Source organism: Zonotrichia leucophrys, chromosome 1 (assembly GCF_028769735.1).
Source record: "Zonotrichia leucophrys gambelii isolate GWCS_2022_RI chromosome 1, RI_Zleu_2.0, whole genome shotgun sequence".
Lineage (NCBI taxonomy): Eukaryota > Metazoa > Chordata > Aves > Passeriformes > Passerellidae > Zonotrichia > Zonotrichia leucophrys.
In genome coordinates this window covers 97,555,884-97,627,972 of record NC_088169.1, presented here as the reverse complement: position 1 = coordinate 97,627,972, position 72,089 = coordinate 97,555,884, and the positions used below count along the sequence as shown (strand labels likewise).

Genomic DNA, 72,089 nt, shown 5'->3' with positions numbered 1-72,089 from the left:
TTTCCTTTGGGAATCAGTGCAGGAGAGACACTCCAGCTCTGCTCTACAGCTAGGGAAGCGTCATGTCAGGAAAGACAGTGCTCAAAATGTGCCCTTCCCATAGCAAACTGCCAGCTGTTCAGCCCAGGGGGAGTCTCTCACCCACCACAGGACCAGGATGCTCAAAGCAGCAGGTGTCCCAGCAGAAAAGCAGAGACATAAAAGAATAATACTCTAAGTACTGTCAGCCACACATTAGTGAGATGCCTGATAGTGCTCTGCTCCCTGCTTTGCCTCTCCAAAGCTGAAATTTAACCATTTAAATCATCTATATGACGTCTTCAAAAACACTAGTATCAAAGTGAGAAGTACAGGTAGTATTTCATAATTACTTTGTCAGGCTGTCTACAGCCACAGGGAAACATTGCTGAGTTGATACAATAAGTCATGGTATAAAACACAAGTCTGTTAGGAAGCCTAGGAACTGCCTCACTCCAGGAATTTAGAAATACTAGCACAATGCCCTTCCTGAAAACCTGCCCACATTTATCTATAAATGCATTAAATCTTCAGATTTCTCTAGTGCTAAATTAGACATGAATTAATGCTCTCAGCAAATCATTGGAGACCTGAACTTGCAAATACAATGATGCTCAAAGGAAATGCAGAGCCAAGACTCTGCATATATACCATAGATCAGGTTGCAAAGAGAAAAAAATTACTCCAGTGTGTGAAGGAAACTGTAATTACCTGCACTCAGCAGAAGCCAATCTGCATTCCTCACTGGGTATTACCCTTCCATCATGGCTGTGAACAACCTCACAGAGCTGCTGCTGGGTGAGGTGTGCATTCTAATTCAAGGTTGGGTGAATGATCATGCTCTGTATGGTGCACAGTATTTATTGGTTTCACTTTATGAAGAGTTTTGATACGTTTCAAAGACAGACAGTCCTGTAATAATACCAGGTTTTTAAAAGCACCTCAGTGCAGATTCTTTTTGGTATGGCTTGTCTCTGTATTTCATTGCCGAAAATAAGCAGGCACATTAAAATACAGAACTCCATTATATAATAGCAGGGAAGATAATTAGCTTCAAGTCACAGCATTAGCCTAAGAATCATGCACCCAATTATACATTTAACCAGTGACAGAGAAAACTTAGTGAAGTCTCAGAGCTTTTTCCTCCCAGTTGAAAAAAAGAGAAGCTACCAACAGTTTCTTTAAAAGAATCTCCTTAGCCTCCAATTAGGGAGAAAGAAACTCTGGGTTTTGATGCTAAAATTCCATGTTTGTTCAGCAGTTTTATCAGTGCAAACTTTTGATGTATACTGGAAGTTTACAATGGTTAAAAGAAAACCAGTCATGTACATATGGAGAAGAATCCAGCTTTTCTTTTCGTGCCGCAGTTTTGCTATTGATACTGAGCTGAGCACAACTCCAGCACATTAGAACCTGACATCTCTGTGTGATCCAGTGACCCTCTGTGGACTGTCTGTCCCATGATGTGAAGTCATGATGTGCATGGTTTCAAACACAGAATAAAAGCATTCAGTAGGAGAAAGCTACAAACCAGAATAGTCAGCCTTTACCACTTTATTTTCTCCCCAAGTAGCTGAAAAACCCAGCCTATGACTGTTCATCTAAAATGGATGACTGTTTTCAAAACTGACAGAAAATGATTTACACTCCTCTCAATTTTAGTATGGTGCTCTAACTCCTAAAATTTTTTTACTTGAAGTAAAGGGCAGAGCAATGTTTGAAAACGATGCTTTATCCAGGATGCTTGAGTCACAGCAAAGATGAAGAGTTTTAAGCATGCATTTATTTATGTACTGAGAAGAAAATAAAGCTCAGTGCACAAAGATCAAATACTAACACCATTCTCTTGCTTGTTTCCCTTTGCTTTCAAGCTTCAGGCATGCTGGTACTTTTCTTGTTCCCTCACTGAGGTGTGGGTACAGCATTTTATCCAACTCTTTTTTCCTCTCTGTCCCCCTACAGTACACTTAAAACCATGCTACCTCTTTATTAGGGAGGTGTAGGAAAGGTTGGAAAACGGCTTGATCTACCTGTCTCCTCTGCTTGAAGGGATTGCCATCAAGTTCCTGAGCTCTACAGAGAAGAACCTTCCTTTCCAGCAGCTGCAGAGCATGGCCTAAGGAGTATTTTATGAACTACATAGCTAGGGCACACGTTCTGATAAATGGCAGCCTGTTTTCAAGATGGAAATGCCATCTATTTCTGTAGTGCTAACACAGAGGGACAGCACTGCTGGCTGCTTTGAAGTCATTTAACTCCCATCTCAGCCACAATGTCTTTGCTCCCCCTGGCCATACCTGACATGAACGACTGAACCTACACAAGTACATCAGTGGTGATGTAGAAAGATGAACATCATATTTTATGCATCAGTTACCTCAGTATCTGAACAGAAATCTCTAAATAGCAACCAAATCACACAATTGGCTAGCACCTTTAAATATTAAGTAATTTTGTTCTTTAGATTATAAAAAGAGAAAATTCACTCATGCAAATATTTCATCACCCTGGATAGTGCTACAGATTCAACACAGACTAAGCAATCCAGCAAGAATTTGTTGGTGCCAACAACAGCACACAGAGCAACTCTTTCCTAGTCATGAACTATGGAAGGTGGGAGCTGCACACACACAATAAAGAAGACAGAAAATACTCCTGAGGAGTACATTGGATAAAAGAGAAAAACACTTTTCTTAACCAAACTCAAAATAAGAGTTATGAAGTGTAGGAGTGATGCAGGTCACGCATGGTTGGGACGGACGGAGACAAGATCTCTTTGAAGCCAAGTCGTATAACATGCAGTTTATTGCAAAGGGCGTGGGTGAAGGGCCCTGCTGCGAGCTGCCAGCCGCAGCTCAGAGCAGGCCCGAGAGAAGAGAGGGGTAGACAGGATGGGAAGTAAGAACGTAAAAGCATAAGAGGGTAAATGGAAAGTAAGTAGGTAAGTGAGTGAGAAAGTAAGAAGAAGAAGAAGAAGTGCAGAAGAGAGTGCGAAAAGAGAGCGAAGTTCCCGTTACAATACAATAAATCATCTTCAGTGTTGAATATTTGGATTCTCATCAACCAACTACAGCATGCATATCCTATAAGATTTCCATACAATCTATAAGAATCACTACATTACCATACTGTGTTACATTTTAAATCCTGATTCTTACTCTTTGGGCCCTATCTGCCAAGCTGCAGGGTCTGCTCTGGCCCTTGGACCTGCCTGCTTGCAGAGCGAATTGTTTCATCAAGAGGGCATTACCTTCAGCTGGCCACACCATTGTTTTCCCGTTGTTCAGTAACTAAGGGATCTCAAAACTTGCTTTCATTTCAATCTGGCTTATAGTTTCTATATTCTCAAAATCTTTTGCCAGGCAATCATATTTATAAGGCTTTCCTGTTCCATCCTCCCCAACAATGAAGGACAGAACATGAATAAAAAGAACATTAGTAGCCTAGATTATAAACAAAACAAAAATTGAAGTCACGTGATTATTTTGCTAGTTCAACGTAGCCACAACAGAGCTTGCTTAGAGCCTATTAGTGTTTTGGCAATGCCAGACTTTTGAAAGAGTCAAACCCAAAAGCTTACTAACCCAGAAGCTTGTGAAATGAACCATGACATTTCTCTTGGGAAAATTCTCTTGAAAAATTTTGTCATAGAATCATGGAATGGTATGGTTTGGTTTGGAAGGAACATTAAAGATCATCTAGTTCCAAACCGAAGTCCTCCCTTTGCAGCTGTAGCGTTTGTGCATGACAGAGTAAGATCACTCACAATACCTAGAGGGGTTCATGACTGCATTTTTCATCTCTCACACAGAGACAGAAGTTCTGCCTATGCCCTGCCTCCTGCACACAGACACTTTAGTCCAAGACTCTCATGCTCAAAGAAAATTCCTGGAACAGTACCTGCTCTGGCTTTTGAGAAACGCCAAAATGTACATGCCAATGTAGGACAGTCACTTCCTAGACTTTCAACATTTTGTGGGACAAGACAACCATTTTCCGTGCACCTGCGTTCTTATTTTCTATAAATGCTAACAAGTGTCTGACAGTTTAAACTACAAGAGAAGCAGCACACGCTTTGCTGTGCCCAAATGTGCTGCTCAACAGGAAGTAGTAAGAGAACAATGTTTTAACAGCCGTGAATGTGGCAAGATGAGCACTTTGATCTGCTTACCAGAAACTTCTTTAAATAGAGATGCAACTACAACACTGTTAAGCTGAAAGGTTGAGTAGTTAGGTAATTCACTTCAAATTCATTACTCAAATGCCTCACTGACCACTTTTTAAGGCTTAGCCTAGCTTCACTGTTTTTATTTCAAATCTTTCTCTTAACCTGCACACACATTCATTAGATCTAAGCAGTCATTAAGCTGCACTGCAGAGATACCTTGGCTTACTGGTAAATATCTGCGATCCCAGATTAAGTTGAGGCAGGTTCATACATTTTTATTTTTTCATTTCCTTGTCACTGTTTCTAACTTGTCAGACATGTGCATGATCTGCACTTCCACTTCAGTGGTTCTCCTAGTGCCCCTGTGTCATGAGGGAAATAGTGTCCCTCTGGATAAAATTCAGGAAGTATTTCAGAGGAGATTTCAGAGAAATGTAGTTCAAGTGCTTTCACCTGCAATACCATGGTAAAGTGAGGTGGGAGCCTTCACATATACACCAGAGTCTGACTTCTAACAAGAGCCCTCAACAAAACAGCCTACACTAGGTCTCCATCAGATTTTAAAGAGCTCAGGGTTTTTCTTGTGCTCAGAAGAACAGGCCAACATGAACCATGCTGTGATACAGGCTCCAAAAAGTGGTTGAAGAGACAGTATTCAAATGCAGAGACGGCATCCTGAGTTACAGGAACCCATTACCTGCAATACCAGTCACTCAGTGGAGCACAGGACTTGTTTTGCCCAAAGTAAGGGCTATTTTCATTCAGAATTGTGGCTGGGAACACTTCACTCAAGGTAGAACAAGTTTAACCCATTGGAAACAGAGGACAAGCTTCTGACATTCTCTTAGCCATGATGAGAAAGTCCATTCTGAAGGCTAAGCTGATTAAGGACACACTGCAGAGCAGGAGTCAGCTTAATCACTTCAGCAATGAGGACACATGAGGAGCCAGTTTCTCAGCTCAGGCCATAGCGAGGGATCCAGACTGTTCAGGGTGATTCTCCACGAGGCTTCAGGCCGCATCTACAGTCTGAGTTTTCTACACTGGGTCCAGCAGAGCCACATGGACATGCCTGTGGTAGTCACAAGGAACTTTTAGAAGAACAAGTTCAGTATGATAGAGTTGCTATCTTGCTCACAAATACTTCTTGCACTTTGGTCAAAGTTTATACAGTTGCAAGCTTGCTGCCAAGCACAGAGTGGAGCCTGCTGGCTTCACAACGATGAGAAATAGATGCAAGGCCAGGCCTTTAGCTACCCGGGGGAAAGTATTTGCCCATAGTCTTGTGTAAGTGTGTCAAGAGGGAACCAAAAAAACCCCCTAAAACCAGGTGAATGGATGATAGCACTTTAATAGGAAATTCATTCTTCTTGTGGCTATTGAAAGAAAAATCACTAGCGATTACAGCTCTCTCAGGATATAGTGTCTATCTGAACAGAGAACAAAATCTAGTGAAGTCAAGGGAAAAGCCACACTTTATCTCTGCCGGCTTTGAATGAAGTGGCATCTGTTCTATTTTCTCTCTGCTTTCTCACAGGGATTGCTCTGCTATCTCAAAACATGCAGCACAGAAAACCCCACCCAAAGCTGCACAAGTATGTAGTGTTAGATTTAAATGGAAATTTTTCAGTGCAGAGTTATCAAGATAAGAAATTTTCTCTTTATAGTCCTTGATAATAAGGTTTTGTAGCATTCAGAAAAAAACCACCCAGTGGTTTCCACACAGGAAACCCATGATACTGCTTTTAATAAGAGCCACAATTTCAGGGGCAGTTAATGAGTTAGCATTCTGCTTAACACTGGTTTTAAGTAAAGCGGTGATTAAAGACAGGCTTGTCTACAATGCACAAAGGACCGTGATTAGTTTTTTTTAATTTTATCATTAAGTACAAAATTCACTGTGAGGGATAGAAGAGCTCTCTGCAGCATTTGAAGCGCACTTGTAAGGCCTGATCTTTCTGGCAGCTATTTTAAACCAACCTCTTTCCTGTAGCACAGTTGCTCATTTGTGCTCACATTTGTGCTCATTGAGCACCAGGTCTGCACCCGACATTGAAGCAGAATCACATGCTCAGCTTAAAAGAACAGTTCTATTTCTCCAATATGTTCATGAGACTAGAACCAGAGCAGACTGCACTTCAGCATAAACCAAATTTAAAACATTTGTGCTGTAGCTACTTTGCCCAGAAAATTCTGAAATTTTATTATTAAAAATAGATTTCCATTTCAAACAGAAATATAACTTACATCTTGGAGGAATACCTATTCTTTTCAAGACTGCTACTACAAAGAGTGTCTCTTACATTCTTTGCAAGGGGATTTCCACTACAACATTTAGTATAGAAAATGGCATGATTTTTGAAAGAAAGGTTATGCAATTTGAATAGTAACAGATAAAGTAGACATTTGAGGCCTGATGATGTTGTCAGTTGTGCAACTTATTTCACCTTCAGGAAGCCAGAATAAACATGCATTCTGCAGTTTTAGGAAAGCACAACTTACTGGCAACTTGCAAACATTACAAAATGTACTTTTGTACTGTTTGTTTGACTCCATTTCAGCACAGGCTCACTCCTTCATGTACATCTGTGCACATCAATACTTAATCGTGCTCCGTTTACCTTCTCCAAGAACTTCAGCAGCAATAGCTATTCCCAGCCAAGGCAGATGTCCACTTGAGACAGACTCTTTTGTTGAGATACCATCATCACATGTTTAACAAAGATCACATAAGTAATTAAGCAGGCAGAGACACTTTCTCAGAATATGCACCCAGGAATTTAAGTCCCCAGCTTGGGGACTTAAAACAGAGGAGGAAATGCCTTTGTATGCAATAGATGGGGATGAAGTAGCATTGCCTTATGTCCTCTCTTTCTAAATATAGTTATGATTTGTCCTTGTCTCTATTGTCCTGAATAACAGCGCTTTAAGCAGACTACTGGCTCTTTAAAGTTTTTTAACATAGCACTCATACAAAGGAAAGGGAAAAAAAACCCCTCATGTTCCCGCTGGATTTTACTGCCTGAAGCGAATATTTTCTTGCTGTCTAACAGAGCCTTCTGTCTCTTGTAGGTTGCCCAAAATAGCATACCAAGTTCACATTTATTCCAAAAGACTTTTCTTTTGCAGCCATTCGAAGCTGATACAGTGAAGCAACGATTTGCTCTTGGAGAGCAGATTTATTAACACGCCAGCAGGACTACAGACTCAGAAATCCCCTGCTGCATTCTCAGTGTTCACCTTTCCATTATGCTCCTAATTATCTCCAAAGGAGTTTATTTCTTGTAAGCTTCTTGTTCAGGCTGATAAGCATTTTATTTGGAAGCCTCTGCAGATCTCAGATTTACTCCACGTGCTCCTAGCTGAGAAATGAAGCAACTGCCTTTGTTTTCACAATGTACATCTTCCACCCTCTCCAGTTCCTCTCTCAGTTCAGTATTCTTTGATAAGAATTGCCACCATTTTGAGTATTTTCAGATTAATTCCTCCTGCTCTATTCACTTCATTATGATAAAGCTCTGAGTAGTTAAGAGTCACCCTTAGACTTGAATGGGATATATTATATTAATCAAGACTAATCTGTTCCTTCACGTTCAAATAAGATGTTAATCCAGTAAATTATTTCTTCAGCATTGATCCAAGGCAGTTAATACAAAAATCATAATCCAAAGTAATAGCATCCCAAGTAAACACAGATTGTAGAGGACATTTTCTCACATTAGAGAAAGAACAGAGCTTTACATTGCTCCTTAGACTACACTGAGAGCTATTTCAGTTTATGTAGTCCAAAAAGACAAATACAGTCATGTGATTCACATTCTTTTCATAAGAACCCCCTCCTACTTCTACATCATACTTTGTAGGAAATAAAACTGTTTGCTCTGAAAAAAAACCCCAAAACCCAAACTACACCTAAAACATCAGAAGCTACCAAAAGGCTTCTAGGACAGTGCTCAGCATGCAAGTCTCCTCTGGAAGAAGCTACTCTGACTCTGAGAAGAAAATGGCTTCTCTGCCTAAACACAGACATATTTCATTGAATTCTAAAGACAAATACACACAGTAAGCCACATATTGGTTTATTCTTTCTTTTTACAACTGTACCGGACTGTGGTCTCAGATTCAAAAACTCTACAGAATGGAGGAATGACATTATGTTATTCCAACCTGACTTTCAAGAGCTGGCAGTGTTATAATTCCTTCATCATGCCTGTAAATCCTATTGTTGCTAAACTGTAAGCTCTCATCAATTATTTTCTGCCTTGGTTTAGAAACTTCAAGAGAGAAAGAGCCACTAGGTAAACTCCTAGGTAAAATAGTTCTGTAATTTACTTTAAGAAGTATCTAAATACTTTTGTCGAATTCAATATAACATTAAACCCAAGAAGACTTAGAATATGAATATGAATATTACAATAGTAGGTTTGTATCATATAAATGAAACTTATAGTCCTGTACATGTTCTTCTGAGGCAAGACAGGTGGACAATAAATACAAGGGTACACATAAATAATTTAATTCTCTCTTGGAGGCAAACACTGAAGGAGAATGTGTGTTGCTTGTAAAAGCTGAACCACATTTCCTGTTTGTAAGAAAGAAGGTGAAAAAAAAAGACTGGAGGGATTTGAGATTAACAGCAACTCTAAAGACAGGTTCATGCTGCCAGGCTCGAAACAAGAGTATCCAACTTCTGCCAACATAACTTGATTTCCTGTTGGATAAAGGAGAGGGGAATATTCCTAGAAGCAACAGGATCAGGTAATCCTTATCTTTTAAACTTGTAAGCATTGGAGCAGAGGAGCCGTGCTATGTAGATTCGCAGTCTTCTACAAGGTGGCTCAGGGTGCTAAACCTTCATTAATTAAGGCATTGATTTTATTCTGAAAATTCTGTGCTGTGGGCCTTCTTATTTTACCGTGTGCTGTTTCCGTTCTGAAGTATGAAGCTGATATCTTACAAAGCAATTAGTTGTGCGCTAATTAATTGCAGTTTAAGGAATCTTTTTCAGAGAATTAATCCTGTATTAAATGCTCACACAGGTGGAAGCATTTTTAATGCTAATTTAACATTCATCAGTCTCTTAATGAGTTTCTTTTTCTAAGGGCCATTAGGACAAAATATTACTTATATCGATGTTTAATTGGAAGGGGGGAGGAAAGACAGTTTTATGTAATCGTTAACAAAATTGTAGACAAAAACGAGAGGAAAGAAAGGAAAGAAACCATTCCGTTCTCCAGATTGTCACCATAAATCTGGTAGCAATTAATCTGCCTCTGTGGATAACACATTGATACCACAGATGGCATGTCCAGCTAGATGGTTTCTATGTTCCTCACCTCACGTTCTTTTCAGTACAAACACCTGGTAGAAGTAGCCTATCTCCCTGTTATCCCTTGTGATGGATTCTCTAAACAAAATATTTAAGAGCAAGGAGGAACAAAACATAGCATTTATGCTACCTAATCTTATGTTGTTAATAGGACAAATATGCAACACAAATTGCTAAATCTGACTCCACTTCCTACAGGTAAGTGAGTACAGGATTATATCCATTTCTTTGAGTTGCAATAAAAGGAAGAGCAGAAATTCACCCAGGAAAGATTAGAATGTTTTGGAGGCTTTTGTTTTTTTGGTTGGGTTTTATTTTTCTTCTTTTCCCTCACAGTGACAATAATAATATAATGAAGCCTGTAAAGAGAAAATCTAAGAACAAATTACCAAAACTATTTATTCCCATGTTTCTGTTGGTGGAGAAAGTCGTCAATAGTCTTTTAAAGAGAAAAAGCTCAATTAACTATGTATTTAGAAGGTCTTTTGTTTGTCTATATTTTGTGGTGTGAATTCAGTACATTCAGTTTAAAACACTGGAAAATATATTAAGAGGTGGTGAGTAACCCATCCCTGAAGTCATAAAAGTAAAAACATTATCCAAATGAAGTAACTTACCTAAGACACAGACGTTCTACTTGGATGCTACTCCAAGTTTAACCTGGTTTTCAAAGATAAGCGGAAGAACAGCGGCATAAGAATGTGTCATTAATACTAGAGAGAGTCTGATATTAGTTAATCAAAATACTGTCATCTTTATAATTATTAAATATAATATTTCTCCACTCACACATCCCAAAGTCTACTAACAATATTACAAATATTGTCCCCTCTCATGAAACCTTGGGTATGTAATGAACATCTTCCTTTCACAGAGGAGCACATTACTTTAAAAGACTTCAATATTATTTCTGTTACAGATAGACTGTCACAGAAAACCCTGATGGAATTTGAGCGTATAGTTTTAGAATCATAGTGTCCTATTCTCAAGCAGCCTAATTATTCCATATGACATTTTTCAAAAGATACAAAACATTCTTTTTTTTAAAAATATTCAATTTGATGGCTTGAATAAGATGGCCCCTGAATACAGTGTCACAGGTTCTTTGGACTAATTATATGTTACATAAAAAAAGATTATTATAGTTTTGCTCCATTTGAGAATAGATGACTTGCATGAGAATTAAAATTAGAGAATAGAATAAAAGACAACATTTCAAAATGGAATATAATTAGTCTAATAGACTTGATGTTTATTTCTCAGTCACCATCTACAGTCTCCTTTTCTTATTTTTGTCTTTAGCACAACCTGTTAACCCTGAGAAGCTGCATCTGCTATTGTACATTTAGGGAGTGCAGTTATCTGTGGAGACAAATTGTTCTTCACACAGTTGGTCAGCTTTCCTTCTAATGCTGCTGTTGTCAAAGTAGTTAATATTGAAATCATGCAGTTACAAATGTAAGCAGCGTATCAGAAAGACCTATAAGAAAAAGAAGACATAGGAAAGATCTGGGAGTTGCATATCTGTAAAGCTAGGATATAAAACTGGATTTTCTCATATTTCAAATCTGGGTATATGATTAGCTTGAAACTAATGTTAGAATGGAGTGGAGCTCTCAGAAGAGCGCCAGTACATCTCCGATCAAGGCGTTTACTATGATTTTGCGGGCTAGGTAAAAACTGCTGTTGTTTCTCCCAATAAGTAGTGTTGTCTGACAAACAAATAGCTAGTATTGCAAAAACAAACAAACAAAAATATACTGAAGTCACACATATGTTTGTATACATTCTGCTGAAACACAAGCAGATGTTTAAGTTAGTATTATGGAAAATAAATTTTAAAATAAACTAAGTAGTGTTCATCCAGGAAGAAATTTAAATGTTCTTTTCTTAATCTACCCACACCCAAGAAATTTCCTAAATCATGCTTAAGAACTATAGATTGTGAGATTTAAAACATTGTTACATTTTATGAGAAATCCAAGTTTCATATCTTTTTTTTTCCTAAAATGTTTTTTAAATTCTTGAGAAGTAGGATGGCTCAAATACTATAGAATTTAAACTTGAAAACTAAAAAGAAAAGAATTTTATCCATCCTTTACTATTTTCCAGATAATGATTTCAATTTAAATCAAAAGCTGAAACATGAAAATAATACTTGTCAACAAAAAGTGGGCCAGTTAAGGACTGGAAATAGTCAAATTGAAACTAAGAGTTTTCCTTCTACTCTGGAAACACCAGGCAAAAACTGGATTCCTGAATCAGAGAGAAAAATGACAACATTCTACAAGAAGAAAAAGGAACAATGTTAGATCATGACTGTACTTTCGGTACCTGCTCACTCTTTTTGTTCTGATGAACCTCAGTGTTGTGGCTTGTGGAATGGGCTGCCCAGGGAGCTGGTGGAGTCCCTGTCCCTGAGGTGCTTCAGGAAAGAATGACCATGGCACTGAGTGCCATGGTGCAGGTGGCAAGGTGTGGTTTAGTCACAGGCTGGACTCGATCATCTCAGAGGACTTTTCCAATATGGTTGATTCTGTGATACTATCACATTTACATGTGCTTCCCTTCTCATAGGCCACAATACTGCTTCTGCTCCCTGGGAAAAGTGTTTGTAGGAAAAGAAATATGAAATGAACACGAGAAGAATGGAAACCAATCACACCAAAAAAGAAAAAAAGACAGGAGAAGAATGAGAGGATTCTCATTATTTAGGTACAACAGTGAAACTTGAAATTTCTTGTCCTGGACAGACTTCTTGTTTTGGACAGGTTGCATGGGATGCAATATTAAGTGACTAATTGCACAGTAACCAGGTTCCAAAGACTGATGATTCTTGATGCATCCTGATAATATCTTCTCAGTGTATGATCTCTCATTCTTTTAATTCCTTCCCTGAAAAAGTGGAATGATGTATAGCTGCTCCATGGGGATGTTTTCTCTCCTCATAAATGTCTGTATCTCATTGCATAAAAGTGCCTTTCAACATAAAAAGGAGTATTGCAGTGCAAAAGTACTCTCAAACACCTTTGGGAGAACTCAAGTAGTAGAAAGGGAGGGAAAGAGAACGTTTAGTTTAAAAAGAAGAATAAATGGTCACTGAAAGTACCATGTGCAAAAAAAGATAAAAGTCTGTCAGAAAACTACAGCTTATTTGCTTTGTGTTGTTCCTTTTAAAAGAGCATTCTGATCAGGAAGGAAACCTGCATCCCAGAAGCCCAGGTAATTTGTGATTTTTTACTATCAGGGCTTATCTCCTCTTGTTTTGTCGTTATAAGAACACCTGGGGGTTGGAGTACAACAAAACAAAAAGAGCTTTGGCAACCCCAGTGCAATGAGGGGGCAAAACCTGTAAGAAGGTTTTGAGCCAGAGCCCAGTCAGGCAAGGAACAAAGCTCTGCTTTCTCAGCAAATGCATTGCCACCCTCCCCTGGCCAGCAACATGGAAAAGTGCATTCCTGTACTCCTGTAACTCGCTTTACTTAGGAAACAAACAAAGTGTGGCCTTCCAGGGAATCCAGGTATGTCAAAAAACAACAAAGTGCTCTAAGGATCAGTATTGTCCAACCCAGCCCCTTAACTGCTCTGCTCCAGCCACGCGTTTCTTTTTATGCACTATTAGAGGCCATTAGTTTTGGGCACCAGACTTTATTTCAAACACTCTAAATCTCAGAGAACATGAAATAAGCCTCTGGGGAAAGTTAAGAATAAAGCTGCAAGCTCCTTTCACTCATTTATTTGGCTCAGTGATTCCTCTGTCACAGAAGGCTTTCGCAGGCCATTCACAGCAACCCTGATAATTTTGGCCAGTAGACAGCCACAAATAGGCTGGTTTGTGATGGAAAATTTGTATAAGCTAGGTTAATCAAATAATTAATTAAATGAAAAAACAGATTTTGGGCAGGGGGGTTCTTTCCTGTCTTTCTTATTGCAAGGAGTGGCAGGTTTACAGCAAAAGAGGATTTTGTTCAGATAAGTAGACCCACCTTTCACCAAGTGATTTTCTAGGAGCTGTTTGAACTCTTCCTTGGGGCTTCAATGGTTCCCAGCTGATGCTTATCCTTTACCATCACTTTCCCTGGTTTCTCAGGAAAGAAAATAAGAACAAGTAAAACAAGTAAGTGGTTTTAATAGCTGGAAAACAATGCAAGAAAACATAACCAAATTTTCACTTTTTTTCAGGGATTGTTAAAATGCTACAGTCTTAGCTATTATTCTGAGACACATCCAGCAAATTTGTTTTGGCTAAATTCAGAACTACTTTCATGAACTCTAGAATTTAGCTAAGAATGTACTTAATTTACTACAAACACTAACTTAAAGACAACTGCAAGAATAATTTCAAAGCTGTCCAGTAAAATTACATTCTTCTTTATTAATTTAGGATTTTTACTGCATCTTACAGGCAAACCAATAGCTTAATCTTTGGCTGAATTCCTGTGAAACAGTATTTCTGCTAACAGTTTATTAAAGTTGCTTTCTTAATATTTAGCATCTGATTTTGATATTAATTATTTAGCTTGTATAGCAATACCTGTCACAGAGTAAACAACAAAACAGCAGCTTTGATTACAGAAACCAAAAACTAGCCAAGTACAAAGAGAATACAGAAATATTGTTAGACAACACATATAGTAAATTTTCTTTCAGTTACAGGAATGGACTGCCATTTTTCTGTCTGGGGAGTTTTGGCCTTCCTGAGTTTGTCTCTGCTTGTTTCAGTGACACTCAATATTGTACACTGTATGAAAAAGAAGCAATGTAAGTAATGTCTCTTTGTAAGAAATCGAATTTCAATGTTTAAAGCCATCCCTGCTCAGAGCTATCAAGTTGACAAATTGATTCTTCTGAATCTTAAAGTTAAATTTTGGCAAGAATGATTTTACTAGAGAAGATTTATCTTTTGAAAATTTTTAAGAGTCAGGTATGATTACAGAACAATTGCTAACTGCCCAATCCACAGCTAAAAACAAGTACCCAAATCCATTCTCTGAAGGTAAATCAGCAAAACAGGAAGAATTTAATTCTGACTAAATTTTTATTTTTAAAATCTATTTTTAATACCTGCAGTTTCCTTTCCTAGGAAGTATACTTTTCTTATAACTGATTATTATGTATATTTCCATTTAAAAATTATTTTAAGTAGATGCATCGATAGAAAATACATTTGAGAAAATTTTCTCCTCCCCAAATTCCTGAATGCTCATTTGAATTTCAGATGTCATACAGATTTTATGCCTTATCAGTGTGTTTTGGAAAAACATTCTAATTGCTTTTCATAATAGGATTCTAATGTGTTTCTTAAACCAGTGTGTCTCTCATATGGCTGCAGTCATACTCTGGTTTTGCTTGAAATTAACTTTTACTTTTTGACAGATTGTGCCAGTTCAGCCTGCCTTATGCATGTGATTCTATGTTTAGGAAGTTATACAGTTCTCACCATTCCCTTTACACAGGGAAAACTGCCCCTGTGCTGTACATGTAGGGGTGGGCAGGCAAACACTGGTGACTTCAACAAGGCTAAATACACCTGTGTATATAATCCACATAAACAGAGAGCCTGTGCCTATAAACTGAGCTCACCAAGTATTAGAGAGTCAGATATTAATTCACAGGATATTAAGAGAGTTGCTGGAGTCTTTTGGGATGGGTATGAGTTGAGCTTTTTGTTTGTGTTTTAGGGCTACTAGGCAGATGTCTCTATGAAGAAGAATCACACTCATTTACAAAACTAACCTGACCAAGGCTGAGGTCAGAGTGGCTGATGCTGCATTAGTCATTGAGTTGGAGCTTACTGTGGTAAATTCTGGAGTCCTGGAGCAGAGTTTAGAAAGTCAGGCATTCCTGAATTATTCATCAGGCTCTAGCATGAAATCTCTTTGTAGCCATTGCCTCTCTGCTTCAGTTTCTTCATCTGTGTGGATCACAGGATCTCTTTTTCAGCCATACCAGAACCAGTGAAATAAATAAACGATCATTTTGTAACATTAACACGATTCACCTCCCCAGAGAAAATCTGTGAGAAAAAAATGAGGGCAAAGGAGAATTTGGAGGAAATAAAGAATTAATCACATGTGTTACAATATGTTTTTTGGGTACTGTAAACTAATGTAGACTTTGTAGACACAGCACAGGGCCATAACACAAGCATTTTTTGTATTTGACAAAATATTTGAGAAAAGTAGAGGGACAAATGAAGATCCTGAGAGACAAAGCTTTCAACTCTATTCTCTAAAACAAAACCAAAACCATGCCTGTGAGACTGAAGTGTTCTAAAATTATGTTTCATTTTCTCTTTTCTTTTTCAAAAAAAAAATCCAGCTAAAATGTATAAAGACTATGAAGAGAATGATCCAAGGTAAGTTGTATTAAAAAGTTTTTTTTCTGGCAAGGGTAAAATATGCAATAAATAATGACAGATGGCTTTGGAGGGATGGCATAGAGGAAAATTCACTATCTCATGCAGTCTGCCTGGAAATGTTGGTAGTGGAAAAAAAATTTCAAAAAACCTAGGGAAAAAATATTCACATCTGAGATACATACTCCAGTCATTTTATCAACAATGAAATAATTGCATGCTAATACTATTTTATCTGAAAGTGCAAGGTATTGAGATAAACCACCTTTATCTATCACTTATAGTCAATAATTCCATAATAATTTAAAAGAACTCTCAGCTCTTACAAAGCAGTTACAAAATATAGTCTGATAGTTAATACTTGTGGAGTGATAATTTACATGTATTTACATTTCGTAACCATATTTTACACATAGCATCCAAAAGCAATAAAAAGGGCTGTTTACAGCTGTAGGATATCTCATGATCTGTTGCACAAATCTGTTTCAAGTCTCTCTCTCTTACGCCACACAGAAGAAAACGCCAAACCAAGACCAACTTTAGAAAACAGAGATGCATAGAGTCTCATCGCAACCCAAATATAAAAGGCCCTTGAAATAAAAATACAAAAGCCTGCACCTGTTACCCAAATCCAATTCTCAGTTACAAATTTTCTTGAAATTAGAAAATCTCTATTTGTCTTTTACTGCCTGTTCAGATGAAAAATACCACTGAATGTGGTGTTAGAGGACAACTTCACCCGCTTGATGAGATGCAATATAGGGGTGCAGTAGGAAGGTTACAAAGTGCTTCCCACTAACAATTCCCATTTAACAAATCCACTTAAAAACATTTTCAAGTAACACCAGGTAATGAAACACAATATGCAATTAAAAATGCAAAGCTGATGGTCTTCTCTGCTTGTGTTGACCGAAGTATTTTAATTCAATCAAGAGGGGACCTTTTAAGAACATCGTCCCAAAAGACAGATATGGTGCTTTAGTTTGTATTGCAGAGTGGTCTCAGAGGACATGAACTGCATTCCTTTCAGTGATCATCAATATTTCTTACCCTACCTCAAAGTGTAGCTTAATAGTCTTGAGATTAGCTTTGTGCTTGATGAAGTGACAGGGAAGGAGAGTTCAGTTCTGGGCTAGGTAACAAACCTCTCCTGAGAACACCCATACTGCCATTTCTGCCCCCTCTGATATTTCTGATCTTGTTTATAAGATACCAAACAATCTGCTACATATGGATATACACACACAATCTGCATATGTGCATAAAACATTTACTAAAATATAGTATTGGGGTGCTAAATAAAGCATATTCTGTGAATTAAAAGTATTTTTTCATTCCCCTTGTAGCTATGATGGCTATCACACAGAAGATTATCCAGTTTATGGCAATCTCAATCAAGATATTTTAGGTAAGATTCATTTTAGGAACACGTGTCTATTCAGTGGCTATAAAAATGTATGATTAAAAATGACTGACATATTTTGCATTTCTCAAACGGCAAACGTATGAATCTACATATTTTCAACTATTGATATAATTGAAATTATTAAAAGATACTTGGGACAGAAATGCAAACCTTCATACTGCACTACTATTTATAAGAACAGATCTCATGCTGAATTTGATTTTTAACAGTCCATATGTTCCTATTCAGCCAAGTATCTCAAAATAAAGAGCTTGTCTAAATGTAAAGCTACACTAACAGAAACAGCAGCTTGATCCATGCCTATTAAAGCAATCTAAATCACATATTACCTCACGGCCCAAGGTCAGTGCTCCCACAGAAGGAGGCAGAAACAAACACATCCCAGCTCTCGGCTGTGGCTATCCACAAATCACCAGCGACACTGACAAATGTGCTGAAGGCCAGCAGCTGAATGGTGGGCAGACAGCTTGGCTCTGCTCTACCGTGCTCAAGTTAACAATCCTTGGCAGAGACACATTAAAGGCTGTAACATCATGTAGCTGCAGTGACAGCTGGATGTGCAGAGGGTTTCAAAGCCCTTATAGAGTTAAAGCAATATTTAAGTAACGAGAATAACTTTTTCTGCAAGCCTTAATTTGAGCTAAGTAAAACTAAAGCACTTCAACTGCAGGGGGAAAAAAAGCCCAAACAAACCCAACTTTTTCATACACAGTTTGCATAAATTGAACCAAGTCAATGCTCAAATGCAGTGACATTGTAAAAGTCTGCAAACTGTAAGGAAGTAATCTGTTTTACTGGTGGCTAAAATGAGATATAACATGAGAAAATAACTAGAACTGAATTTACAGAAAACTGAAGTAGACTCAGGAACAAAATTTAATCACCAGCTGCTGCAACTCACAACCTCTTCCTCAGTCAAAGAAAAGGCTGCCTGTGCTGAAAAATTAATCAGTACGTGGCTACCTCTTAATTGCAAGAAGTCCTCCTACCACTCTAAAATGACACTCATATAAGTAAATAATGAGAAACCTCTCCTTCATATGAACACAATTATTTCCATTTTCACAGTATGTGTCTGAATTTCTTAGCTATTTACCTCTCTATAATTAGAGGGAGAGAACTGTGTGTGATTTCAAAACAAACACCCTACCAAAGCAAACTGGGGGGAGTTTAGAGCATTAATTTAATTTAATGTTAGAGCACACTAATTTAATTTAATTTTAGAGCATTCTCTAACAGATAAAATCTGTTGGTCTGATCATTTAAGACTCAGTAGCATGTCTTAATAAAAAGATTTTTCTATTTTGATAAATTACAGAAGAATGTTGTTACGAGCAGATGAAGTCCCAGCCTCAAAGACCAGTTAACCAGCTACAGGTATCTTTAATTTTAGTTACAGATTTCTGAATTAGAGTAATATGGTATGTCTCAGAGTTCCTTTATTTATTCTATAAGAGTATATAACAAAAATCTTCACAATCTCACAAAAATTACCATGTATTAGTATCTCAGTTCATCAAAGTATTTCAGTACAAACTCGACCCTCCATTCAATCTGAGTCATTAATAAGGAAGCATTATTATAGATGGTTCAGATCCATGCAATACAGCATAATAAAGCTCAGCCATAGGCATGAAGATCATGTAGAATTAAATTTGCATCCATGGCTAATATAAAGAATTAATTTTATTTGGTTTAGTTATCAACCAAGAGAAAACACAAACTGCATCACATGATGCTCATGAGTTTGACTGGGTGTCTCCTGTCCAGTGCAAAATCTATATGCTTTAACCAGGGAAAGATTATTTTCTATTGATTTGTACTTTGTTGAGATGCATGAAAGCTTCAAATGAAATTTGCCTGTGATTGAAGCATTCCTGGCATCAATTTCCTGAGTTGACTGCCACATATTTCATAGGGACGGATTTTCAAACTCTCTCACAGGGTATTTCCAGGTAAAGAACAACTTTTTAAATCTAGACATTTCAATGTCAACAGTCATTGATGGTCTGGCTTGAAAAAGCACAAAAATCAGGGGAAAGACACAAAAAGCACACATTTTGCACTGGAAATGAGATCATATATATAGACAAGAATCATCCATCTTTGAATTTCTGCACAAAGCCTAATAACAGGATTCCAACTAAAAAATAAAAAAGTGAGAAGAAAATCAGATCAAATAATGTCTTGCATCCCAAAGAATCTGGATTTATTACATGAGCTTCCCTCTTTTCCACAGAGACTCTTTCTAGTGATACCTTGATGAATTTTTCCATATTGCTACTATCAGTCATTTACCATTAGCTTATATTGATCTGTTTTCCATTCTCCCACAGTTTAATAATTTGTACTTTTAATGAGCTGTTTTACAGCTAGTTTAGGCAAATTACAAGCAGGATTATGATTAGAGCATAGACATATTGGAAGACTTAGACTTTAAAGCAAGGATAACTACTGAACGTAAAGTGAATTTTCTTTCAGGTGGAGTCAGCCAGTCAGATGTGTTATGCCTCACTTGATCACAGTGTCAAGGGAAAATGCAGAAAACCAAGGAGAAAGAAAGATCCTTCATTAGAGGAAGATGAAGGAGAAAGATCATCTAACCCCATGGTGGCTTCCAAAGTTAGCATTTACCTCAACAGTGAGCAGCTGGCTGCCGAAAACACGGCGAAAGAAGAAGCCATTCACGATGATCCCGTCAGATTAATGGGCTTGATTCATAATACAAAAGGGGAGAACTGAATATGTAATGAACCAAATATGTAACCATAAAGTGAGATTTGCTTTTTCATTCTGGAGGACCAGAAAAATATTCCGGAAAGCCGACATACTAAACAGTGGTATGAAATGGACAAGTTAAGTGTTCCAAACTGTCTGCCAAACATATTTATAGACTAAGCAAGACATAGGTCCAGACTGCCACTCAGATGAATCTGCCCTTCTGAAGACAGTTTGAAAGAGTTGCAGAAGCTGGTAGCTCAGCCTTCACATGGTAGTGATTCCAGTAAGAATTGATCCTGTTTTAAATATCATCAGCTTTCAAGCAGTCCTAAAAGACCCCCTTGTTGTCTATACAGCTCTAGCAGAGTACATCTATTCCATATTAACTTCAATACTTTTGAAATGAGATTGTGTTTCGTACTTGCACACTTGGTGATTAGTTGTTTCACCAAATAAGAACTAATCTGCTGTTCCACGGTGTGAACTTGCTGACTGTGACTAGTCTATGGCAATGACTGGAGAATAATTTAACAGCTGATTTAAAGTAGTAATTGTACATTTCATGAGACTTAGCAGTATCTTTGTGTATCTTTAGTTTTCTCTAACAATCCTAGAATACATCTCAAATCTCAACTCCTCTACTAGTGTAATATTGTATACAGCTGTATTCAAGGGTTCACAAAGATTATCACACCATCTGTAACAATAAAAATAGGAAGGATTTCTTCCAATACCCATGTTATGTTTGCATTCCTATTAGGTTTTCCATTGCCATCCTTAACTATTTTACAAAAACAACAAGAGCTTTTTATTTCCCCAAACCCTTCACTTACTGTATGCACATTTATTTGAAGACTAAACTCTTTAAATGGTACGTTTTATAGAGTGGGTATCTGTTTTATATATTTTATATTCTGGGAGTCATTAAGTAGTTGCAACAGGAAACAATAAAGCAAGTTGATGCAATGTGTCTGCCTCTAGGTGTCAGACACTTCTGCCTTCTCAAAAAAACAGGACATTTGAGCCTTTAAAATCCACAGATCAGTGCCAAGGAGCTTAAAACTCAGTAGAGCAGAGAGCCCTAAAACTGCATCAGGTCCTGAGAGGTAAACCTGGAAACGAAAGGCCCATAGTACAGAGAGCCAACACCTTCTAACAGTAGAAATGGATAGACACATCAAGGGATGAGATAAATTTATGAAAAAAACCAACAAAACCAAAAAACCAACAAACAAATAAACAAAGCCCAACAAAAAGAAAAAATGGTTAAATTCAATCTGTCATTTCAATCTGGTAACTAATTTAATGGAAATGAGGTACCCATTTCTCTCATTGAGTGTACATGTAACATAGGGTTACATGTTACATGTTAAAATCACTTCACGCGATTTAACTACATTTAGTTTCCTTTCTATTCTCGGTCTTCATCGTTTAGCCCAGCTATGTGTTTACACTAAATTTCATCAGCTGCTTTCCCTTGCAAGAGAGCTTGGTCAAAGAGCATTTTTGTAAATATTCTCCATATATATCTATACACACTTCCTTTCCACATTTAATCACTGCCACCAATAAATTATTGATTGTGGCTCTCAGGATGATCTTTAACAGCCTATCAACTATTTCCAAGGCATTTGTAATGCTGCCACATTCAAATTTAGCTTTATTCTTTTGGCTCTTTACCCTCCATCTGCTTAAATAAGAAATCAAACAATCTCATTTTTTTTTAAACAAGTTTAGGGGTAGTTTTCAAATGACTACTGAATCCTTACATAAAAAAGCATGTTCAATATTGTTCCATCTTCAAGACATTAGAGAAAGACCTACATAAACTATCATATTGTCCTAGGTTGACTATATGATGCATTTATCCCAAATTGCCTAGTTCTGTTTATGCTGAATAATAAGTTTTGCACCTTTAAGACTTGTTGCAGAGAGTGAAGGGGGCAGAGAAGGAGTGCACAGTTTGTTTTCAGACACTGCACTCACTCCTCCACATTCCTGCTCCTGACTGTGTTGTCTGCGGATGGACAGACAGTGGGACAGAGCTCTCCTTTGCTTTTAGTTAGTTTAGCTAGCTGAGGTAAAGTTCCCTGGACTGTGGGCTTTTCCTGTATCCCTTTTCTTTGGAGCTGTTCAAACCTGCTCTGGACTGAACACCCAGGGGAGCACCGGCAGCTCACACCTGGGGCCCACCGGGCCGGGCCTGGCCTGCGACATTTCCAGCACTGAGGGACTGATCAGAGACTGAGTGAGCTGAGCTGCAACTCGGGGAGGGACTTTCTGAGTTTGTCATCTCTTTTGGAGCAGCAAGGGGTTTTATTAATATTGTTTAGGTTTTATTGTGTAATAAAGTTTTTTCCACTTTTCTCGAAGGAGGTATTTTCTCCTGGACCGGTTGGTGGGAGGGGCCGATTGAATCTGCTTTCCTAGAGGAGCCCCTTTGGGGTTCTCTCCCAAATTTGCCATGAACCAGGTAAACTCTTTACATATAGAGAATGTAATTAGTTACAACTAATTATAACATAAGAAGAGGGGCTAGGTTCTAGGTTTACACTGTCTCAGTAACCTTATCTGTTTTTCCACTGTTCCTTTAAAAAAAATTTATAGCAAAGAGAAGCAATGTAAAGCTTTTTTTTATTAACAGTAAGCTTAGCATTCAAGTACCAGTTCAATGGAACAGTGAAGAATGAGTAAACAAGAGGAAATATGGTGGAAAAAGCAATACTGTTTGGAGGGTTAGAAGAATGGAACTCAAAACACAAGAGATCACGTAGCACCACTGACATCTTTATAAGTTGAGGCAGATGTATTCCAGCAGTAATTACAGGATTTGATAAATCACTGCAGATGTACCTGGCTAAACATACCTGGTCCAGCAGTTAGCATCGTTAGGAGAAAGAACAGACTTTTGCTTGTATCATACTTCTAAGAGTCTGCTGGCTAACATGGTTTAGGAGGATCAACTATAAAACTAGCACCCAAAACCATACCATTGGTATGATCTTATCTTCCAACACTTAAAAGGTTTTCCAAGAATGACCTCTTTAAATTATTTCAAAGTAATCTTCACAAAGACAATTTTGCTATGTTGAATCAACCAACTTACCTTCCCTTACCTGTCTGAGCTGCACTGAAGTTGCTGTTTAGAATTCATACCTAGATTCAGAACCAGTCCAAACCACAATTCCAGTTGACTTCTAAATTACTTTAGAAAACAATAAATTAATTATGCAATCTCTCAATACTAGTGTATCAAGAAATACTGGGAAATAATTACCTCAACAAATCCAAGAGGAAGATAGCTCATAAAACATATTCCCTACAGTGCATCCGTGTCTGGAAAATGAAGAAAAAAGAACCCCAAGAGCATTTCTAGAAGATAGTATTTTGCTACTGTCATGGAAAGACATGCAATATTCAAATTATGAAGGGTGGAATGTGTGTGCAGAAGTTCACATTGCAGAGAAAACTTCACTAGAGCTGGCTTCTTGTCCTAAGAACAGTACTTAAGATAACAAAATTCTGGTTCTAAGAGCTAAAATAAAACCCTCCTGTGTGTCTGGAAATAAAGTAAAGCCAAAGAAAACCAATTTCTTCCTTTTCTGAAGCCCAGAAAGGTAGGGGCAGTGCTGATAAAACAGCAAGTACCTGATCTGACACCACTAACACAATCCCCTTGCCAAGAAATGACACAGCAGTGAAAGCCTGTGGGACCCTCATACCTCATTCTCATGGATTTCCTCATGCAGATATACAAACTCCTCCTGAGAATTCACATATGTGAAATAAAATGTTGAAGGCAGGTATTTGTTCAGAACAGTTTTTTATTTAGAACATATACTGTGTCATGTACAATTTTGTCAAAACACAGAATGCAATTATCAAACCTATTAAACAGGTTTATTGAACAAAAAATTTTATTGAACAATGAACTCTGGAAAATTTTAACATTAACATTGCATAGCAGACTCAAGTCATAGTATATAGCAATGATTTTTGGGTCTGTACTGATGCATTCAAAAAGAATGAATAGGCAGCCATTTAGGTTATTCCTCATTATTAATACAGTAAGAATCAAAGCTTATCAGCAAATAAAAAGAATACAGATCACACTGTTATTACAAATACCATCAAATATAAAAATCCAACTTAGCCATAAATTGAGTACTAAGTGCCCTGTTAAAAGGGACAAACCTTTTCCCAAAGATTTGAACTGCAATGAAGTATAAATCAGAACTATTTGTGTATTGCTTACATATAATTATACATCCTTGATTCTTGGAAGAAGAAACAACACTGAATAAAACTCAACCTATATAAAACTTTTTAAACTGTAACAGTGCGTTAATGCTTCTTGGTGAGCTTTAACCAGAGAGTCATCCAAGGCATTCCTACAACTGGTCTTTCCCATCAGTGAAGCTTAGTTTTCTGTATACTCTAAGGAAAAAAAACCCAAAACCTTTGTTTAGATGACGGAGTAAATTACATAAAAATACTGTATATTTGCTGAAACTCCAGTGAACAGGATGAAATTGAAACAAATTGTCAAAGCAAGGTATCTGAACATCTTGACTGTCAAGAGCAGCAGGGTTCCTTGTCTGCTTTCCTATGTGCTTTCACATGGAGAGAAAGCTTTTCCTGGTATGTAATTTTAATCCCTCAGTAGTGCTACTAGATCAATCTAAGTTATGTATATCTATTAAACTTTGAGATGTAATATGGGAATGTATTCAGAACTAGATAAAAGGTAAAAATATAAGTGAGAACACCTTGAATATTACTTAAGAAATTGCATAGATTTTCTCTCCTATTTTGAACTAATTTTGTTTACATCTGACAATTAAGTACAGCGGTAAAGCTGAACGACAGCGTTCACACAGAGCTGTTATGAACATTAGTTATGAACATTAATGTTATGTTATTAGTTATGAACATTTCCTTTTCAGAAATCTCTTTCATAATCATCTTCTAGATAAAGGCAATCTGGGTCCAGATAGAAAAACATTATTCTTTTTCTTTTCACAACCATTCATTAGAAAATAGAGCATTTTTCCACATGGCTTAGGCATTGAATGTCTGAGGGATCTGAAGCCATTAAAAAGCTTCACTGCTGGGAACCATAGAAAGCTAAAAATATCACACCACAGGCCTCAGGAAGCTTTCCAGCTGACAGTCTGTTTTGGCTACAAATCAGCAAACATGTCTTTGTGTAATTAAAGAAGAAAGAAATAGATTTTATTCCAGATGACTTGGAAAAAAACTCTGAAATCTTGATTTCTCTACTTATAGGCATTAAATAAAGAAAACCCATTTCCTTTAAAACACTAACTAATCTAACAGGAATGGCTGTTTTGTATGGGGAGACAGGATAATGTAGTGAGGAAAAACAAAAGGGAATCAAAGAACTGAGAAGATCTTTGCTCAGTTATGTGGGCATACTTAACATCACAGAAACATCCTTGCATACTCATCAGCTTGTCTCCAATCTTTCATTATATACTAAATAATCAAAATATAATCTTTATCAATATTGTATGTATTTGTAAGCCTCTAAATTTCAATTCCATCTTTGCTTAAACTGAAACTTGATTTCTTTACATCATTAAACTCCTTTTCTGGGTAAATTCCCCATACAAGTAGTTTAAAAAATGCTTTGAGTCTTCCTTTGACCTTCCAATTCAAACATGGTCAGTTAATGCTGATACCAGCCATATGATGATCTCAAGCATAGTGAAAATATTTCTTGACTGAGCTTGGGAAGCCAGCATAATGTCTGGTGAAAAATTACACTTATGGCAAAAAAGTATGTAAAAAATGTTTTGGTAAATAAAATCAGGAATTTTTTAGAGAGCTTGTAATGATTTAAAAGTTTTTGGAATATTAAATGTTTGTAATTAAAAATTGAAGATATCTGAAGCTTGATACTCCTTTAAAAGTTACTTATTTTCTATGAAAACCAGACATTTTAGGCCAGTATTCAGGGAACTGGAAAGAGTGTCCTGCTTCCAGAGATCTAAGTACACTGCCAGTAGCGATAATAGCAGGAGGAGAGGATCTCTGATATGTTCCAAACAGAGCCACCGCTTGTTCACACAGAGCCAAAATGCAGCTAATGATGCCCATCTGCACAGAGGCCAGCTTTTGCAAGTTCTTTTAAATAATAATATGCTGCACTCCTCTCTGAGAGGACTTGTCAGCTTAAACACAGAGCCACAATCAAAACAATTCCGCAGCATATCTAAAACAATAAATGCCTCTATAATGAACACCACATAGGAATTACAGTAGGTATTCAGTCAGGTCATCTTACTGTCTTGTGCTCAGCAGCTCTCCTTGCTGGAGTCTGGCTAGTTTTGACCACAGACACTTGCCTCTCAGCGTTCAAGAGTGCAGCTGTGATTAGCTTGGGCTCTCCCACACTCATTTTCATTCTACAAAATTATGCATGTCACCTCCATATCTTTAATGCAGGCGTAGAGGAGTACGAATTAATTTTGAAATCTCCTTTAAAAAGAGGCTATTATTACCTTGGGTGATGCTTGCTCACACTTCTGAGAGAGCTGCAATTCTCCATTGTCCCAGGCCAATCAGAGTGTGCACCTGCAGTCCCAGATTCTGGTATGAAAAGGGCAGGAACAATGCTGAGTAGCATGAACATTACAGAATGTTGTTTAAGTATTAGCCTATTTAAACGTTGAAAGTACTTCAATGGGCAAATTTCCTTAAGAAAATACTCCTGCATGAATTAATAAAGGGTCTGAAACTAACCTTGCAGGGAAGTGCCAGAGATACCAAGAAAACTTTGTTGTGAAGAACCATGAGATCCAGAGCCCTGAAAATAAAGCAGCAACATATAACATTCATTAAAACATATACTGTTTCACAGCTTGCCTCAGAAGAAATTACTGTGAATTGAAAAGAAGTGTCTGATTTAAATCAAAAAGTTTAATGATTCCTGTGAAACCCTATAAAGATTGTTTTCCCTTGTCCATCTATAAAATTAATGTCATTATTTCAAAAGGATAACTCCATAACTAAGTCAATATTTGAGATCATTTTCTCCAGTGACATTGTCTATTAAAATGGAGTAAAAACTTTCATTTATACCATTTCAAATGTATTAAATATGAAGAGCTTCATCACATGGATCCAGAAGATCTGACATCCCCAAGCCCCCAGAGCTGTAAACCATCCCTACTGACCAAAAAGCAGCGCAAGTATGCTATCCTTAGTTAAAACAGCTTGCAGCTCTAATCCATTCTTAAGCCCTTCTCCAAGTATCTAAAGGTGCACAGTTTTTTTTCCCCCAAGCTCCTTAAATACCTGACAATGAAAGTTGCGATCAGCAAAAAAGCTGGGCTTGCTACAGTTGTATGTGCTCAAAAAATCCATGCCACCTGTCTGAAGATTACCCTCTTTACTGTGGGAAGTCTCCTGACATTTGCTTGAAGAAAAACAATATTCCGGTATAAATTTCAGTCGCTTTACTGGTGAACAAAGAGGATGGTTTTGAAAATTTCCTGCTCTTTTAGCACTGGAAATTGCAGAGTAAGTTCTAACAGGAGAATTAACAAGAGCATTTACAGTTTCAGGCATCTGTATTTCTTCATATTTCCTGAAATTTGAAGCTCTCTGAAGCCCAGGAAATTTTGGAACAGACTTCCCACACAGTTTCTCGAATTCTGTATCACGCTGTTTAAGGGACCTCTCAGAATCACTTAGATTACTCTTCACTACTGTTCCTTTCTCTTCATGGCTCTGTGAGTTTAAAAGAGGTCTTGTCAATGTCAAAGGTTTAAAGTATTCCCCAGAAATCACTCTGTAGTAGAGTTCGTCAAATGCAGCATCTATTTCTTCGTCCCTCTTTGAAGAATTCTGCTTCCAGGAGGAAAATGACTCTTTGTGCTGGAAAGAAGTTATTTTTTGAGGATATATGAACATAGTATTTGTTGATCTTGCAGGAGAAAAATTTATGGTAGACATAGAATTGTTTCTATTGCCATGGGAACTGCAAGCAGATGAACACAACTCCGAGGTACCAACACAAAAGTCCGCTTTCTGAGTCTTACTCTCTTTTACAAGATGAAACGCTCTTGAATCTGAACTGGCAGTAGACGTTATAAAACTGGGTTCTGAGGAAAGTTTGTAAGTAAATTTTTCACCTTCTATGTATTCTGAATTCTTTGGTGAGGCAATAGTCTGTAATTTATCTTCAACTAGAAATGTCCCTCCCATTCTATCCATAACATCAGGAAAAGCAGTATGTTTGCAGACTTCTTGACTTTTTCCAGATGCCAAATGTTGTTCTAAACTTGAGTCAGAGTAGTGCATTTTGGTTTCATTTGTATCAGCACAAGCATAAGGCACCAGAGCAGATGAATTACTAACGGGACAACTGTCAGAACAGAATTCTCTGCTCTCATTTCCAAAAGTTGGATTTTGGTTGTCTTCACTTCTACGGCTACACATGCTGTGGAATGCCTTCTTTGGTTTCCATTTACAAGATCCGGACTCTCTCATTTTGTCTACAGTAACATTGAGCTTTGGTCTTCTAGAATGCCGTCTCTTGGACCTTAAGTGTCCAAACATGTACTTCAACACTTTTCTCTGAGAATGCCTTGTCATAAGCTCTGTAAGTATCGCTAACATTGCCGGATATAAGCCTGAAAGAGTTGTACGGCTCAAGAAGCCTTCCTCATCTGCAGACTGGAATCCTCCAAGAATACTATCACATGAAGTCATGCTCAGTTCTGGACAAGGCTGCTGCCTGGGTGAGGCTACTGTATTTGATGGAAGGGAAACAGCAGAATGTTGTAACTGTGGATATTTGGATGAAGAACATTCATTTGAAAACTCTAGCTTCTTTTTGCAAACACCAGCTTGATTGCCTATTCAAAAAAAAACCAAAAACCAAACAAAAAAACTACAGTCAGTCAAAAAAAAAACCAAAACCAAAGAAAAAATCCAAACATATTAAGGCACTTACAATAATATATTGTATAACTTCAAATAAACTGCATATGATTCAGATAAAGTTACTGATTATTAAAAAGAACAACCTAATACACTTCTAATCATATGGACTTCACATAATAAAGAGGAAAGAAGTTAAATGTTGGAACACTGCATTATTCAAAAAGCATAATATGCAGATATTCACTGCAGAAGAAGACTTGTTTGCACTTTTGTGAAACCTGGTCAGAAGTAACAGCCTTATCCAAAAGGTTTTGTTACTTATTTGCTGTGCCCCTTGAAAGCTTTGTACTTGGCTGGTAAAAGTGCAGCTTTTGTTTTTTTAAATCATGATGAAAATATTGCTTTCAGTAGTTGTTAAGCCTAAAATATTTATACTAAAACTCATAGGACTGCAACCAGTCTGAGAAGCTTCTGACCAAAGTTCGCTGACAAAGTACCACTTTAACTACCAGCTGCCAGCAGACCCCAAGCCACAGTATTACATTCCTTGAGGTTAAAATACGCAGAACTAAAAACCACTGCCTACAGTGAGCTAAATGTAGCTGAATTTTAAACTATGCATATAAGTTCCTGAGGCTGCATGAGAAAAGTTGGATTTATACAGACAATTTATTTGCTTTCTTTTTCTTTTCTTTTGCTATTATTTGTTTTTAAAATAGATTTTGCCATAAGAAAAATCATGTCTGACTTTCCTTTAAAATCCAGCCTATTGAAATTTTAAGCTGGATAAATAATGCCTTTGTTTACAAGAAATTAAATATTTCTCCTAATGAATTTCAATAAAACCATTTTTAAACAAATAGATTTGACCAACAGACAAAAGACTTAATTGTACCAAGTACTTCTCGCCCTGGCAAAGGTGAACGACGACTTTTTGATGAACTTGGAGTTGTTATCTGAAAAACATAATAAGAAAAAAACAATCTAACATTCTGAGCTTTTTGCATGTTAAACATATCATCACAACCTTACTTGTGACTTCCTTGCCACTTGCTGTTCTGGGTATGTACGGTTATGGTCTTTAAGGGCTCAGCCAAGTTCAGACAAAATGGAAAACATCTAGTCTAAGGCTTCAGTAGGAAGTTTTAGGAGTTACTAGTTTATTCTTGGAAAGCTATTCATCATTAATACATGTCATGTATTAATCCCTACCCCAAATATAAGAATTTATCCATGGATATATATCCACACACACACTTGAGTAATCTACACATCTCTGGCAGCTCCAGCAGAAAAGAAAAGCTGTATCCTGACACTTCACCTCTGACCTTCCTTGCTTCCCAAATCAAAACAAAGCTAATTATTTTAATTTGAGCATCTACAAAGCTAAGACTTAGACTTTTAAGAAAACTGACAGTTCAAAGATCAACCGGCACATCAGGGCTCCAAGAATAACATATAAAAGTAAAAAAAAAAAAAACGGAAAATACATTTCTAAAAGATTTGCTCTGTTTCTTACATTTCATAGCTCTCAAAACCCCCAGATCCTACTATATCTACACAGACATCAAGCAGAAGAACAATGGGAGAAGCACAGAGAAGCTGTGTGAGAATGCATTTAACTGCTACCCAGGTAAAGAGCTTTTATTTTATTCTAACTAGCTAATAACTTAGAATAGGAGAAATATCTTACCGTTATCCATTTGGGATAATTCCTCTCATCACCTTGCAATATCACATCAACTGGAACTCTTTTTTTCTTTACGATTTGTCCATCATCTACATTCTGATTCTTAGAGGAAAACAAAATTGTTAAAACACATAGAACTTACTGGCACAGCCAACTCCAAACTGATTATTCTGATTTACTGCAAACTAGTGTTCTTCAGATCAGGAAATATGCAACCTGCATAAAGTTATTTTTAATGTACACATTTTAAGCAAAAATCTGCCTGTCCACATGCCCCCCAGCAAAAAAAAAAAAAAACAAAAAAAACCAAAACATAATTGCATAGAAGGAACTATCTGTGAAGATATATAAAAAGGGATAATAAACAAGAATATTCAGGGAACAGCAAACACTGCCTTAAAGATCCTCTGATAAAAACCAACAAAAATCCCAAACAAATAAAGAAAGGAGAAAGAAAGAAAAATGGCTACAAGGCTCTGACAATGACAGCTGCAAATCTCTACTTGTATTCCCAACATCCCGGGGGAAGCCATATACAAATTAAAGTCTGTTCTGCAACAACCCTCAATGTAGAGCCTAAGAGAATTTTGTAATAAAAGGCAATTCATTAGTCAAAGTGTCACTTCCTGAGGCAGACTGTATTAGCTGTTGTCAGAGAGTGGACACCAGCACAGTGCTACACAAGTAAGGAAAGTAAATCCCATTTTTGGCAACGCTGTTGGAGCAAACAAACCACAGGATTAAAATGGCTGCACACACAAAGTGGACGTTATATTCTTCCTCAACACTGTAAATAGTCTGGCTAGTCCTGACCATGGTCTACTTTGGGAAGCAACAGCAGAAGATTCCAGCCTGCTTTTGTTATGGCAGCCATTATTGCTCATTTACCATTTCCTTCAAACCATGTTGCCTACATATGCTAGACCCCCAAGTGAACAACCATTCTTTTTATAAGCGTTTTCACCTTAAGACCCATCTGCTTTCTCTTTTTCCTTAGCTAGGAAAGCCTTTCTCAGGGCTGCCTGCTGATGCAGTACACTGTAGGCCTTTCTCTGGCCCACTGGTATTAGCAAGACAATAACATCACTTGTCACTGGTCTCTGTGACATGAATTATTGAACACCTCACTTGCCAAAAATGTGCATTAAGACGCAGATGATATCAAGTCTTCCACTGACTGCATCAGCTCATCAGGCAGGTGTAAACAACTCAAATAATTAATAGCTTCTATTGAATCACTACATTCTATTAGACACCCCAAAGTTTACCTTGAGATGAATTCCTTCAAATTTTCTTCCTACGGAGGCTACATCACCACCTTCTTCACCTGCAATTTGAAGGTAAATATTAAATCAAACAGAGCTGAACTCAAAACAGAAATGGTTTTAAACACGTACTGTGCAAGTTATTGGCTAAACTGTTTTCATTCTAGAAAACAGTTTTCTGCCCTATCACTTTAAACTGTATTGCATTTCCATTCCAATTCCAATTGGAAAGCATGGTTTGTGGCACCATAAATGACTGCAGCAGAGCAAAGGAGGCTTAAGAAAACTTGTTTGCCATCAGTTCTTTACAATTTATATTAAATATTTCAGGGAGTGAAACATTTTTAAAGCTCTTTCTTTTGTGGCTCTCTAAGATTCATTAATCATTAATGCACAATCCCCACTACATTCCTAAATATGCCAACAGGATTTTCTCTCACACTTCCCCTTAGTAGCTTCCTGTTGCCAAGACCACCTCAGGACTCACAAAGTGAGAAATAAGGCAGATTTGAGAATACGAAAAAACAAGACAGGCTCTGGTCACTCAGTTTTAGGTATTCTATTCTGTGGGCCGTTTGGTGAATGAAATGCAACAAAATATTGTTTTCCTCGATGTAGGCAGACCTTCCAATTCATCATTAGCTAGAATCAGTCGTCCATGAGCATCAAATACATGACTGCATTTTCAGCCCTGCTTTCTGAACTGCCCTGCACTCACCAGAGGGAAGGAAAAAGGAGAGGAGAATAACCCTGGGAATCGTGAGTGAAAGAAATCTTGGTTATGGTATTACCACATCACTGCCTCGTCATACTACTCCTAAATTGCTATTTCTCTTACTGCCATACAATCTTCTTCCTCCAGCACAACTGGGCACAAACCTGTCACATTGCTTCCTAAATGTTCATCCACATGAACAGACTGGACTGCTACAGAAATGGGTGCTTTTTGAGACAAAGGGAACAACTCCTGTCTCACGGAATGGTTGACCCCATCACATCAATTCTAAATTATTAACAAATAGCTTGCATTAGAGCATGAGTTGATTTGTACACAAGTGGAAAATTCTTCTACGTGTGAGTCTTCCAAAATCTAATTTTAGCATAACTTCAATGTGCTGGTAATATTGAAAAAGCAAGAAATGGTAAACCTAATAACTTTCCCTATTAAGGACAGACTTGCAGGCCCAGGTGAGAGCTGCTCCACTTGACTTTTACCTGCTGGAGACAAGCTTGGCACACTTTCAACACAAAATCAGTGGATAGTACCTGGAAGAAACTCTGCCTTGCCTGACAAGTGTGAAATATTCTATATAAATACTAAAAATGGAGAACACCTGCCAAAACTAAAACTTTAGTTAAAAAGAGATAAAGACTGATTTCTTCCCCTAAATTAGTGAGCCCTATTGGTAAGCTTTTATGTATCAAAAAGCCACCAAAACCCAAACAAGGAAAAAGCGCCCTGAAAACACCCACCCTAACTACCAACAGCCAAAACACCACACACCCCAAACACCACAGTGCACTAAAGTTTTCATGTGACAAATCCAATCCCATATCCCTAAGAATCTAATGTCTACATCTTACAGGACTTGGAGATAGCTGGAACTCAGAGGTTTCTACAAATCCTCACCAGACACTTCGCAGACCATTCGTAAGAGGAGGAGGAGAAGCTCATAATCATTTTATTGGATGCTGCTATGAAAATACCAGAGTCTGAAGCACTCCACTCATTTATCCCATGATTGCAAAAGGCAAAGGAACTTACAGAAGCCAAGCTACAGGTGCCTCTGAAATTTTTTTCCTAGTTTTCATTGAGCAGGCCCAGAAAAATGGCGTGCTTTCTAAATTGGCAGAAATTACTTCATCATTCAAATGCTTCTTTGAAGCTATCCTCACAAATGACAGCAGGAAACATTTCCCTCAACGGGGAAGAAATGGCCAGCCTTAGAGGCAGCTATGTGGATGAACAAGCTAATTGAATACCAGCATAGGGAAACCCCAAGCTAACCATACTCTAGTACAACTCTACTTTCAGCCATTAACTGCTGGCTACTGCCCAGCCACAGCTGCATCTACGAAAAACACTGCAAGTTTTCATTTGCTCAAGAATCAAACTGTTGAATAATACCAGGTATAAATATTTTTAAAAAGTCAAAGGCAGCTCCCACTAATTAAGGCAATCCAATAATTATTTGGGAGCACAAGGTCAAAACCTCACTAACTTCCATTCTCTCAACAAACTTCAATAAATGGTAGATAAGCAGTACATGAAAGAACCCACCTGTATCAGATGTATCTGCACCAGAGTTCTCAGAAGATTCCTTAAAAGCACATGAAAGGAATTTTAATACCTGGTAGCTTAAACCATATTCATTAGCCCATAGAATTTTCTGCTTTCACTACTTGCTCAGTTTTTGGGGGGTGGTGGGAGTGAAACCAATGCAGGTGTATTCCACAAATTGTGACTAAATCACACCATCTTTATTAACAAGTCTATACACAAACTTACTTTGAGTCAAAAGAAGCTATTCTAGACCACACAGATTTTACAAATAGTAATCTAAAATGTTAGACCCACATACTGCCTAACTAAAAAGGCACCTGATGGTGAAGAGCCCAGATCCAACTGCTCCCTCTCCCCCTCCAAAAAAACCCTAATAAAACAGCTGAAAACCACTACAGATATCGTGGCACAGGACCACCTGCTCAGAAATGATTTCTTAGCTTTTGACTCCACAAACACATTTTCCCAAAGAGGCCGACATAGGACAGTTGGGGTTGGAAGGGACCTTAAAAATCATCTAGAACCAACCCCCTCTGTGATGGCCAGATTGCTCAAAGCCTCACCCAGCCTGGCCTGCAACACTCCATCAAAACAGATGCAATGCAGCACCCATACCTGGTGTACTGCTGAGTTCTCATCTTCAAAATCACAGCTCTGCTTCTCTGATGTTTCATAGCATGAAGGGGAGAGGAAAAAAAAAAGTTCTATTACTTTCATAATACTCACCCTCTCTGCCTATTTCTGTTTTCAATTTCTTTTCTTTTTCCCTCTATTTACATCCTATCATCAGTGGCTCTAGTAATTGGTTTCTTTTTCTGACTCCCTCCGGCCAAGCACACTATAATGAAACACAAACCAAAGTACTCCAGCACACTTTTTGTCACTGTTGAACAGTGCAGAAAACCTGTTTTGTGTGCTTCATGTTCAAGGCACTTGTGCATATCCTCTGGCATGGTGTGGGCTACTTTTACAGCAGAGTGCAATATCCTTGGTTGGCTCAAGCAGCTTTCAAAATTGTCTCTTCAGCATTTGATTATTGTCAAGTAAGTCTATTACTCTGAACTTCTTTGCATGAAATTGAAGAAATTTCAGTTCTAGCCCTAATTCGTCTGACACTTTTCTCAGTGGTCAACCCAACCGGCTATCATCTGAGAGTTAATTAATTCCTTCTTCTGTTATGTAATTAAATAAAGTATACAACCAATAAAGTGCACAGGACAAGTCCTGTATACAAACCGCTGTGTTTCCCTCAAGTTTGGATGGAGACCACTGATAATTATTCAAAGCACAATTTTCCAACCAGTGGCTATAAAACCACTCTCTCTTCAAATCCAACAAGCACGTAACGAGAAGGCTCTGGCTTAAGGTTGTAACCTTCTCTGGAAATTAATCCTCATGATTTTGCAAAAATCTACTGTAACACCTCCTCAACAACATAATCTTTTAGAAGCCAGAGTGCCTCTTCCAAACATATCTGGATTGGGAACAGATGACATTAGAAGAATAAAGTAGCGTCCAGCTGAAATCCCTTACTGAGCAAGGTCTACGAAACACCACAAAGCCCGTTTTGTATGCAAAAACCTCTCAAGGAAAAAAAGTCAATTTATGCGGCTGATATATGACCAAAATATCACTTCTCTGGGAGGCTGAAATTTAACATACCTGCTCCTCCTTAATTGAGAGCTGCCATATATTAAAATAAAGCCCACCACTCAAAGGACTGTCACATTTGAATCAGTACAACTTGATGAGGATGCTGGACATGCCACCCAAATAGGAAAACTTAAATCTAGCAAAATGCTGAATTGTGAGTTGGAAAAAAACAACACTAGTTATGTTCTAAGGGGAGAGGTCCATTGATAGGTATTTGTTTAATGTTCAGACTTCATAGCACAAACCTTTATGTATCCTAATTTAAAACACTTAGGTCTACTTAAGAGTAAGAGAGTAAAAAAAAATCCATACATTAGCATTAACAATCCATAGTCAGACGTATCTGTTTTGGGCTGAGGGGTTAAGGTGTATGGGCTGCCTTGATTTTTGGGTTTTTTAAGGCTAACAGCAACCAAAACCAGACAGTTCAAATGTTTTCATGTGTCTTTGTATTTCAATTAAACAAAGCCAGAGCAATGTATGGTTTTCTTAAGCTGGAAAAAATCTTCAATATTCTATTTTTTACGGAATATATAAATAGACATAGGAAAATACAAATCTATGCAGGCTTACTTTGTTCCTAAGAGAGTTATTCACCACACTTTCATACTTAGAAAGTTCTTCCCTAGGACAACTTGAAATAAAGTAATACTTTTCTCAAGTAACATCAGAAGCTGCAAAAACACATATTACCCATTTTTCTGCCTTTCTAGGTCATCTGAAATGGAGTACCTTACATTTAAAATTAAACAGATCAAGAATTTCTAGCATTTAAGACAACTCTGCAAACTCTTTTCTGTAAGAGCTTCTAGGATATTAGGACCATGAAGTAGATTTCTAAAGATTAGCAAAATATTTATTCTAAATAGTTTTAAATACAGTATCTTGGAAACAATATCTAACTTTCTATCCATGTTTTATCAGAGACTATAGCCACATTTTCGAATGACTTTGCCTCATTAGCCAAATGGAAGAGGAAGTAAAGGTCAGGACCATCTGAAACTTTTTGTACCAGACCCTTATTTTCCATCTCTACTTTGGGATTTCTTAGGCTGATTCAAAGCCTGGATCTGACCACTGTATGGACAAGTTTTTTGGCAGTGCTGTGGAGGATGACTGGTGCTAGGCTCTGCTTTGTCCTCTTGTGCTCCAAATAAAAGTTTTTCACAGGAATGACATAAAATATTAAGACATTTTGCAATAGATTTTTTTTAAAAAAAACACTACCTGTGCTCCTCGGCCTTCGACTAATACGCTGCAATAGAAAAAAAAAAGAGTATTCAAAGAATAGGAAAATAATTTTAACCATCATATTTATTTACTTTGCTATAGCCCACAACTTCAAATTCACTCCATTTTCTCAGGTTTTTCCTCTCCTAACCAGAAAAGCCACAAGTATCTCGTAAAACTTACCTGGTCATTCACTTTTTCCCTTCCCATTGCTGGTAAAGTCACTGCAAGAACTTACCTGCACCCACATAAGATGCTAAGACACAGAATTTCCCTCACAGTCTTTTATGGATTTGCTTGGGAAACCTGGGCGGCAATGCTTAGTGGACTGTGCACAAGGCATTAGCAGGAGTGGAAAGGGAACCCTAAATACAGCCTCTTCTTGGTCTCCATCAATCCACTCATGCTGCCTCAGACCGAATTGCATTCCTCACCATGGCCTCACTCTGTGGGGCTCAGAACAGCTTCTGTGTTACTGCCAAGGCACGCCACACAGGCCATGGGTTTACCTGACACACTGACCACTGAGACTGCAAAGATTCTTTAATTAATCTGGCATTATTTCACAGGGGAAAAATACAGAAACCAAAGATGAAACCAGAAAACCCTGCTGAATCAACGAGCTGACTTGACTGACTGAACAAAGATAAATCGATTCAATGCATTAATTGCACAGAATGCATTTTCATGAGTTCCAAAAATACCCTCTCCCAACAGACAGCAATTGAAAGAAAAAATTTCTCCAGGTTTACCAGTGGTGCTAACCACTGATAAATTGTCATCTATTTTAGCCGAAACATCTTAAACTATCCTACAACTCTATTGTAAAGCAGATGATGACCTCCTCAATACCTCTGAAAATATTATATTGCATGGCAAGATTAGAATATAATCCTATCTATCTATCTATCTATCTATCTATCTATCTATCTATCCACAAAGAAATACTGCTGCATTCTGGCTGCATGGTAGGACTGTACTATTAAATACCGTAAATCCTTTCTTCCCGGTTGTAACGTCTTTCCTTGACATATGGTCCCATCGTTTAGGTCCTAGAAAAAAACAACAAGTAATAATATTACCACTTATCATAATACCATCTATACTCAATATCACTCTAATAAACATTCAGGAACGACATATTGCAGAATAACAAAACATCAGCAAACCTGAACTGTCTGCCACCACATTTGCTGAAATAAAAATTTAAAGGAAAACAAACCAGGAGAATATGGCAATTCAAGCTGAGAAGTCAGGCAAGACAAAAAAGAGCATCACATGCTGAGTCCAACAAGACTGAGCTAAAATCCAAAGAGCATTACAGGCCCATATTCTACCAAGAGGAGAAAAGAGGCAAAAGATTTTAGGTTCTAGATTTTAGTTGATGAATGCAGACTCCATGGTATCTGAGGTTAGTTAAAGCCATAACTAAGGCTCTACGGGACCGAGATCCATACTCCTTCCATTTTGAACAGAGATCACTAACCCAAAAGTACAACCAATCCTTTACCAATGCCAAACGTTCTATTACAGTACTCTTGAATGCTTCCTCCCTCTCCCATTGGATAATGTTTATGAAATGCAAGCCTGCCAGTCTGTAAAAACCTTTGGTGCACAACTAGTTCCCCAGTCTCTCCAGTAAGTTATAAAAACTGAGACGGCAATTCATGAACGTGGTAGGTCTTATAGGGCTTCATTTTAGGTGAAGAGGAAGAAGGCCAGTCACGGAAGTGATTTTCTGGGAAGAGCTGCTGAAAGCTTCTCCTGGGCCTGGCAAAACTAATTGCCGTCTGGCTCTGAGAGGAGGCATGCTGCTAAGCCAATTAGAGAAGCTGGTAACGCCTCTATGCCAATGTATTTAAGCAGCAGAAACGCTGCGAGAAGCTCTCGATCTCTGCTCTCTCCGAGGAGCGGCACCGCTCCCTTTCCTTTCCTGGTGGAGCCTGCAGGGCCGCGCTGCGGGCCCGTCCGGCACGGCGAGGAACCACGCGGCCGACACCAGCGCCGGGAGCGGCCACGAGGCCGGGAACGCGCGGCTGGAATTGGCGACCAGGGCGCTGCTGTCTTGGCAGGGCTCGCAAGGAACTCGGTTCCCTTGGCCGCTCCTGGGCAGCCGTGTTGCAGACAGAGGGGCCAGGGCGGCGGCGGCTTTTCCTCTGCGGCGCCCACGTGGAGAGAAGGCGCGAAATGGAGCCGGCGGGGACCTCGCCCTCACAGCGAGCAATTCTCTCGCGCAGAGCCCAGACGGGATCCGCCGTTCAACATTGCAGAACTCTGCAAAATCTTCTCGTCCGATAGCACTTGAGAACAGATGAACCTACAAACACCAACTCTCTCCCAAATCCACAAAAAAAAGGAAGGGTGAAGACATCTGGAGAACACAACAGTGACACTAAAGCCGGTGCAAAGGAGGGATGGGGACAAGAAGAGCCCCAGGCCTAAGAGCTGAAATTCTTCTACAAGCTGTGGTGAAGATTAGAATACTACAAATTATTTCCCTATAATTAATAAAGTAGCTAGAAGGATGGAGAATGCTCCTGAATCCCATGAAAAAGAAGCGCTCAGGCTAGAATGTGGACATGCTGAGAAGCTGTGATCTGTGAGAGGCCTGAGCAGAGAGAGAGGGAGAACAACCCTTGCTTTCAGAGACAGAGGAAGAGGACACTCTCTGGTATACTACAACAGCTCATCCTTAAAAATTGCAGCCCATGAACTAATGGCCCAGGGGCAAAAGGCAGCTGTGAGAAGACTACTCTGCCCATTGACACATGTCAAAGCAGGTTTCAGGTGTGACTGCAACCTGTAAAAATTCAAACCACATTAAAAAGTTCACAGAAAATTCCCTCCCATAGAAAGGACCCCATGACATAGCAAGAGACTCCTCTCCCTAAGTGAACTGAAACAGAAGTTTTACAAGCCACACACTCACCAAAACCCCCATGCTTTTGTCTTCCTATGCTCTCAGTGAGAAATAAAAAAAGACAGGGGATTGTGGGGGGGCAGGTAAACGTATTCTAAAGGTTTTAATTCTCCTTATCATCTTTTTGATTCTGTAAATAAAATTTCCTTCATACCTTTTAAAGTGTTTTTCTCCAATTCCTTATCTCACCCCACAAGCTTTTTAATTCTTCTTTCCTATGCTCAACCACAGCAGAACAGAAAGAATGATTTTCTTTGGTAGATGCACTGGCTTTTAGCCAGCACCAAGCCCTGACGTATCATAATCTTCATTTCAGTGATAATAAAACCTGCCAGAAACATTTAATTTCCCAGAAAAGCCACCAAGATACTAAGTCACAAGTCCCACTCAAACCCATATTTATATAGAATCTATTTTAAAACAATAGCATGTTTCCCCTCAATAAGCTTTCCATAAGCATTATTACCCTATTTCCTACACTATTACCCTATTACCCATCAACCATCACCATGAAAAACTGGATAAATATTGTCATGGGCCCACATGGTTTGGATTCATGTAAGCCACATGGGAACATTCAATGAAAAGTTAAGGTTAAACTGTCTACCTACTACGTCCTGTTGCTTGCCATAGCAGTAATTAATCACAGCAGTGTTCAGAATACTAAGTGGACGCGAAAAGACACAATCCATTCAAGCCCACCAATCCCTTTGCTTCCTCTCAGTCTGCTCCATTTTGATTCTACCTACAAGTCACCCACACATTATCCATTTTTTTACCCTGAACCTTGCTAATAACCATTGTCTTGTCTAAAATTGGGCATGCAATAAACTAAAAGTGCACAAGGAGTAAACACTTGGTATTATACTGAACTCTACATATTAAACAACACGCCTTTGTGAAGCTTAGTAAAATACAGTATCCGTCGCACTTAAACATTCTGCAGCTGCCAACACTTGCATGGCTTAGTAAGTCAGCACATACAGTATGCAAACATTCTAGCTTTAAGGAGTTCTTACTCTCAGGTGTATGGTAGGAGGAGGAGGAGAAGAAGCTCATAATCATTTTACTGGATGCTGCTATAAAAATACCAGTCTGAAGCACTTCACTCATTTATCCCACGAGTGCAACAGGCAAAGGAACTTACACAAGCCGAGATACAGGTGCCTCTGAAATCTTTTTCTAGCTATCATTGAGTAGGCCGAGAAAAATGGTGTGCTTTTTTAACTGGCAGACATTATTTCGTCATTCAAATGCTTATTTGCAGCCATCCTCACAAATCAAAGTAGGAAACATTTCCATCAACATCGAAGAAATTGCCAGCCATACAGGCAGCTAAGTAGATGAGCAAGCTAATTGAATAGCAGAATACATAAACCACAAGCTAATCATATACTTTACTTCACCTTCTCTTTCAGCCATTAATGCTGTGTACTTCCAAGCTATAGCCTAAACCAAGAAAAACATTGGAAGTTTTCATTTGCTCAAGAATCAAAAATGTTGAATGTTGAATACCAGCAGAAAATATTACAAAAAGCCAGTCAAAACCTTTGGCCAGTAATTAAAGCAACCAAGTAATTCTATGGAAATGCCTCCCCAAAAATGAAACACTTTTCCTAAGCAATATTAATGAATCCAAATTTTTTAGAGAAATACATTTGACCAACAGACAAAAGACTTAATTGTACCAAGTACTTCTCGCCCTGGCAAAGGTGAACGACGACTTTTTGACGAACTTGGAGTTGTTATCTGAAAAACATAATAAGAAAAAACAATCTAACATTCTGAGCTTTTTGCATGTTAAACATATCATCAAAACCTTACTTGTGACTTCTTTGCCTCTTGCTGTTCTGGGTATGTACGGTTATGGTCTTTAAGGGCTCAGCCAAGTTCAGACAAAATGGAAAACATCTAGTCTAAGGCTTCAGTAGGAAGTTTTAGGAGTTACTAGTTTATTCTTGAAAAGCTATTCATCATTTTTTCAACTTATAAATTACATGTCATGTATTAATCCCTACCCCAAATATAAGAATTTATCCATGGATATATATCCACACACACACTTGAGTAATCTACACATCTCTGGCAGCTCCAGCAGAAAAGAAAAGCTGTATCCTGACACTTCACCTCTGACCTTCCTTGCTTCCCAAATCAAAACAAAGCTAATTATTTTAATTTGAGCATCTACAAAGCTAAGACTTAGACTTTTAAGAAAACTGACAGTTCAAAGATCAACCGGCACATCAGGGCTCCAAGAATAACATATAAAAGTAAAAAAAAAAAAAACGGAAAATACATTTCTAAAAGATTTGCTCTGTTTCTTACATTTCATAGCTCTCAAAACCCCCAGATCCTACTATATCTACACAGACATCAAGCAGAAGAACAATGGGAGAAGCACAGAGAAGTTGTGTCAGAATGCATTTAACTACTACCCAGGTAAAGAGCTTTTATTTTATTCTAACTAGCTAATAACTTAGAATAGGAGAAATATCTTACCGTTATCCATTTGGGATAATTCCTCTCATCACCTTGCAATATCACATCAACTGGAACTCTTTTTTTCTTTAGGATTTGTCCATCATCTACATTCTGATTCTTAGAAGAAAACAAAATTGTTAAAACACATAGAACTTACTGGCACAGCCAACTCCAAACTGATTATTCTGATTTACTGCAAACTAGTGTTCTTCAGATCAGGAAATATGCAACCTGCATAAAGTTATTTTTAATGTACACATTTTAAGCAAAAATCTGCCTGTCCACATGCCCCCCAGCAAAAAAAAAAAACAAAAAAACCATAATTGCATAGAAGGAACTATCTGTGAAGATATATAAAAAGGGATAATAAACAAGAATATTCAGGGAAGAGCAAACACTGCCTTAAAGATCCTCTGATAAAAACCAACAAAAATCCCAAACAAATAAAGAAAGGAGAAAGAAAGAAAAATGGCTACAAAGCTCTGACAATGACAGCTGCAAATCTCTACTTGTATTCCCAACATCCCGGGGAAAGCCATATACAAATTAAAGTCTGTTCTGCAACAACCCTCAATGTAGAACCTAAGAGAATTTTGTAATAAAAGGCAATTCATTAGTCAAAGTGTCACTTCCTGAGGCAGACTGCATTAGCTGTTGTCAGAGAGTGGACACCAGCACAGTGCTACACAAGTAAGGAAAGTAAATCCCATTTTTGGCAACGCTGTTGGAGCAAACAAACCACAGGATTAAAATGGCTGCACACACAAAGTGCACCTTGTGTTTTTCCTCAATACTCTAGTCTGGCTAGTCCTGACCATGGTCTACTTTGGGAAGCAACAGCAGAAGATTCCAGCCTGCTTTTGTTATGGCAGCCATTATTGCTCATTTACCATTTCCTTCAAACCATGTTGCCTACATATGCTAGACCCCCAAGTGAACAACCATTCTTTTTATAAGCATTCTCACCTTAAGATCCATCTGCTTTCTCTTTTTCCTTAGCTAGAAAAGCCTTTCTCAGGGCTGCCTGCTGATGCAGTACACTGTAGGCCTTTCTCTGGCCCACTGGTATTAGCAAGACAATAACATCACTTGTCATTGGTCTCTATGACACTAATTGTTGAACACCTCACTTGCCAAAAATGTGCATTAAGACGCAGATGATATCAAGTCTTCCACTGACTGCATCAGCTCATCAGGCAGGTGTAAACAACTCAAATAGTTAATAGCTTCTATTGAATCACTACATTCTATTAGACACCCCAAAGTTTTACCTTGAGATGAATTCCTTCAAATTTTCTTCCTACGGAGGCTACATCACCACCTTCTTCACCTGCAATTTGAAGGTAAATATTAAATCAAACAGAGCTGAACTCATAACAGAAATGGTTTTAAACACGTACTGTGCAAGTTCTTGGCCAAACTGTTTTCATTCTAGAAAACAGTTTTTCACCCTATAACTTTAAACTGTATTGCATTTCCATTCCAATTCCAATTGGAAAGCATGGTTTGTGGCACCATAAATGACTGCAGCGGAGCAAAGGAGGCTTAAGAAAACTTGTCTGCCATCAGTTCTTTACAATTTATATTAAATATTTCAGGGACTGAAACATTTTTTTTAAGCTCTTTCTTTTGTGGCTCTCTAAGATTCATTAATCATTAATGCACAATCCCCACTACATTCCTAAATATGCCAACAGGATTTTCTCTCACGCTTCCCCTTAGTAGCTTCCTGTTGCCAAGACCACCTCAGGACTCACAAAGTGAGAAATAAGGCAGACTTGAGAATATGAAAAAACAAGACAGGCTCTGGTCACTCAGTTTTAGGTATTCTATTCTGTGGGTCGTTTGGTGAATGAAATGCAACAAAATATTGTTTTCCTCGATGTAGGCAGACCTTCCAAGTCATCATTAGCTAGAATCAGTCGTCCATGAGCATCAAATACATGACTGCATTTTCAGCCCTGCTTTCTGAACTGCCCTGCACTCACCAGAGGGAAGGAAAAAGGAGAGGAGAATAACCCTGGGAATCGTGAGTGAAAGAAATCTTGGTTACGGTATTACCACATCACTGCCTCGTCATACTACTCCTAAATTGCTATTTCTCTTTCTGCCATACAATCTTCTTCCTCCAGCACAACTGGGCACAAACCTGTCACATTGCTTCCTAAATGTTCATCCACATGAACAGACTGGACTGCTACAGAAATGGGCGCTTCATGAGACAAAGGGAACAACTCCTGTCTCACGGAATGGTTGACCCCATCACATCAATTCTAAATTACTAACAAACAGCTTGCATCAGAGCATGAGTTGATTTGTATACAAGTGGAAAATTCTTCTCCGTGTGAGTCCTCCAAAATCTAATTTTAGCATATCTTCAATGTGCTGGCAATCATACTTTCAAATCACAGGAACTTCAGTAATTCGCAGTGGGCCTTGGCACAGAATGGAAAAATAAAAGTATTCTCTCCAGGCAATCCAAAAGTGGTCTCAAAGGCCAAAAGGGAAATTCAGTAACACCTTTGCACCTCAAAGGCAGAACAGAGAGGAAGAAAGACAATTCCCACCTTCCTCTCTCAAAACTATGACCTTTATTATAGAAAGCTATTTCAAAGGAGGTGCACCCAAAACACTATCATTCTCTATCCCTTTCTCCAAATTAATTCAGTCCTCTGTGATAGGATCCTGTTAGATACAAGAAATGGTTAGACTTACTCTGCCATATTAATTTCTGAGAAAGCAAGAAATGGTAATCCTAATAACTTTCCCTATTAAGGACAGAATTGCAGGCCCAGGTGAGAGCTGCTCCACTTGACTTTTACCTGCTGGAGACAAGCTTGGCACACTTTCAACACAAAAATAGTGGATAATACCTGGAAGACACCCTGCCTTGCCTGACAAGTGTGAAATATTCTATATGAATACTAAAAATGGAGAACACCTGTCAAAACAAAAACTTTAGTTAAAAAAGCTAAAGACTGATTTCTTCCCCTAAATTAGTGAGAACTATTGTAAGCTTTTATGTATCAAAAAGCCACCAAAACCCAAACAAGGAAAAAGCACCCTGAAAACACCCATCCAACTACCAACAGTCAAAACACCACACACCCCAAACACCACAGTGCACTAAAGTTTTCATGTGACAAATCCAATCCCATATCCCTAAGAATCTAATGTCTACATCTTACAGGACTTGGAGATAGCTGGAACTCAGAGGTTTCTACAAATCCTCACCAGACGCTTCGCAGACCATTCGTAAGAGGAGGAGGAGAAGCTCATAATCATTTTATTGGATGCTGCTATGAAAATACCAGAGTCTGAAGCACTCCACTCATTTATCCCATGATTGCAAAAGGCAAAGGAACTTACAGAAGCCAAGCTACAGGTGCCTCTGAAATTTTTCCCAGTTTTCATTGAGCAGGCCCAGAAAAATGGCGTGCTTTCTAAATTGGCAGAAATTACTTCATCATTCAAATGCTTCTTTGAAGCTATCCTCACAAATGACAGTAGGAAACATTTCCCTCAATGGGGAAGAAATGGCCAGCCTTAGAGGCAGCTATGTGGATGAACAAGCTAATTGAATACCAGCACAGGGAAACCCCAAGCTAACCATACTCTAGTACAACTTCCCTTTCAGCCATTAACTGCTGGCTACTGCCCAGCCACAGCTGCATCTATGAAAAACACTGCAAGTTTTCATTTGCTCAAGAATCAAACTGTTGAATAATACCAGGTATAAATATTTTTAAAAAGTCAAAGGCAGCTCCCACTAATTAATGCAATCCAATAATTATTTGGGAGCACAAGGTCAAAACCTCACTAACTTCCATTCTCTCAACAAACTTCAATAAATGGTAGATAAGCAGTACATGAAAGAACCCACCTGTATCAGATGTATCTGCACCAGAGTTCTCAGAAGATTCCTTAAAAGCACATGAAAGGAATTTTAATACCTGGTAGCTTAAACCATATTCATTAGCCCACAGAATTTTCTGCTTTCACTACTTGCTCAGTTTTTGGGGGGTGGTGGGAGTGAAACCAATGCAGGTGTATTCCACAAATTGTGACTAAATCACACCATCTTTATTAACAAGTCTATACACAAACTTACTTTGAGTCAAAAGAAGCTATTCTAGACCACACAGATTTTACAAATAGTAATCTAAGAAGTTAGACCCACATACTGCCTAACTAAAAAGGCACCTGATGGTGAAGAGCCCAGATCCAACTGCTCCCTCTCCCCCTTCAAAAAAAACCCTAATAAAACAGCTGAAAACCACTACAGATATTGTGGCACAGGACCACCTGCTCAGAAATGATTTCTTAGCTTTTGACTCCACAAACACATTTTCCCAAAGAGGCCGACATAGGACGGTTGGGGTTGGAAGGGACCTTAAAAATCATCTAGAACCAACCCCCTCTGTGATGGCCAGATTGCTCAAAGCCTCACCCAGCCTGCCCTGCAAAACTCCATCAAAACAGATGCAATGCAGCACCCATACCTGGTGTACTGCTGAGTTCTCATCTTCAAAATCACAGCTCTGCTTCTCTGATGTTTCATAGCATGAAGGGGAGAGGAAAAGAAAAAGTTCTATTACTTTCATAATACTCACCCTCTCTGCCTATTTCTGTTTTCAATTTCTTTTCTTTTTCCCTCTATTTACATCCTATCATCAGTGGCTCTAGTAATTGGTTTCTTTTTCTGACTCCCTCTGGCCAAGCACACTATAATGAAACACAAACCAAAGTACTCCAGCACACTTTTTGTCACTGTTGAACAGTGCAGAAAACCTGTTTTGTGTGCTTCATGTTCAAGGCACTTGTACATATCTTCTGGCATGGTGTGGGCTACTTTTACAGCGGAGTGCAATATCCTTGGTTGGCTCAAGCAGCTTTCAAAATTGTCTCTTCAGCATTTGATTATTGCCAAGTAAGTCTATTAGTCTGAACTTCTTTGTATGAAATTGAAGAAATTTCAGTTCTAGCTCTAATTTGTCTGAAACTTTTCTCAGTGGTCAACCCGACCGGCTATCATCTGAGAGTTAATTAATTCCTTCTTCTGTTATGTAATTAAATAAAGTATACAACCAATAAAGTGCACAGGACAACTCCTGTATACAAACCGCCGTGTTTCCCTCAAGTTTGGATGCAGACCATTGATAATTATTCAAAGCACAATTTTCCAACCAGTGGCTATAAAACCACTCTCTCTTCAAATCCAACAAGCACGTAACGAGAAGGCTCTGGCTTAAGGTTGTAACCTTCTCTGGAAATTAATCCTCATGATTTTTGCAATAATCTACTGTAACACCTCCTCAACAACATAATCTTTTAGAAGCCAGAGTGCCTCTTCCAAACATATCTGGATTGGGAACAGATGACATTAGAAGAATAAAGTAGCGTCCAGCTGAAATTCCTTACTGAGCAAGGTCTACGAAACACCACAAAGCCCATTTTGTATGCAAAAAACTCTCAAGGAAAAAAAGTCAATTTATGCAGCTGATATATGACCAAAATATCACTTCTCTGGGAGGCTGAAATTTAACATACCTGCTCCTCCTTAATTGAGAGCTGCCATATATTAAAATAAAGCCCACCACTCAAAGGACTGTCACATTTGAATCAGTACAACTTGATGAGGATGCTGGACATGCCACCCAAATAGGAAAACTTAAATCTAGCAAAATGCTGAATTGTGAGTTGGAAAAAAACAACACTTATTATGTTAACATAACAACACTTCGTTATGTTCTAAGGGGAGAGGTCCATTGATAGGTATTTGTTTAATGTTCAGACTTCATAGCACAAACCTTTATGTATCCTAATTTAAAACACTTAGGTCTACTTAAGAGTAAGAGAGTAAAAAAAAATCCATACATTAGCATTAACAATCCATAGTCAGACGTATCTGTTTTGGGCTGAGGGTTTAAGGTGTATGGGCTGCTTTGATTTTTGGGTTTTTTAAGGCTAACAGCAACCAAAACCAGACAGTTCAAATGCTTTCATGTGTCTTTGTATTTCAATTAAACAAAGCCAGAGCAATGTATGGTTTTCTTAAGCTGGAAAAAATCTGCAATATTCTATTTTTTAAGGAATATATAAATAGACATAGGAAAATACAAATCTATGCAGGCTTACTTTGTTCCTAAGAAAGTTATTCACCACACTTTCATACTTAGAAAGTTCTTCCCTAGGACAACTTGAAATAAAGTAATACTTTTCTCAAGTAACATCAGAAGCTGCAAAAACACATATTACCCATTTTTCTGCCTTTCTAGGTCATCTGAAATGGAGTACCCTACATTTAAAATTAAACAGATCAAGACTTTCTAGCATTTAAGACAACTATGCAAACTCTTTTCTGTAAGAGCTTCTAGGATATTCAGACCATGAAGTAGATTTCTAAAGATTAGCAAAATATTTATTCTAAATAACTTTAAATACAGTATCTTTGTAACAAAATCTAACTTTCTATCCATGTTTTATCAGAGACTATAGCCACATTTTTGAATGACTTTGCCTCATTAGCCAAATAGAACAGGAAGTAAAGGTCAGGACCATCTGAAACTTTTTGTACCAGACCCTTATTTTCCATCTCTACATTGGCATTTCTTAGGCTGATTCAAAGCCTGGATCTGACCACTGTATGGACAAGTTTTTTGGCAGTGCTGTGGAGGAAGACTGGTGCTAGGCCTCTGCTTTGTCCTCTTGTGCTCCAAATAAAAGTTTTTCACGTGAATGACATAAAATATTAAGACATTTTGCAATAGATTTTTTTTTAAAAAAACACTACCTGTGCTCCTCGGCCTTCGACTAATACGCTGCAATAGAAAAAAAAAGAGTATTTAAAGAATAGGAAAATAATTTTAACCATCATATTTATTTACTTTGCTATAGCCCACAACTTCAAATTCACTCCATTTTCTCAGGTTTCTCCTCTCCTAACCAGAAAAGCCACAAGTATCTCGTAAAACTTACCTGGTCATTCACTTTTTCCCTTCCCATTGCGGGTAAAGTCTCTGCAAGAACATACCTGCACCCACATAAGAGGCTAAGACACAGAATTTCCCTCACAGTCTTTTATGGATTATCTTGGGAAACCTGGGCGGCAATGCCTAGTGGACTGTGAACAAGGCATTAGCAGGAGTGGAAAGGGAACCCTAAATACAGCCTCTTCTTGGTCTCCATCAATCCACTCATGCTGCCTCAGACCGAATTGCATTCCTCACCATGGCCTCACTCTGTGGGGCTCAGAACAGCTTCTGTGTTACTGCCAAGGCACGCCACACAGGCCATGGGTTTACCTGACACACTGACCAGTGAGACTGCAAAGATTCTTTAATTAATCTGGCATTATTTCACAGGGGAAAAAATACAGAAACCAAAGAAGAAACCAGAAACGCCTGCTGAATCAAACAACAAAGAAAAATTGATTCAATGCATTAACTGAACGGAATACATTCTGATGAGTTCCAAAAATACCCAGTCCCAACAGACAGCAAATGAAAGAAAAAATTTCTCCAGATTTACAAGTCGTGCTAACCACTGATAAATTGTCATCTATTTTAGCCAGATGCATCGGAAACACCTTAAACTATCCTACAACTCTATTGTAAAGCAGATAATGACCTCCTCAATACCTCTGAAAATATTATATTGCATGGCAAGGTTAGAATATAATCCTATCTATCTATCTATCTATCTATCTATCTATCTATCTACAAAGAAATACTGCTGCATTCTGGCTGCATGGTAGGACTGTACTATTAAATACCGTAAATCCTTTCTTCCCGGTTGTAACGTCTTTCCTTGACATATGCTCCCATCGTTTAGGTCCTAGAAAAAAACCAACAAGTAATAATATTACCACTTATCATAATACCATCTATACTCAATATCACTCTAATAAACATTCAGGAACGACATATTGCAGAATAACAAAACATTAGCAAACCTGAACTGTCTGCCACCACATTTGCTGAAATAAAAATTTAAAGGAAAACAAACCAGGAGAATATGGCAATTCAAGCTGAGAAGTCAGGCAAGACAAAAAAGAGCATCACATGCTGAGTCCAACAAGACTGAGCTAAAATCCAAAGAGCATTACAGGCCCATATTCTACCAAGAGGAGAAAAGAGGCAAAAGATTTTAGGTTCTAGATTTTAGTTGATGAATGCAGACTCCATGGTATCTGAGGTTAGTTAAAGCCATAACTAAGGCTCTACGGGACCGAGATCCATACTCCTTCCATTTTGAACAGAGATCACTAACCCAAAAGTACAACCAATCCTTTACCAATGCCAAACGTTCTATTACAGTACTCTTGAATGCTTCCTCCCTCTCCCATTGGATAATGTTTATGAAATGCAAGCCTGCCAGTCTGTAAAAACCTTTGGTGCACAACTAGTTCCCCAGTCTCTCCAGTAAGTTATAAAAACTGAGACGGCAATTCATGAACATGGTAGGTCTTATAGGGCTTCATTTTAGGTGAAGAGGAAGAAGGCCAGTCACGGAAGTGATTTTCTGGGAAGAGCTGCTGAAAGCTTCTCCTGGGCCTGGCAAAACTAATTGCCGTCTGGCTCTGAGAAGAGGCATGCTGCTAAACCAATTAGAGAAGCTGGTAACGCCTCTATGCCAATGTATTTAAGCAGCAGAAACGCTGCGAGAAGCTCTTGATCTCTGCGCTCTCCGAGGAGCGGCGCTGCTCCCTTTCCTTTCCTGCTGGAGCCTGCAGGGCCGCGCTGCGGGCCCGTCCGGCACGGCGAGGAACCACGCGGCCGACACCAGCGCCGGGAGCGGCCACGAGGCCGGGAACGCGCGGCTGGAATTGGCGACCAGGGCGCTGCTGTCTTGGCAGGGCTCGCAAGGAACTCGGTTCCCTTGGCCGCTCCTGGGCAGTCGTGCTGCAGACAGAGGGGCCAGGGTGGCGGCGGCTTTTCCTCTGCGGCGCCCACGGGAAGAGAAGGTGCAAAATGGAGCCGGCGGGGACCTCGCCCTCACAGCGAGCAATTCTCTCGCGCAGAGCCCAGACGGGATCCGCCGTTCAACATTGCAGAACTCTGCAAAATCTTCTCGTCCGATAGCACTTGAGAACAGATGAACCTACAAACACCGACTCTCTCCCAAATCCACAAAAAAAAGGAAGGGTGAAGACATCTGGAGAACACAACAGTGACACTAAAGCCGGTGCAAAGGAGGGATGGGGACAAGAAGAGCCCCAGGCCTAAGAGCTGAAATTCTTCTACAAGCTGTGGTGAAGATTAGAATACTACAAATTATTTCCCTGTAATTAATGAAGTAGCTAGAAGGATGGAGAATGCTCCTGAATCCCATGAAAAAGAAGCGCTCAGGCTAGAATGTGGACATGCTGAGAAGCTGTGATCTGTGAGAGGCCTGAGCAGAGAGAGAGATGGAGAACAACCCTTGCTTTCAGAGACAGAGGAAGAGGACACTCTCTGGTATACTACAACAGCTCATCCTTAAAAATTGCAGCCCATGAACTAATGGCCCAGGGGCAAAAGGCAGCTGTGAGAAGACTACTCTGCCCATTGACACATGTCAAAGCAGGTTTCAGGTGTGACTGCAACCTGTAAAAATTCAAACCACATTAAAAAGTTCACAGAAAATTCCCTCCCATAGAAAGGACCCCATGACATAGCAAGAGACTCCTCTCCCTAAGTGAACTGAAACAGAAGTTTTACAAGCCACACACTCACCAAAATCCCCATGATTTTGTCTTCCTATGCTCTCAGTGAGAAATAAAAAAAGACAGGGGATTGTGGGGGGGGCAGGTAAAAGTATTCTAAAGGTTTTAATTCTCCTTATCATCTTTTTGATTCTGTAAATAAAATTTCCTTCATACCTTTTAAAGTGTTTTTCTCCAATTCCTTATCTCACCCCACAAGCTTTTTAATTCTTCTTTCCTATGCTCAACCACAGCAGAACAGAAAGAATGATTTTCTTTGGTAGATGCACTGGCTTTTAGCCAGCACCAAGCCCTGACGTATCATAATCTTCATTTCAGTGATAATAAAACCTGCCAGAAACATTTAATTTCCCAGAAAAGCCACCAAGATACTAAGTCAAGTCCCACTCAACCCCATATTTATATAGAATCTATTTTAAAACAATAGCATGTTTCCCCTCAATAAGCTTTCCATAAGCATTATTACCCTATTTCCTACACTATTACCCTATTACCCATCAACCATCACCATGAAAAACTGGATAAATATTGTCATGGGCCCACATGGTTTGGATTCATGTAAGCCACATGGGAACATTCAATGAAAAGTTAAGTAAACTCTCTACCTACTACGCCCTGGTGCTTGCCATACCAGTAATTAATCAGAGCAGTGTTCAGAATACTAAGTGGACGCGAAAAGACACAATCCATTCAAGCCCACCAATCCCTTTGCTTCCTCCCAGTCTGCTCCATTTTGATTCTACCTACAAGTCACCCACACATTATCCATTTTTTTACCCTGAACCTTGCTAATAACCATTGTCTTGTCTAAAATTGGGCATGCAATAAACTAAAAGTGCACAAGGAGTAAACACTTGGTATTATACTGAACTCTACATATGAAACAACACGCCTTTGTGAAGCTTAGTAAAATACAGTATCTGTCGCACTTAAACATTCTGCAGCTGCCAACACTTGCATGGCTTAGTAAGTCAGCACATACAGTATGCAAACATTGTAGCTTTAAGGAGTTCTTACTCTCAGGTGTATGGTAGGAGGAGGAGCAGAAGAAGCTCATGATCATTTTACTGGATGCTGCTATGAAAATACCATAAGTCTGAAGCACTTCACTCATTTATCCCACGAGTGCAAAAGGCAAAGGAACTTACTGAAACCAAGCTACAGGACCCTCTGAAATCTTTTTGTAGCTATCACTGAGCAGGCTGAGAAAAATGGTGTGCTTTTTTAACTGGCAGACATTATTTCATCATTCAAATGCTTATTTGCAGCCATCCTCACAAATCAAAGTAGGAAACATTTCCATCAACATCGAAGAAATTGCCAGCCATACAGGCAGCTAAGTAGATGAGCAAGCTAATTGAATAGCAGAATACATAAACCACAAGCTAATCATATACTTTACTTCACCTTCTCTTTCAGCCATTAATGCTGTGTACTTCCAAGCTATAGCCTAAACCAAGAAAAACATTGGAAGTTTTCATTTGCTCAAGAATCAAAAATGTTGAATGTTGAATACCAGCAGAAAATATTACAAAAAGCCAGTCAAAACCTTTGGCCAGTAAGCAACCAATTAATTCTACGGAAATACAAAGGCAAAACCTCCCCAAAAATGAAACACTTTTCCTAAGCAATATTAATGAATCCAAATTTTTTAAAGAAATACATTTGACCAACAGACAAAAGACTTAATTGTACCAAGTACTTCTCGCCCTGGCAAAGGTGAACGACGACTTTTTGACGAACTTGGAGTTGTTATCTGAAAAACATAAAAAGAAAAAAACAATCTAACATTCTGAGCTTTTTGCATGTTAAACATATCATCAAAACCTTACTTGTGACTTCCTTGCCTCTTGCTGTTCTGGTCATGTACAGTTATGGTCTTTTAAGGGCTCAGCCAAGTTCAGACAAAATGGAAAACATCTAGTCTAAGGCTTCAGTAGGAAGTTTTAGGAGTCACTAGTTTATTCTTGGAAAGCTATTCATCATTTTTTCAACTTATACATTACATGTCATGTATTAATCCCTACCCCAAATATAAGAATTTATCCATGGATATACATCCACACACACACTTGAGTAATCTACACATCTCTGGCAGCTCCAGCAGAAAAGAAAAGCTGTATCCTGACACTTCACCTCTGACCTTCCTTGCTCCCCAAATCAAAACAAAGCTAATTATTTTTCTTTGAGCATCTACAAAGCTAAGACTTAGACTTTTAAGAAAACTGACAGCTCAAAGATCAACCTGCACATCAGTGCTCCAAGAATAACATATAAAAGTAAAAAAAAAAAAGGGAAAATACATTTCTAAAAGATTTGCTCTGTTTCTTACATTTCATAGCTCTCAAAACCCCCAGATCCTACTATATCTACACAGACATCAAGCAGAAGAACAATGGGAGAAGCACAGAGAAGCTGTGTGAGAATGCATTTAACTGCTACCCAGGTAAAGAGCTTTTATTTTATTCTAACTAGCTAATAACTTAGAATAGGAGAAATATCTTACCGTTATCCATTTGGGATAATTCCTCTCATCACCTTGCAATATCACATCAACTGGAACTCTTTTTTTCTTTACGATTTGTCCATCATCTACATTCTGATTCTTAGAGGAAAACAAAATTGTTAAAACACATAGAACTTATTGGCACAGCCAACTCCAAACTGATTATTCTGATTTACTGCAAACTAGTGTTCTTCAGATCAGGAAATATGCAACCTGCATAAAGTTATTTTTAATGTACACATTTTAAGCAAAAATCTGCCTGTCCACATGCCCCCCAGCAAAAAAAAAAAAAAAACCATAATTGCATAGAAGGAACTATCTGTGAAGATATATAAAAAGGGATAATAAACAAGAATATTCAGGGAACAGCAAACACTGCCTTAAAGATCCTCTGATAAAAACCAACAAAAATCCCAAACAAATAAAGAAAGGAGAAAGAAAGAAAAATGGCTACAAGGCTCTGACAATGACAGCTGCAAATCTCTACTTGTATTCCCAACATCCCGGGGGAAGCCATATACAAATTAAGGTCTATTCTGCAACAACCCTCAATGTAGAACCTAAGAGAATTTTGTAATAAAAGGCAATTCATTAGTCAAAGTGTCACTTCCTGAGGCAGACTGCATTAGCTGTTGTCAGAGAGTGGACACCAGCACAGTGCTACACAAGTAAGGAAAGTAAATCCCATTTTTGGCAACGCTGTTGGAGCAAACAAACCACAGGATTAAAATGGCTGCACACACAAAGTGCACCTTGTGTTTTTCCTCAATACTCTAGTCTGGCTAGTCCTGACCATGGTCTACTTTGGGAAGCAACAGCAGAAGATTCCAGCCTGCTTTTGTTATGGCAGCCATTATTGCTCATTTACCATTTCCTTCAAACCATGTTGCCTACATATGCTAGACCCCCAAGTGAACAACCATTCTTTTTATAAGCGTTCTCACCTTAAGATCCATCTGCTTTCTCTTTTTCCTTAGCTAGGAAAGCCTTTCTCAGGGCTGCCTGCTGATGCAGTACACTGTAGGCCTTTCTCTGGCCCACTGGTATTAGCAAGACAATAACATCACTTGTCACAGGTCTCTGTGACATGAATTATTGAACACCTCACTTGCCAAAAATGTGCATTAAGACGCAGATGATATCAAGTCTTCCACTGACTGCATCAGCTCATCAGGCAGGTGCAAACAACTCAAATAGTTAATAGCTTCTATTGAATCACTACATTCTATTAGACACCCCAAAGTTTTACCTTGAGATGAATTCCTTCAAATTTTCTTCCTACGGAGGCTACATCACCACCTTCTTCACCTGCAATTTGAAGGTAAATATTAAATCAAACAGAGCTGAACTCATAACAGAAATGGTTTTAAACACATACTGTGCAAGTTATTGGCTAAACTGTTTTCATTCTAGAAAACATTTTTCCACCCTATAACTTTAAACTGTATTGCATTTCCATTCCAATTCCAATTGGAAAGCATGGTTTGTGGCACCATAAATGACTACAGCGGAGCAAAGGAGGCTTAAGAAAACTTGTTTGCCATCAGTTCTTTACAATTTATATTAAATATTTCAGGGAGTGAAACATTTTTAAAGCTCTTTCTTTTGTGGCTCTCTAAGAATCATTAATCATTAATGCACAATCCCCACTACATTCCTAAATATGCCAACAGGATTTTCTCTCACGCTTCCCCTTAGTAGCTTCCTGTTGCCAAGACCACCTCAGGACTCACAAAGTGAGAAATAAGGCAGACTTGAGAATATGAAAAAACAAGACAGGCTCTGGTCACTCAGTTTTAGGTATTCTATTCTGTGGGTCGTTTGGTGAATGAAATGCAACAAAATATTGTTTTCCTCGATGTAGGCAGACCTTCCAATTCATCATTAGCTAAAATCAGTCGTCCATGAGCATCAAATACATGACTGCATTTTCAGCCCTGCTTTCTGAACTGCCCTGCACTCACCAGAGGGAAGGAAAAAGGAGAGGAGAATAACCCTGAGAATCGTGAGTGAAAGAAATCTTGGTTACAGTACTACCACATCACTGCCTCGTCATACTACTCTTAAATTGCTATTTCTCTTTCTGCCATACAATCTTCTTCCTCCAGCACAACTGGGCACAAACCTGTCACATTGCTTCCTAAATGTTCATCCACATGAACAGACTGGACTGCTACAGAAATGGGTGCTTTTTGAGATAAAGGGAACAACTCCTGTGTCACGGAATGGTTGACCCCATCACATCAATTCTAAATTACTAACAAACAGCTTGCATCAGAGCATGAGTTGATTTGTATACAAGTGGAAAACTCTTTTACGTGTGAGTCCTCCAAAATCTAACTTTAGCATATCTTCAATGTGCCGGCAATCATACTTTCAAATCACAGGACCTTCAGTAATTCGCAGTGGGCCTTGGCACAGAATGGAAAAATAAAAGTATTCTCTCCAGGCAATCCGAAAGCAGTCTCAAAGGCCAAAAGGGAAATTCAGTAACACCTTTGCACCTCAAAGGCTGAACAGAGACGAAGAAAGACAATTCCCACCTTCCTCTCTCAAAACTATGACCTGTATTATAGAAAGCTATTTCACAGGAGGTGCACCCAAAACACTATCATTCTCTAAGTTATAACTTCTCTATCCCTTTCTCCAAATTAATTCAGTCCTCTGTGATAGGATCCTGTTAGATACAAGAAATGGTTAGATTTACTCTGCCATATTAATTCCTGAGAAAGCAAGAAATGGTAATCCTAATAACTTTCCCTATTAAGGACAGACTTGCAGGTCCAGGTGAGAGCTGCTCCACTTGACTTTTACCTGCTGGAGACAAGCTTTGCACACTTTCAACACAAAAATAGTGGATAACACCTGGAAGACATTCTGCCTTGCCTGACAAGTGTGAAATATTCTATATAAATACTAAAAATGGAAAACACCTGCCAAAACTAAAACTTTAGTTAAAAAGAGCTAAAGACTGATTTCTTCCCCTAAATTAGTGAGAACTATTGGTAAGCTTTTATGTATCAAAAAGCCACCAAAACTCAAACAAGGAAAAAGCGCCCTGAAAACACCCACCCTAACTACCAACAGTCAAAACACCACACACCCCAAACACCACAGTGCACTAAAGTTTTCATGTGACAAATCCAATCCCATATCCCTAAGAATCTAATGTCTACATCTTACAGGACTTGGAGATAGCTGGAACTCAGAGGTTTCTACAAATCCTCACCAGACGCTTCGCAGACCATTCGTAAGAGGAGGAGGAGAAGCTCATAATCATTTTATTGGATGCTGCTATGAAAATACCAGAGTCTGAAGCACTCCACTCATTTATCCCATGATTGCAAAAGGCAAAGGAACTTACAGAAGCCAAGCTACAGGTGCCTCTGAAATTTTTTTCCTAGTTTTCATTGAGCAGGCCCAGAAAAATGGCGTGCTTTCTAAATTGGCAGAAATTACTTCATCATTCAAATGCTTCTTTGAAGCTATCCTCACAATTGACAGCAGGAAACACTTCCCTCAACGGGGAAGAAATGGCCAGCCTTAGAGGCAGCTATGTAGATGAACAAGCTAATTGAATACCAGCATAGGGAAACCCCAAGCTAACCATACTCTAGTACAACTCTACTTTCAGCCATTAACTGCTGGCTACTGCCCAGCCACAGCTGCATCTATGAAAAACACTGCAAGTTTTCATTTGCTCAAGAATCAAACTGTTGAATAATACCAGGTATAAATATTTTTAAAAAGTCAAAGGCAGCTCCCACTAATTAATGCAATCCAATAATTATTTGGGAGCACAAGGTCAAAACCTCACTATCTTCCTTTCTCTCAACAAACTTCAATAAATGGTAGATAAGCAGTACATGAAAGAACCCACCTGTATCAGATGTATCTGCACCAGAGTTCTCAGAAGATTCCTTAAAAGCACATGAAAGGAATTTTAATACCTGGTAGCTTAAACCATATTCATTAGCCCATAGAATTTTCTGCTTTCACTACTTGCTCAGTTTTTGGGGGGTGGTGGGAGTGAAACCAATGCAGGTGTATTCCACAAATTGTGACTAAATCACACCATCTTTATTAACAAGTCTATACACAAACTTACTTTGAGTCAAAAGAAGCTATTCTAGACCACACAGATTTTACAAATAGTAATCTAAGAAGTTAGACCCACATACTGCCTAACTAAAAAGGCACCTGATGGTGAAGAGCCCAGATCCAACTGCTCCCTCTCCCCCTTCAAAAAAAACCCTAATAAAACAGCTGAAAACCACTACAGATATTGTGGCACAGGACCACCTGCTCAGAAATGATTTCTTAGCTTTTGACTCCACAAACACATTTTCCCAAAGAGGCCGACATAGGACGGTTGGGGTTGGAAGGGACCTTAAAAATCATCTAGAACCAACCCCCTCTGTGATGGCCAGATTGCTCAAAGCCTCACCCAGCCTGGCCTGCAAAACTCCATCAAAACAGATGCAATGCAGCACCCATACCTGGTGTACTGCTGAGTTCTCATCTTCAAAATCACAGCTCTGCTTCTCTGATGTTTCATAGCATGAATGGGAGAGGAAAAGAAAAAGTTCTATTACTTTCATAATACTCACCCTCTCTGCCTATTTCTGTTTTCAATTTCTTTTCTTTTTCCCTCTATTTACATCCTATCATCAGTGGCTCTAGTAATTGGTTTCTTTTTCTGACTCCCTCTGGCCAAGCACACTATAATGAAACACAAACCAAAGTACTCCAGCACACTTTTTGTCACTGTTGAACAGTGCAGAAAACCTGTTTTGTGTGCTTCATGTTCAAGGCACTTGTGCATATCTTCTGGCATGGTGTGGGCTACTTTTACAGCAGAGTGCAATATCCTTGGTTGGCTCAAGCAGCTTTCAAAATTGTCTCTTCAGCATTTGATTATTGCCAAGTAAGTCTATTAGTCTGAACTTCTTTGTATGAAATTGAAGAAATTTCAGTTCTAGCCCTAATTCGTCTGACACTTTTCTCAGTGGTCAACCCGACCGGCTATCATCTGAGAGTTAATTAATTCCTTCTTCTGTTATGTAATTAAATAAAGTATACAACCAATAAAGTGCACAGAACAAGACCTGTATACAAACCGCCGTGTTTCCCTCAAGTTTGGATGCAGACCACTGATAATTATTCAAAGCACAATTTTCCAACCAGTGGCTATAAAACCACTCTCTCTTCAAATCCAACAAGCACGTAACGAGAAGGCTCTGGCTTAAGGTTGTAACCTTCTCTGGAAATTAATCCTCATGATTTTTGCAAAAATCTACTGTAACACCTTCTCAACAACATAATCTTTTAGAAGCCAGAGTACCTCTTCCAAACATATCTGGATTGGGAACAGATGACATTAGAAGAATAAAGTAGCATCCAGCTGAAATTCCTTACTGAGCAAGGTCTACGAAACACCACAAAGCCCATTTTGTATGCAAAAACCTCTCAAGGAAAAAAAGTCAATTTATGCGGCTGATATATGACCAAAATATCACTTCTCTGGGAGGCTGAAATTTAACATACCTGCTCCTCCTTAATTGAGAGCTGCCATATATTAAAATAAAGCCCACCACTCAAAGGACTGTCACATTTGAATCAGTACAACTTGATGAGGATGCTGGACAGGCCACCCAAATAGGAAAACTTAAATCTAGCAAAATGCTGAATTGTGAGTTGGAAAAAAACAACACTTATTATGTTAACATAACAACACTTAGTTATGTTCTAAGGGGAGAGGTCCATTGATAGGTATTTGTTTAATGGTCAGACTTCATAGCACAAACCTTTATGTATCCTAATTTAAAACACTTAGGTCTATTTAAGAGTAAGTCAGTAAAAAAAAATCCATACATTAGCATTAACAATCCATAGTCAGACGTATCTGTTTTGGGCTGAGGGTTTAAAGTGTATGGGCTGCTTTGATTTTTGGGTTTTTTTAAGGCTAACAGCAACCAAAACCAGACAGTTCAAATGCTTTCATGTGTCTTTGTATTTCAATTAAACAAAGCCAGAGCAATGTATGGTTTTTTTAAGCTGGAAAAAATCTTCAATATTCTATTTTTTAAGGAATATATAAATAGACATAGGAAATTACAAATCTATGCAGGCTTACTTTGTTTCTAAGAAAGTTATTCACCACACTTTCATACTTAAAAAGTTCTTCCCTAGAATGACTTGAAATAAAGAAATACTTTTCTCAAGTAACATCAGAAGCTGCAAAAACACATATTACCCATTTTTCTGCCTTTCTAGGTCATCTGAAATGGAGCACACTACATTTAAAATTAAACAGATCAAGACTTTCTAGCATTTAAGACAACCATGCAAACTCCTTTCTGTAAGAGCTTCTAGGATATTAGGACCATGAAGTAGATTTCTAAAGATTAGCAAAATATTTATTCTAAATAACTTTAAATACAGTATCTTTGAAACAAAATCTGACTTTCTATCCATGTTTTTATCAGAGACTACAGCCACATTTTTGAATGACTTTGCCTCATTAGCCAAATGGAAGAGGAAGTAAAGGTCAGGACCATCTGAAACTTTTTGTACCAGACCCTTATTTTCCATCTCTACTTTGGGATTTCTTAGGCTGATTCAAAGCCTGGATCTGACCACTGTATGGACAAGTTTTTTGGCAGTGCTGTGGAGGAAGACTGGTGCTAGGCTCTGCTTTGTCCTCTTGTGCTCCAAATAAAAGTTTTTCACAGGAATGACATAAAATATTAAGACATTTTGCAATAGATTTTTTGTTAAAAAAAAAACACTACCTGTGCTCCTCGGCCTTCGACTAATACGCTGCAATAGAAAAAAAAGTCAGAATAATCAAAGAATAGCAAACTAATTTTAACCATCATATTTATTTACTTTGGTATAGCCCTCAACTACAAATCCACTCCATTTTCTTAGGTTCCCCTCTCCTAACCAAAAAAGCCACAAGTATCTTGTAAAACTTACCTGATCATTCACTTTTTCCCTTCCCATTGCTGGTAAAGTCACTGCAAGAACATACCTGCACCCACATAAGAGGCTAAGACACAGAATTTCCCTCACAGTCTTTTATGGATTATCTTGGGAAACCTGGGCAGCAATGCTTAGTGGACTGTGCACAAGGCATTAGCAGGAGTGGAAAGGGAACCCTAAATACAGCCTCTTCTTGGTCTCCATCAATCTACTCATGCTGCCTCAGACTGAAGTGCATTCCTCACCATGGCCTCACTCTGTGGGGCTCAGAACAGCTTCTGTGTTACTGCCAAGGCACGCCACACAGGCCATGGGTTTACCTGACACACTGACCAGTGAGACTGCAAAGATTCTTTAATTAATCTGGCATTATTTCACAGGGGAAAAAATACAGAAACCAAAGATGAAACCAGAAACCCCTGCTGAATCAAACAACAAAGATAAATTGATTCAATGCATTAACTGCACGGAATGCATTCTGATGAGTTCCAAAAATACCCAGTCCCAACAGACAGCAAATGAAAGAAAAAATTTCTCCAGATTTACAAGTCGTGCTAACCGCTGATAAATTGTCATCTATTTTAGTCAGATGCATCGGAAACACCTTAAACTATCCTACACCTCTATTGTAAAGCAGATGATGACCTCCTCAATACCTCTGAAAATATTATACAGCATGGCAAGGTTAGAATATAATCCTATCTATCTATCTATAAAGAAATACTGCTGCATTCTGGCTGCATGGTAGGACTGTACTATTAAATACCGTAAATCCTTTCTTCCAGGTTTTAACATCTTTCCTTGACATAAGTTCCCATCGTTTAGGTCCTAGAAAAAAACAACAAGTAATAATATTACCACTTATCATAATACCATCTATACTCAATATCACTCTAATAAACATTCAGGAACGACATATTGCAGAATAACAAAACATCAGCAAATCTGAACTCTCTACCACCACATTTGCTGAAATAAAAATTTAAAGGAAAACAAACCAGGAGAATATGGCAATTCAAGCTGAGAAGTCAGGCAAGACAAAAAAGAGCATCACATGCTGAGTCCAACAAGACTGAGCTAAAATCCAAAGAGCATTACAGGCCCATATTCTACCAAGAGGAGAAAAGAGGCAAAAGATTTTAGGTTCTAGATTTTAGTTGATGAATGCAGACTCCATGGTATCTGAGGTTAGTTAAAGCCATAACTAAGGCTCTACGGGACCGAGATCCATACTCCTTCCATTTTGAACAGAGATCACTAACCCAAAAGTACAACCAATCCTTTACCAATGCCAAACGTTCTATTACAGTACTCTTGAATGCTTCCTCCCTCTCCCATTGGATAATGTTTATGAAATGCAAGCCTGCCAGTCTGTAAAAACCTTTGGTGCACAACTAGTTCCCCAGTCTCTCCAGTAAGTTATAAAAACTGAGACGGCAATTCATGAACGTGGTAGGTCTTATAGGGCTTCATTTTAGGTGAAGAGGAAGAAGGCCAGTCACGGAAGTGATTTTCTGGGAAGAGCTGCTGAAAGCTTCTCCTGGGCCTGGCAAAACTAATTGCCGTCTGGCTCTGAGAAGAGGCATGCTGCTAAGCCAATTAGAGAAGCTGGTAACGCCTCTATGCCAATGTATTTAAGCAGCAGAATCGCTGCGAGAAGCTCTCGATCTCTGCGCTCTCCGAGGAGCGGCGCCGCTCCCTTTCCTTTCCTGGTGGAGCCTGCAGGGCCGCGCTGCGGGCCCGTCCGGCACGGAGAGGAACCACGCGGCCGATACCAGCGTCGGGAGCGGCCACGAGGCCGGGAACGCGCGGCTGGAATTGGCGACCAGGGCGCTGCTGTCTTGGCAGGGCTCGCAAGGAACTCGGTTCCCTTGGCCGCTCCTGGGCAGCCGTGCTGCAGACAGAGGGGCCAGGGTGGCGGCGGCTTTTCCTCTGCGGCGCCCACGTGGAGAGAAGGCGCGAAATGGAGCCGGCGGGGACCTCGCCCTCACAGCGAGCAATTCTCTCGCGCAGAGCCCGGACGGGATCCGCCGTTCAACATTACAGAATGTGGATCAACCATTACAATGAAAAACTGGATAAATACTGTCATGGGTCTACACAGTTTAGGTTTATGCTCAGAGGAATAGTGGATGTGTCTTTACGAACAAGCCTGGGTCTGTTGGTAGATGAAATTTAAAAACTGTGTCTACCTACTCCACCCTGATGTTTGGCACAGCAGTAATTTATCAGAGCATTATTGAGAATACTAAGTTGAGATGAAAATACATAATCCATTCATGCATATCATCTCCTGCTAATGTCTGCATTTCTTTTCTTCCTTCAAGTCATCCAAACCTTACCCATTTATACCATGAACTCTGCTAATACCCATTGTCTTATCTAGAATGGACCACACGATAGACTAATAATGCACATGGGAGTAAAGTCTTGGTACTATACTAAAGTCTACATATGATTTATCGTATCTTAGTGAAAAAAAGTCAGTATTCGTCACACTGTAATATTCTGCAGCTGCCAACACTTACATGCTTTACTCAGTCTAGACATACAGTATGTAAACATTGTAGCTTAAGGAGTTCTTACCCTCAGGTGTATCGTACGTCAAAGAGTCGATGGAAATCAGTACGTCATCCCTGAAGGGATGACTATACTAAAGAAAAAGAACGATTAAATATTAGAACAAACTTTCAAAGTATTATCTTTAATGTATATTTTATATATTGATATGAGAACAATTTTTTGTTTTACCCAAACATGAAGTTATCATTATGGGGTTTTATTGGCTAAAGCTGTAAGTCAGCAATCTGGAAATATTAACTCCTAGAGGAAACCGATGTACTTTAAGCATATGTGCAAGTCATTCAACCTAAGGCATAAGCCCTGCCATAACAGGGCTCCAGAGAGTTTTAAAATGCAGTTAAGTCGCTCTCTGACAGTTTCACCCAAATTTCTGTTGTAGAAACTAAAAGCAGCCCGCAGCTAAGACCAACAGCTGATGACATTTAGAAATATCCGATGTGGCACTAGCCGAGAAAATCCATCTAGAGCCAGATTTAGCCCGGCGGCGGCACAAAACATCTCCCGAACGGGAAAGGGCGCATCCCGGGATAAACGGAGATGCACGGAAGAGGACCATGCCCACACCTTAAACACAGAACGGCTCCCAAGGGAGAAGAACTCACTGAGTTCCCCACTTTCTGTAGTTTCATTGGAAACCCCCGGTCTGACGCAAACTAGCCGGGGTTACGGACACTGTGAAGTCAGCTCGCACTTGTGACTAAGTCGCGTATCCAGCACGGGCAGTCCCAGGTGTCCGTTCTGCGGCTTTATCCTGGGACCTGGCTCTTGCCAGCCCTCTCCTGCCAAGGCACAGGAGTGCGCGGGCTAGCACAGACGGCACGGTTGCTCTCAGTCCCCGCTTCGCCGCCCGCCTCAGGACGGCGCCCGGAACCCGCGGCCACCCCGGTCCCATAGCTCACCTCTTCAATGATGCGGGTCATGGATGCCATGAAACGGGCGCTGCTGTTCCGCAGCCCCTCCTGCATCGTGGGATCAAACTCCATAACGAAAAGCCGTTTGCACCGCCGGCCACCTTCCACTCTGTACACCGCGGCCGGCCCCTCCCGCCGCAATTCAAACCGCCGGCCTTTTGCCGCGTCCGATTGGTTGTTGCTAAAATCAGTTCTGGCGCTGTAGCCAATAGAAATCCGCGGTAGGCGGGCTTTATAGTCTGATTGGTTACTGGCGCTGCTGAGTGCCCTATCACCCCGCCTCCAAGCCCTGGCTTTGGGCGCCAAGTCCGGCGCGACGCGGGGCGTTGTTCTGCCTCTCAATGTCGGCTTGCTGCGGGCTGCCATTGGCTGCGGCGCACGGCCCCCCTCCCGCCAGCAGGACGTGCCGCCGCAGGGCCAGGCGGCGCCTCGGGGCGTTCTCCGGCCTCGGCAGCTCCAGACAGAAATGTATCCAATGTTGTGTCTCTGTCGGATTCGGCACAGACGGCCAGAGGAGTCGGGGCTGGGGAATTCGGCGTTCAGTGGCCGGCGGTCACGCCCTCCCCAGTCGCTTTCTTGGTCCCCAGAGGCTGCAGGCCTTTGGGAGAAGGCCAAAGCATTACCTGCCTACTGGCACTTTTATTTTGGATACCATTCTATTCCTTCCCAATATTCTTCAAGTAACTATTGGTTTTCTATAAAGATTTTTTTTTTAAATACCATCACGCACATCAATTTTCCTGGACCTTCCCATTAAAAAAAAAACATTTTCCGTTTTGGTAAAGACGTGCCTTTTTCATAATCCCTTACTGTTTAAAGCTATCTGTATTTACTTACTTCTTATAAACTTGTGTTAAGTTTTATTTTTTTAAACGGTAGGAGTTCAGAAAAATACATCTTTGATCTACATTTAAGCATTCTTACTAGTATGATTGTGAAGTTTTCACAGCTGACAAGATCTGTACTAAGGCCTTACTTACCCTGTTTCTGGCCAGTCTTACCCTTTTTCTGGTTCTTCATTAAGGCCTTATAATTTTTCAGGGTATGATTTTCTGCCAGCACTGCATTGAAATACTGCTCTCAGTGGTTAAATCGCATGTGTGTGTTGAACGGGCCAGCCAGAAGAGTACTGAAGTGTTGATTTCAGCATGCAGGAAAAGATGAGTGTGGTAATTCCAAGGTGACACAACAGGTCCCACTCCTACATTTTTCACTGTGTTTCCACCAGGATGACTGCAGGACAAATCATCTTTAAAAACCCAGAATCTCACTGAGGAGCACCTAATTCTATGTTCTTTATTTTCTTGATACATACCCAGGAGTAGATTTGCAGAAGCTCTCAATACTTTGTCTTTACATTCGCTTTGATGGAAGCTGTGCTTTGAATTTATCAAAGCTTATATAAACTTCCTAAGATTTAAAAATAGGGGGGAGAAATTGTAACTACCCTAAATAAATTAGAATCTCTGTATTGCAGATTGACAAAATTGATGAGCACTCAGTAGTTTGAAGCAAGTGCCTATAATCTTTCCTTTCCCATTGGTAAAATATACTACTAATTTCACGCCCTTGAATAGATGAAATATAACTTCTGTGATACTTCCAACATGATAAAATATCAGGTTAGTTTGGAATAGTAGTAGAAATTTTATTAGTAGACAAGTAAATCTGTACATACTCAGGGCCAGCTTTACATGATATGCAGAGAATGTGATCTGGAGCCCCACATTTAGAGAAGGATAAAAGGAAATAACAGGTAACTAACTATTCAGTACTTCCAGCTTTCAAAGTGCTAATCATATGGAAAAAAAATGCATCATGAAGTCACTTGTGGGGAAAAAGAAGCATCACACTACCTCTGTCTTTTCACTAGCAGGTTTAGGGTTGCCATGGCTTCATGGTGGTGTTCTGTGGTCACCTTGTAGTGCTTTGATGACTTAAAGTTGAAATGCGCTGCACACAGAGGATGAGATTAATTACTTTCCTCTGACATTTCCTAGCTTAGGACTCACTGACTTCACAGCCTAAATAATAAATGTAGCCCCTGACTAATTTAATATTTGAGGTAATCATCAACCTAGAAAACAAGGGTGTGATCCAGTTATTTCAATTTTATCCAGAAGTTACTTTTGTCTATTTTGAATTCATGGTACACTTCAGTAGAGTGACAAGAGCACTCAAGTGCAAAAAACTCCTTCTATCACCCATATGAGAAAATGAGATTGACATTCAGCAGCTGTGCATGGAAACTGTCCTAAGCCAGCAGCAACTGGTATATTTGATAAGGTGTAACCAAAAATTTTTTAACTGCATGATCTTAAGAACCACAAAGTCAACAAAGATAAGATAATGCTTGGGTGAATTTATGTTGACTGCAAAGCAAGACTGTGGATCAAACTGTTGACAAACTAAAGAAAGTGGCACAATGTTCACTGTTTACATAGTAATAAGTAAACAGTGAACATTGTGCCATTTTTTGCTAGAAAAGAGAATGTATTAATATGAAACAGAAACAGACATTTCAAGAAGAAAACTTCTTTGGTGCCTTTGTAACATCAGAACCTCATCCTCTATTCTGTTCAAGCTCTGCATCTTGTGCCTTTCTTTTGAGTAGATCTGTTCAGAAATATATGACAGAAGATTTAACTTCAACTATCCTTTGATTAGTTTGACTTGTAGAAGAATAATTTGTGGCTCTGAGTGTGTCATTGTTGACCATATGGTTTACCATATGCTGTGTGTTACTATTTTATTCATGATGTTTATTCATATTTGGAGAGGCCTGTGTCCTCTCCAGCTCATCATTTAGTCCAGCCTCCAGCTGTATTTTATCCTTTTAATCCATTTATCACTTTTTTTTAAAAATAAGTCAAAACATCTGCATTGAGTGATCATTTTTACTATTCTGCTCTGAACGCTTTCCAGTTAGTCAGTATCCTTACTACTTAAGCATCTGGAATAACAAATAATTTCCTGAAAGCAACTTCTGAAGAACTATATAAAAGGCAATTTATGCATCTATTTTCTATAATGTTGATCTTCAGATACAGCCAAAACATCACATTGACTATTGAAATGACAAACTCCCCTCTCTTCAGTATATTTCTTTGGGATTGCATGCTGCTCTCTCTCTTTGTACAAGGGAATAAAAAAGCATAAAATAACTGCTCTTTTCCAGAAAACCTTGCACAGCTCAGCTTGTGTCAAGCCGGTGAATATAATTAGAAATTCAGAGACTGTAAAAAAAAACCACTGAGGAGAGTGGAGGGAGGAGTAGTTGTAGGTGTGCAGGAGAGCTGTGGAGAAGGGAAGTGAGCATCCCAGGAAAACTCCGCAGTAAAAGAGTCAGCACAGGCCAGGTTCTGCAGCAGGCACTTTGAATCATTCCCTCTGCAAAGGAGCCTTGCCTTCCCAACTCTCTGAGAGGTGGGAGGGAAAGCACTATTTTATGCCTTCTCACTTACAACTCCACCCAAAGTCATAAATTAGTTTCTTCACATAAGGCAGTGCCTGGCATGAGTGTCTGTTACACAGAGAGATGTTTCCAAACCTTATCATAATTGAACACACCCAAGCACTCCATAACTCTGCTTATATAAAGCATGAAAGTAAAGAAAACGAAACAAAACAAAAAAAAAAAAAAAAAACCCAACCACACATGGCCATCAGGAAGGCATCAAAAGATCTTCCTTGCCAAGTCAAAAATGTCACTGAGCTTCCAAACATAGTCCTGGGATTAATAACATTATTTCTATAATTTCCCTATTTCTGAAAATTGCGTGCAGTCCTGCTGGAAGCACATTTGGAGCAGGCTCTAAGGCTGTGCTTACTGGATCCCTTGTTTTCTGAAGGCTTTGTAATGCCCCCAGTTGTCAAGAGCATGTGTAATTTTGTTTGGGAGTAATTTTATTAGTTCCAGTGTAATCATTCCTCTGCCAGAATGGGACTTCACTATTTTCATTTTTTGGTTCTTATCTGCTGGATCTGGCTGGGATGAAGCTAGCTCTTCATAGCAGCCCTTTGGTGCTAAGTTTTGGGTTTGTGGCTAAAGAAGGTGATGGTGGTAAGACAGTAATTGTGTAGCTATTGCTGAGCAGTAATTGCAAACACAAGGCTTTTGCTTTTTTCCCCACTGTGCTTCTTCTCCCCCACTCCAGTGAGTATGAGTAGGCTGGACCTATGCAAGAAGTCAGAGACCAAATAAGACATCTGAACCTGAATTGAGCAGAGGGATGTTCCATGTTGTACAACCTTACGCTCAGCAATCAAACCTGGGGGTAGAGGAAGAAGAAGATGAGAGGTTTGTTTTTTTTCTTTCAGGTTGGCCATTACTTGGAGACTCCTCTTATGGGAAATAATGAGTCATTGCCTTTGCATCACTTAGTTCTCATAGGACTCTTTTGCATCACTAAGTTCTCTGAAAGAGGGATGCTTTCCCCCTTCTGTCACTTACTCAAGTGTTTTGACCTTGATTTCTCTGTTTTCCTACATTTTCTCTTCCTGTTTTCTCCTCTGTCCTGGGATGCATGTGGATGCTTGGCTTCTGCAGGACTCAGCCTACAGCAAGTTATTTGTGCTGTGTAATCTGGTTATTTCTGAAGCCTTCTGATCACTGAAATATGTTTGACTGCCAGCTCATTTATAAAGACAGGTCCCAAGTTCAACCACTCTGTCTGTGGATAGAGGAATAAGCAATTATTAGGACAACAATCACCAAGAAATGGTCAATCCTTTTTCCATCACATGTGGGAATGCAGAAGAGAGAACAAAAGTAATCATTTAATCATTTAGGACTCAGGGTATAAAGCACAGAAATCTGATCTAATAGAATTGTATTACCATTTGTTATAAATGATCAAATCGTGAGCCAAAATTATCAGAAATTTAGTCAAGATTTATTAATCTGTCTGCGAGACCGAAGTTCAGTCTTCGAAACCACCACAGCCAAAGAGACAGCGTCGAGCCCGGGATCGGCGCTGGGTGAACACGGATCTGACCTCCGAGTGTCAGAGTCTCCCTGTTCATGCTCACAGCTCCGCACAGCGAGGTTTTATGCAGTTTATTCTGCCCGAGGCAAAGATGACCGAATGTTCTTTGTGTCTCTTCACATGCATCGCGTTTGCTTTCCATGTGCAGAGGTGGACAAAAGCCTCGTCCAGGTGTGCCATTGGCGTCAGTTGACTCCGGAGAAGCCTTGTATTCAGATGTATCAGGGTGGCACCACTGGTTATCTCGACAGATGCAATCAGCAGGGCGATAACTGCTTTCGGGTCCCTCATAACTTGGGAAACTAGGGATCATTGCCCTGGAAGCTTCTATTCTTACATTAAAAGCATTGATGTTTATCTTAACGCGCGCGTCTGGGAACTAGTTGTATCTGAATAAGACAGCTGCTCCTGGCCAGGGTAGTCAAAAAGACATGGTTTGGATTTTGCAATATTTTAAACCATTCATTAATAGCATGAATTATCACTACCATATATTACACATTGAAGCAAAGGATGAAAATTTCCTTGAAAAGGAATGAGTGATTCTTGTCCCTTTTACTACTCACCACTGTTCTCAGTTTTCAGCATCTGTTGAAACTGTCTGGATTGACTTTTGCTCCAAACTCTTCACTCTCTCAGGCATTTTGTAGAAGTAGCTCTCTAGGTCCTGCTTGGGCTGGCAAAGAACTGAGTGTCACCAATGTGCTGAACAAATGCCACAACTCAACAGTCACATCATGCTTTTCTTGCATAGGTATCAAACTACTTCACAAAACATAGCAAGAATTATCAACCTTGCCTTGCTAGACAGAAAACCCGAGGCACAGAGTGAGGTGATTTGCCCAGGGTTGTGCACATGCTGTTGGCACATGGGTGAACAGGCTATAAGTGCACCCTAAATTCTGGTCTAGCATCCCCCTTTTTGACAGTATTAACATTTAACTAATCATAGCCAATTCCCCTAGGTGCTCCCACACACTTCAGTTTGGAAGGGTCAGGATCTCCCCCCTGGATGCTGGTCCTCCCGAGGCATGCACAGCTACTTGTGGTGCCTCTTTCAATCTGCCTTTGAAGGAAAGGAAGTAAACGCTGCATGTGACCCCATTCATTCCTGCCAGCTTGCACAAGTAGATGATTGCAGTTGAGTACATTGAAGGTAATATAAAAGCACATTCATGTTGGGATTTTAGCTGACTAGAGATTGGAAAAGTACAAGGCTGTGGCTAATTCTAAGTCATGCACATGGAAGATAGCGTGTCCTTGGGCTTAGCTGTAGTATGATAACAAATAGTGAGGGAGACATGAGAAAAGAGAGATGTAACCCCTAGGGAATAGAGAAGAGCTAATGTTGTAGTGTGGCCAATGGACGGTGTAAATTACAGAATATTCATGAGCTTATTACTTGCTGTATAAGTGTGTGATGCTTTTTCCATAAATGGAACTTTTTACTGACTCATATTGAGCCCTGAGTTTTCCCTGCACCCGACAAATGGCTCATCCCTGACAAACTGCTCATTCTGCAACACATTCATCTGTAACAGAGACCACTAAAAGATGTGCTGTAATCATCACTGCTACCTAACCTCTGTCCTGCATGAGCCAATTAAATTGTTTTAAAATATTTTAACACGGTACTTATTGTGATCAATGTCATTCTGTTGCTCAGATCAATGAGAATGAATAATAAAACCCCATTTACTGAACAACAAATATTGGCTGTGTTTCCAGAACAGGCTAAGGGCTTATTGAAAAGAATATTGATTGGGCCAAGAAACATTGAGCAGTTATAAAAGTTTAATCATATTCTTGTTAAAGCATGCATTCAGTGCCAGGAACTAAAATTCTTCCATCTCCTGAGGATGGAAGATACATTTCCATAATGTTCTGCAAGCTTCCAATGCTTAGCATCTGTACTGAATGGTGGAATTGCTCGTTGCAAGTGATTTAGC

The 72,089-nt window shown here is 39.1% G+C and overlaps 2 protein-coding genes across 2 annotated transcripts; one reads left to right on the top strand and one right to left on the bottom strand.

Annotated features, from left to right (window-relative positions):
• Positions 1-15,831: 15,831 nt before the first annotated feature.
• Positions 15,832-20,164, top strand: LOC135442842 (T-cell receptor-associated transmembrane adapter 1). Its single transcript, XM_064703117.1, has 4 exons — positions 15,832-15,873; positions 17,220-17,281; positions 18,618-18,676; positions 19,781-20,164. Exons 1-4 carry the CDS (start codon positions 15,842-15,844, stop codon positions 20,039-20,041), a joined length of 414 nt encoding a protein of 137 aa, XP_064559187.1. The 5' UTR covers positions 15,832-15,841; the 3' UTR covers positions 20,042-20,164.
• Positions 20,165-23,989: 3,825 nt separating this feature from the next.
• On the bottom strand, positions 23,990-67,043 carry LOC135442215 (uncharacterized). Its single transcript, XM_064701763.1, is given in 29 exon segments — positions 23,990-24,420; positions 24,422-24,457; positions 26,548-26,635; positions 26,789-26,852; positions 27,344-28,908; positions 29,832-29,892; positions 30,630-30,728; positions 31,895-31,953; positions 34,173-34,212; positions 34,791-34,837; positions 37,056-37,083; positions 38,049-38,110; positions 41,667-41,727; positions 42,478-42,576; positions 43,731-43,789; positions 46,343-46,382; positions 46,962-47,008; positions 49,253-49,280; positions 50,234-50,295; positions 53,861-53,921; positions 54,672-54,770; positions 55,921-55,979; positions 58,552-58,591; positions 59,171-59,217; positions 61,466-61,493; positions 62,425-62,486; positions 64,245-64,311; positions 65,141-65,750; positions 67,009-67,043. Coding segments are annotated over 29 exon segments (3,741 nt in total). The 3' UTR covers positions 23,990-24,332.
• Between the last annotated feature and the right edge of the window lie 5,046 nt (positions 67,044-72,089).

Bases quoted from the DNA above. Each gene is read 5' to 3' on its own strand.
- LOC135442842 (XM_064703117.1), top strand. From the start codon at position 15,842: ATGTATAAAGACTATGAAGAGAATGATCCAAG. The intron at 17,282-18,617 runs GTAAGATTCATT...GATAAATTACAG, and splicing joins TCTCAATCAAGATATTTTAG to AAGAATGTTGTTACGAGCAG. The intron at 18,677-19,780 runs GTATCTTTAATT...ATTTTCTTTCAG, and splicing joins GACCAGTTAACCAGCTACAG to GTGGAGTCAGCCAGTCAGAT.